This window comes from Triticum urartu, chromosome 4 (genome assembly GCF_003073215.2).
Source record: "Triticum urartu cultivar G1812 chromosome 4, Tu2.1, whole genome shotgun sequence".
Lineage (NCBI taxonomy): Eukaryota > Viridiplantae > Streptophyta > Magnoliopsida > Poales > Poaceae > Triticum > Triticum urartu.
The window spans coordinates 280,812,524-280,884,612 of record NC_053025.1 but is presented as its reverse complement, the minus strand read 5'-3'; the positions used below and the strand labels follow the sequence as shown (position 1 = coordinate 280,884,612).

Genomic DNA, 72,089 nt, shown 5'->3' with positions numbered 1-72,089 from the left:
GGGTTAAACTTTGATAGTCGTTGCCCGTGGTTATGTGGCAGATGGGAATTTGTTAATGTCCGGTTGTAGAGAACATGACACTTGACTTAATTAAAATGCATCAACCGTGTGTGTAGCCATGATGGTCTCTTCTTCAGGCGGAGTCCGGGAAGTGAACACGGTGGTGTTTGGAGTTATGCTTGGCGTAAGTAGTTTCAGGATCACTTCTTGATTACTTCTAGCTTCTCGAATGTTGTGTTGCTTCTCTTCTCGCTCTTATTTGCATATGTTAGCCACCATATATGCTTAGTGCTTGCTGCAGCTCCACCTCATTACCCCTTTCCTACCCATAAGCTTAAATAGTCTTGATCTCGCGGGTGTGAGATTGCTGAGTCCTCGTGACTCACAGATACTTCAAACAGTTGCAGGTGTCGACGATACCAGTGCAGGACGCAACCGAGCTCAAGCGGGAGCTCGATGAAGATCTTGATCGTTGTGTTGTGTCTTTTCCGGTTGATCAGTAGTGGAGCCCAGTTGGGACGACGGGGATCTAGCATTTGGGGTTGTCTTCTTTATATTTTGGTTCGTAGTCGGACCTTGATTGTACTTTGGATGATGTATGTTTAACTTGTATTTGGGTGAAGTGGCGATTGTAAGCCAACTCTTTATCCCTTTCTTATTCAGTACATGGGATTGTGTGAAGATTACCCCACTTGCGACAAACCTACCATGCGGTATGTCTAAGTCGTGCCTCCGACACGTGGGAGATATAGCCGCGTCGTGGGCGTTACAGTACACCTTCTATCATAGATCCGAAGGCAATATATTTGTTGCTAAAATGGATCATTTCTAGAGAAGGAGTTTCTCTCGAAAGAAGTGAGCGGGAGGAAAGTATAAATTGATGAGGTAGTTGTACCTTCTGTAGAATTGGAAAGTAGTTCATGACAGAAATTAGTTCCAGTGATGCCTACGCCAAATTTAGGAAGCTAATGATGATGATCATGAAACTTCAGATTGAAGTTACTACCGAACCTTGTAGGTCAACCAGAGTATGTTCCGCACCAGTGTGGTATGGTAATCCTTTTGAAGTCGTGTTATTAGACCATACGAACCTACGAACTATGAGCCCAGATTCTGCAAAATGCTTGAGGCCATGAAATCTGAGATGGGATCTATGTATGAGAACAAAGTATGGACTTTGGTTGACTTTCCCGATGATCGGCAAGCCATAGAGAATAAATGGATCTTCAAGAAGAAGACTACCGCTGATGGTAATGTTACTGTCTACAAAGCTCGACTTGTTGCGAAAGGTTTTCGACAAGTTCAAGGAGTTGACTACAATGAGACCTTCTCACCCGTAGCGATGCTTAAGTATGTCCGAATCATGTTAGCAATTACCGCATTTTATGATTATGAAATTTGGCAAATGGACGTAAAAATTGCATTCCTTAATGGATTTCTTAAAGAAGAGTTTTATATGATGCAACCAGAAGGTTTTGCCGATCCTAAAAGTGCTAAAAAAGTGTGCAAGCTCCATCAATCCATTCATGGACTGGTGCAAGCCTCTAGGAGTTGGAATATACGCTTTGATAGTGTGATCAAAGCATATGATTTTATAAAGACTTTTGGAGAAGCCTGTATTTACAAGAAAGTGAGTGGGAGCTCTGTAGCATTTCTAATATTATATGTGGATGACATATTGTTGATTGGAAATAATACAAAATTTCTAGATAGCATAAAAGGATACTTGAATAAGAATTTTTCAATGAAAGACCTCGGTGACGCTACTTATATATTGGGCATCAAGATCTATAGAGATAGATCAAGACGCTTAATTGGACTTTCACAAAGCACATACCTTGATAAAGTTTTGAATAAGTTCAAAGTGGATCAGTCAAAGAAAGGGTTCTTGCCTGTGTTACAAGGTGTGAAGTTGAGTTAGACTCAATGCCCGACCACTGCAGAAGATAGAGAGAAAATGAAAGTTATTCCCTATGCCTCAGCCATAGGTTCTATCATGTATGCAATGTTGTGTACCGGACCTGATGTGTGCCTTGCTATAAGTTTAGCAGGGAGGTACCAAAGTAATCTGGGAGTGGATCACTGGACAGCATCCAGAACATCCAGAAATACCTGAAAAGGACTAAGGATATGTTTCTCGTTTATGGAGGTGACAAAGAGCTTGTCGTAAATGGTTACGTTGATGCTAGCTTTGACACTAATCCGGATGACTCTAAGTCGCAAACCGGATACGTATTTATATTGAATGGTGGAGCTGTCAGTTGGTGTAGTTCCAAGCAGAGCATCATGGCAGGATCTACGTGTGAAGCGGAGTACATAGCTGCTTCGGAAGCGGCAAATGAAGGAGTCTGGATGAAGGAGTTCATATCCGATCTAGGTGTAATACCTAGTGCATCGGGTCCAATGAAAATCTTTTGTGAAAATACTGGAGCAATTGCCTTAGCGAAGGAATCCAGATTTCACAAGAGAACCAAACACATCAAGAGACGCTTCAACTCCATCTATAATCAAGTCAAGGAGGGAGACATAGAGATTTGCAAAATACATACGGATCTGAATGTTGTAGACCCGTTGACTAAGCCTCTTCCACGAGCAAAATACGATCAGCACCAAGACTCCATGGGTGTTAGAATCATTACAATGTAATCTAGATTATTGACTCTAGTGCAAGTGGGAGACTGAAGGAAATATGCCCTAGAGGCAATAATAAAGTTGTTATTTATATTTCCTTATATCATGATAAATGTTAATTATTCATGCTAGAATTGTATTAACCAGAAACTTGATACATGTGTGAATACATAGACAAAATAGAGTGTCCCTAGTATGCCTCTACTTGAGTAGCTCGTTAATCAAAGATGGTTAAGTTTCCTGACCATAGACACGTGTTGTCATTTGATGAACGGGATCACATCATTAGGAGAATGATGTGATGGACAAGACCCATCCGTTAGCTTAGCATAACGATCGATAAGATTTATTGCTATTGCTTTCTTCATGACTTATACATATTCCTTTGACTATGAGATTATGCAACTCCCGAATACCGGAGGAACACCTTGTGTGCTATCAAACATCACAACGTAACTGGGTGATTATAAAGATGATCTACATGTGTCTTTGAAGGTGTTTGTTGGGTTGGCATAGGTCGAGATTAGGATTTGTCACTCCGAGTATCGGAGAGGTATCTCTGGGCCCTCTCGGTAATGCACATCACAATAAGCCTTGCAAGCAATGTAACTAATGAGTTAGTTGCGAGATGATGCATTACGGAACGAGTAAAGAGTCTTGTCCGTAACGAGATTGAACTAGGTATGAAGATACGGACAATCGAATCTTGGGCAAGTAACATACCGATGACAAAGGGAATGACGTATGTTGTCACTGCGGTTTGACCGATAAAGATCTTCGTAGAATATGTAGGAACCAATATGAGCATCCAGGTTCTGCTATTGGTTATTGACCGAAGATGTGTCTCGGTCATGTCTACATAGTTCTCGAACCCGCAGGGTCCGCACTCTTAACGTTCAATGACGATTTGTATTTATGAGTTATGTGTTTTGGTGACCAAAGATTGTTCAGAGTCCCAGATGAGATCACGTACATGACGAGGAGTCTCGAAATGGTCGAGAGGTAAAGATTGATATATTGGACGATAGTATTCGGACATCGGAATGGTTCCAGAGTGGTTCGGGTATTTTTCGGAGTACCGGGAGGTTACCAGAACCAAGGTTGTCAGAAGCGCAATTTTGAATCGGATCAGACCTCTGATGGTAGGATCCCAAATCATAGAATCTTCACTATCAGGATAGTAAAAACATAGATTCTATGAACTAAAATCGTAGAATCAGAGGGTTAGTTTGGATCGTAAAGTCGTAGAATCGTATAACAGAATCGCGATTCTGACAACCTTGACCGGAACCCCCCGGGGAAGTAATGGGCCTACATGGGACATAGGGGAGAGAGAGGGAAGCCCACAATGGGAGGCCCCCCCATGGGTTGTCCGAATTGGACAAGGGGAAGGGGGTGCGGCCCCACTTTCCTTCCCCCTCCTCCTTCCCCTTTCCCCCTTCGAAAGAAAGGAAGGGGGGGCCGACTTGGACTAGGAGTCCTAGTCGGTTCCCCCCTGTAGGATCGAAAGTATGTCTAGAGGGGGGGTGATTAGACTACTTAACCAAATAAAAACTTAACCTTTTCCCAATTTTAGTTCTTGGCAGATTTTAGCTATTTTGGGACAAGTCAAGCAATCATCACACAATTCAAGCAAGCATGCAAAGAGTATATTGGCAGCGGAAAGTAAAGCATGCAACTTGCAAGAATGTAAAGGGAAGGGTTTGGAGAATTCAAACGCTATTGGAGACACGGATGTTTTTCCCGTGGTTCGGATAGGTGGTGCTATCCTACATCCACGTTGATGGAGACTTCAACCCACGAAGGGTAACGGTTGCGCGAGTCCACACAGGGCTCCACCCAAGGGTAACAGTTGCGCGAGTCCACACAGGGCTCCACCCATGAAGGGTCCACGAAGAAGCAACCACCCACAAAGGGTCCACGAAGAAGCAACCTTGTCTATCCCACCATGGCCATCGCCCACACAGGACTTGCCTCACTAGTGGTAGATCTTCACGAAGTAGGCGATCTCCTTGCCCTTACAAACTCCTTGGTTCAACTCCACAATCTTGTCGGAGGCTCCCAAGTGACACCTAGCCAATCTAGGAGACACCACTCTCCAAGAAGTAACAAATAGTGTGTAGGTAATGAACTCCTTGCTCTTGTGCTTCAAATGATAGTCTCCCCAACACTCAACTCTCTCTCATAGGATTTGGATTTGGTGGAAAGAAGGTTTGAGTGGAAAGCAACTTGGGAAGGCTAGAGATCAAGATTCATATGGTAGGAATGAAATATCTTGGTCTCAACACATGAGTAGGTGGTTCTCTCTCAGAACATATGAGTTGGAATGGTGTGTGTGTTCTGATGGCTCTCTCATCGAATGAGGAGGAGGTGGAGGGGTATATATAGCCTCCACACAAAATCCAACCGTTACACAGTTTTCCAATCTCGGTGGGACCGAATCAATGAACTCGGTCGGACCGAAAATGTAAACCTAGTGACCGTTAGTGATTTTCAGTGGGACTGACCATGCAACTCGGTAGGACCGATATGGTTAGGGTTTGGGCATAACGTAATCTCGGTGAGACCGATTACACAAACTCGGTGAGACCGAATTTGGTAATTAGCTAACCAGAGAGTTGGTCAGGCAAACTCGGTGGGACCGATTTGCTCTTTCGGTGAGACCGAGTGGAACTCGGTGAGACCGAAAAGTTACAAAAGGGAAACACTGAGTTTACATTGCAATCTTGGTGGGACCGATTCGCTCTTTCGGTGGGACCAAAAAGTTACGAAAGGGAAACAGAGAGTTTGCAACCCCATCTCGGTGAGACCGAGATCCTTATCGGTAGAACCGAATTGCTAGGGTTTGGCAGTGGTTTATGACAAATGAAACTCGGTGGCGCCGGATAGGAAGAATCGGTAGGACCGAGTTTGGCTTAGGGTTTAGGTCATATGTGGATATGGGAAAGTAGTTGAGGGTTTTGGAGCATATCACTAAGCACATGAAGCAAGAGGCTCATTAAGCAACACCTCATCCCTCCTTAATAGTATTGGCTTTTCCTAAAGACTCAATGTGATCTTGGATCACTAAAATATAAAATGAAGAGTCCTGAGCTTTTGAGTTTGAGCCAATCCTTTGTCCTTAGCATTTTGAGGGTTCCACTTTCACATCCATGCCATGCCAATCATTGAGCTTTCCTGAAATAATCATCTTGGAATAACATTAGCTCAATGAGCTATATGTTGTTATGAATTACCAAAACCACCTAGGGATAGTTGCACTTTCAATCTCCCCCTTTTTGGTAATTGATGACAACATATAGATCAAAGCTTCGACAAATGATAATAAGCATGAAATATATCGTCGCTTTGAAAAGTATGTGATAAGTAAGAGCTCCCCCTAAATTTGTGCATATTTAAAATTTGCTTTGGACTGCAAATGCACAAGCAGTTAGAGTCATGGGTTACTCTTCCATGTCACATACATCTTGGTGGAGCGCTTAAAATGATAAGAATGAAATACATGCACTCATCACCAAGAATAATGAATGATCACATAAGATAGATAAGATAATAGCATTAAGCAAGCATTAAGTGTAGCTTATGATCAAACACATGATCATCAATGTCTCACAAGCATAGTATCTTAAGCACTCAAAAGCAAACAAGTTCGAAAAACCACCAAATAAAGCAAGAGAGAAAGGCAACACTCTCTCTCTCGAAGCCTATGATCTATACATCTTCTCCCCCTTTGGCAACAAGTTACCAAAAAGTTCCTAGAAAATGCATAGCACTAGATCGACGCTCAGGCTTGATCTTCAGGTGGTGGTGGAGTCCGGATCACTCCAAGGACGAAGGCTTCGGTAGATGCTGAAGTAGACGTTGGAGTTGGAGCTGAAGTAGATACTGGAGCTGGTGGAACTGAGGCTGTGGCTGGTGCTGCGGTGGTGGCTCTTGTGTCAGCAACTGGCACGGCAGACGACCTCGGACCTCTTGGCACTCTGGCAAAGGCATGAGTAGTAGTCCTGCCTCTCCTCTCCTGCATGTCCTCCTGGAGCTGCTCCACTGTAGACTGAACTTCCGTTACTTTGACATCCAAGTCATAGAACTTCTGTTCCATGATTCTCTCTAGGCTCTGCTGATTTTGAGTGAGGGTGGCCAGACTTTGCTCAATCCTCAGCGTGGATGCAATCAAGTAACCAAGCTGCTCTTGTTTGGTCTTCAAGAAATACTCAGATGCCTCCTCTTGAGTTGGCATCTTGGCAGCTTTCTCCTTCCTCGCCTTCTCCTTCTTTGCGTATGCTTGGGCAGATGATGGCTCGTTCTCAGTCATCACAACTTCATTGTTCTCAAAATCTGGACGGATGGGCAAATGTTCCTTATCCAATAAATATATGCCCGTGCCCATCTTGGAGTTGATGAGCTCCTGAATTTGAGGGGCATATCCGCAGCTCCTCTTCTGATCTGCTGCAGTTCTCTTGATTGTTTCCACTATGAGGCTCATCACCTTGAACTTCTGAGGCACATCAAACACATGTAGCAAGTTGATAGCATGGCCTCTGATCATCTTGTGATCTCCAGACTTGGGCAGTAAGGTGTGCCTCAAGATCCAATTGATAGTCGGGAGCCCTGACAGAAGGTAATGTACTGAGCCAAACTTGAAGGTATCAAGTGCTTCATTTGGGATCTCCTTGTACATATTTGACATTGAGTTGTGGTCCATTTTCTTCTTGGCATAGATATCCAAGTCATCATCTTGCTCCTCTGGGGCATTAATGATCTGTGCCCACTCAGCAACTGTGGATTGGTACCTTGTACCCTCAGACATCCATGTGATCCTCCCATCTGGATAAAAGTGAGCTGTGGAGTAGAACTGCATGATGAGTTCCTCGTTCCACTTTGTGAGCTTCTGCCCAACAAAGTCAGCTACTCCACAAGCTATGAAGCTGTCTTGCACTCCAGGATAGTGCTCCTCATTGTCCTTGATGTATGTCCAATCAACCCATCACATATCACAGACAATGGGCTTCTTATCTAGCAGCACTGTCTCATAAAAATCCTGCTGCTCCTTGGTATGAAACCTGTAGTCCACGGCAGTCCTTCTCCTTGAAGCATATGGGTCTGCTTCTCTCCACTTCCTCAGCCCTGAATCTCTCCTGAGCTTCATGTCCTCAGCCACAGGATGAGCATCGTTGTGGTCTGGGATCTTGGGCTTTAGCTTCCTTAGGACATTCTCTTCCTCTTCTTCAGCAACAGTCTCAGGCACTGGGGACTTGTTCTTCTCAGCTGCAGGAATGCTCCATGTGTTCCTCTTGGGCTTTGGCTTTGGAGCTGGCTTGGCCTTGGAAGCAGCTCCCCCTGATTTTATGGCATCTCCCATTAGCTTGGGTGCCGTGGGTGCTGGTGCAGCTACCTCTTCTTCTTCCTCCTCTTCCATGATGGAAGCTTTGCCAAGTACTCTAGCCACAGTCTTCTTCACCCTTTCCTTTCTCTTCTTGCCTTCTGCAGCAACCGGCTCTTGGGGAGTGGGCTTCTCAGTTGAGGCTCTTGCCTTTGACATGGGCTGCCTGCCTGCTGGCCTTTTGATTTTTAGCCCTGGCTTTGTGCCTTGAGCTGGCTCAACTCTCTTGGAAGTGGCCTCTTCCTCTGCCACATAGTCTTCATCTTCGGAATCTGAAGTCCTCTTCTTCCTCTGTCTCGTGGCAGCCTTTGGCAAGTTGCTAGGAGTGCTCCTGCTGCCTTCATCAGAAGAGCTGGAGGGACTAGTGCCCTCACTCAACACCACTTGTTGTTCTGACATGTTCTGGCTATCACTTTGGTCTGACGTGCTGTAAGCTCTGACTGCTGACCCTGTGAACAGATTATAGATGAGGTAGAAAGGATGAGCATCACAAAATGCAGAGATTTTTGCAAAAAGAATGATCCAAAAACTTAGTTTTAGTTTCCTACTGAAATCATCTCGGATCTACCGATTTTCAAACTCGGTGATACCGAAGCAGTTTTGGAACCTAAACTAGTGAACTCGGTAGGACCGAGTCACAGTTCGGTGGCACCGAGACTGCTAGGGTTTCACAGAGTTCCAAAATCGGTCACACCGATAAGTAATTCTCGGTCAGACCGAGTCTCACTTGTGCAATGGCATAAGCCAAATCGGTGGGACCGAGTTTTTCAACTCGGTGGGTCCGAGATGGTTTCGGCGGAAACCTAAACCTAGAATTTTCGAATCAAACCTAATCTACGAGCGTTTTGACTGGATAGAAGTTTATCAAACGTGGCTAGAATCAATATGATCACAATGTGCTAGGAATCAGATGGAGGAATAGCACAAAGATCAAGTCCATACCCTAGTTCGGCGGGGACTTGCTACGGCGGCAACGGCGGGGCAGAATTCCCGTTGACGGCGACGGAGACCAGCGACTGGAGGCGGCTGGCGGTGAGAGGACGATCCGGAGACCACGAGGGCAGAACAGGCTATCGCGCGGGCGAAGAGGTTCGGAGAAATTTCCAAATTTTGCCCGTGACTATATATAGCCCGACCCTATCGGTGTGACCGAGTGGAACGATTCGGTGGCACCAAGATTCATAACTGCGTGCAGTTACTGAAACTCGGTGTGACCGAAAGGTTCAAATCGGTTGCACCGAGATCGAAAACCTAGATCAACTTAATGATCTCGGTAGGACCGAAAGTGGAGTATCGGTCAGACCGAGAATCATAAAGAGGTTTTGGAAGTTTAAGTCTATGACGAATCGGGGACTCCGAGTGCTCCTCACATAGAGTGGTTCGAATCTGACTTGATCAAATTTTGTGATGCAGCATGAATAGAGTTTGAGACGAGAAAAGCATAGATAGCTAGAGGAGGTTCTTAGGCATTCTTGTCCATCCACTTGGCAAAAGAAGATAAAACCGAACAATCAAAACAACAAGTGGATGTCCTTGAATGAGTAAAATATGCAACCAGCATGCTCACACAATAAGATGGCAAATGAAATATGTGACAAGGCATGCACAACCAATTCTAGCATCTATCAAGCAATTTGCGATGACTAGGTCATCTATATATGAGTATATTGACTTAGGAGCCAAGTGAGAACACTTGATCATAGGTCATACTCATCGTTTAAACTCAAGTGGGGTTACCACTTTTACATAAAGCATTGTTATGTTCACATCTTTAGAGTTGCTTTAGCTCAAGTCTTAGAGTAAAGCTCCCCCTAGATGTGATATCCCCCCTAAGAGGGATGAACTAACCTTGGGTTTTGTCGATGATGACTTCATGTAGATATTGAAGATGTGGATGCTCAATGTTGATGTAGATCTCTTGGAGCTATCCATTTGAGTGAATTGCACTTTCAATACCTACATGGGTTAGTCCCACAAGGAACAAACAAGGATATCCATAGACATAGAGTGATGCACACACAAGATGATGTCCATGAAAACTTTTAGGTTACCTTGTCCCTTGTCTTACCAACAAGAGGGTTTGTGACTCCTTGAACTAGTGCACGATATGGAAGTTGATTGCACTTGTTCTTGCCAAAATGATAAGAGTGAGATATGTTGGCGGAGTCACCCTCAAGAACTCTCTAGTTCTTCTTCTTTTGAATCCACATCATCTTGATGGGAATCCTTGGAGTTGTAGTCGTACTTGATGAAGTGGAACTTGAAGTAGTCTTGGGAATCCACTTGACTAAGGTCTTAGGAGCTTCTTCAAATGCATTAATTTCCTCTTGAAGCTTGTCCTTGCCTTTTTGCTCATAGTCTTGTGGTGGAAGATCATCTTGAGCTTGTGTCCCCTTGAAAGAAGCATCATACTTCTCTTGTTGAGGGACAAAATTTGTCTTGGGGTATTGATCTTCTTCCCACTCAACTCCATTGGCATTGAACTTTCGTTCAAAACCAACACCTTGATTCTTCCGGTGCATTCCTTGCTTGCGCACAATTTCCTCGAATTGCTTACTCCCGGCAAGGCTTTTGTACACTCCTTTCTCTATAATTCCCTTCAATAAACTATTTTCTTGCTCAAGTGTAACTTGGCTAAGAGAATCATTAGTGGAATCAAGAGAACTACTAGAAGCAACAATATTGGATTTAACATGATCATTGTTACTGCTAGAGTAAGAATCTTTCTTGTTACTAGACTTGACTTGAGGCATGTAAGTAGATAAGAGTAAACGCTTGGCAATGTAAGAAGAACTTTTCTTGCGGAGATCATCATTGATTGCCTTTAAGAACTCATGCTCTTGCTCAAGATTGAGCTTTTCAAAGCGTAATTTCTCATGAGCTCTTAAAAGCTCTCGATGATCTTCGAAGATAGAGTCATGAGCTAACTTAAGAGTTTTTAGTTCTTTAGTTAGAGCCTCAATCTTCTCCTTATCATTGTCATTCATTTTATCTTGATTAGCATGATTAATTGGTCTTTCATCATCATATTCATCACTAGAGTTGTCACCAAGCAAATCATCACCTAACAAGTCATCTTCATCACTATTGAAATCAACATACTCGGGGTGTGTTACCTTAGGACCTTTGGCCATGAAGTATCTTCCAATTCCTTCATTTGGTGAGTCAAATATGTCGTAGGAGTTGGTTGACACAAGTGCTAGACCGGCAACACCTTCATCTTGAGTATCTTCGGAGTCGGAGTGATAACTTCTCTCGGAGTGGCTGTCGGAGTCGGAGCCGGATACCCATTCACCAACATGAGCTTGATGTCTTCGTCTTGTATAGCTCCTTGATGATTTTTCCTTCCTTTCCGAATCCTTGCTTCTCCGTGAGTATCTTTGTTCATAACGATCATCTCTACTTCTCTCTCTTGGTGGTGATCCTTTGCTTCTTCTTTTTGGAGAATCTTCTCTTCTCTTGTAGGGAGCCGTACACTCATTGGAATAGTGTCCGGGTCTTCCACAACTGTAGCAGTTTCGCTCTCGACTAGAAGATATTTTGTCATTGTAGGACCTTGACTTGAAGCTTCTACCTTTGCTTCTACTCTTGTAGAACTTGTTGAAGTTCTTCACCATTAAGCTCAATTCTTCATTGAAGTCTTGTTTCTCACTTGATGATGTAGGGATTTCACATGAGGCTTTATAGGCACCACTTGATTTGTTGTGAAGTTCCTCTTTATCCTTAAGTGACATCTCATGAGCAACAATTCTTCCAATCACCTCCGTTGGCTTGAGATCTTTGTAATTGGGCATCATTTGGATCAATGTGCACACGGTATCATATTTTCCATCCAAGGCTCTTAGAATCTTCTTGATGATGAATCTGTCGGTCATCTCTTCACTTCCTAAGCCGGCAATCTCATTTGTGATGAGAGCAAGCCTAGAGTACATTTCAGCGACACCTTCACCATCCTTCATCTTGAACTTGTCAAGTTGGCTTTGAAGCACATCCAACTTGGATTCCTTGACGGAGTCGGTACCTTCGTGCATATCAATCAAAGTGTCCCAAATTTCCTTTGCATTCTCAAGACGGCTGATTTTGTTGAATTCTTCGAGGCACAATCCGTTGAAGAGAATATCACAAGCTTGAGCATTGTATTGCAACATCTTCAACTCTTCCGCGGTAGCTTCACGGTTTGGTTCTCTCCCATCAAAGAAGTCACCTTGCAAACCAACACAGACAATAGCCCAAACGGCGGGGTTATGTCCAAGAATATGCATTTTCATTTGGCTCCGACGGGGTTATGTCCAAAAATTAGTACCATCAAAGTAAGGACCTCTGGTGATAATTTCCCTCGCTAGACGCCATACTCTCCTAGGTTGTGAAACCAAGGCTATGACCACCAAAAGCTATGGAGATCAAAGCAAATGGAGACCAAAGCTCTGATACCACTTGTAGGATCGAAAGTATGTCTAGAGGGGGGGTGATTAGACTACTTGACCAAATAAAAACTTAGCCTTTTCCCAATTTTAGTTCTTGGCAGATTTTAGCTATTATGGGACAAGTCAAGTAATCATCACACAATTCAAGCAAGCATGCAAAGAGTATATTGGCAGCGGAAAGTAAAGCATGCAACTTGCAAGAATGTAAGGAGAAGGGTTTGGAGATTTCAAACACAATTGGAGACACGGATGTTTTTCCCGTGGTTCGGATAGGTGGTGCTATCCTACATCCACGTTGATGGAGACTTCAACCCACAAAGGGTAACGGTTGCGCGAGTCCACAAAGGGCTCCACCCACAAAGGGTAACGGTTGCGCGAGTCCACACAGGGCTCCACCCATGAAGGGTCCACGAAGAAGCAACCACCCACAAAGGGTAACGGTTGCGCGAGTCCACACAGGGCTCCACCCACGAAGGGTCCACGAAGAAGCAACCACCCACAAAGGGTCCACGAAGAAGCAACCTTGTCTATCCCACCATGGCCATCGCCCACACAGGACTTGCCTCACTAGTGGTAGATCTTCACGAAGTAGGCGATCTCCTTGCCCTTACAAACTCCTTGGTTCAACTCCACAATCTTGTCGGAGGCTCCCAAGTGACACCTAGCCAATCTAGGAGACACCACTCTCCAAGAAGTAACAAATGGTGTGTAGGTAATGAACTCCTTGCTCTTGTGCTTCAAATGATAGTCTCCCCAACACTCAACTCTCTCTCATAGGATTTGGATTTGGTGGAAAGAAGGTTTGAGTGGAAAGCAACTTGGGAAGGCTAGAGATCAAGATTCATATGGTAGGAATGAAATATCTTGGTCTCAACACATGAGTAGGTGGTTCTCTCTCAGAACATATGAGTTGGAATGGTGTGTGTGTTCTGATGGCTCTCTCATCGAATGAGGAGGAGGTGGAGGGGTATATATAGCCTCCACACAAAATCCAACCGTTACACAGTTTTCCAATCTCGGTGGGACCGAATCAATGAACTCGGTCGGACCGAAAATGTAAACCTAGTGACCGTTAGTGATTTTCAGTGGGACTGACATGCAACTCGGTAGGACCGATATGGTTAGGGTTTGGGCATAACGTAATCTCGGTGAGACCGATTACACAAACTCGGTGAGACCGAATTTGGTAATTAGCTAACCAGAGAGTTGGTCAGGCAAACTCGGTGGGACCGATTTGCTCTTTCGGTGAGACCGAGTGGAACTCGGTGAGACCGAAAAGTTACAAAAGGGAAACACTAAGTTTACATTGCAATCTCGGTGGGACCGATTCGCTCTTTCGGTGGGACCGACAAGTTACGAAATGGAAACAGAGAGTTCGCAACCCCATCTCGGTGAGACCGAGATCCTTATCGGTAGAACCGAATTGCTAGGGTTTGGCAGTGGTTTATGACAAATGAAACTCGGTGGCGCCGGATAGGAAGAATCGGTAGGACCGAGTTTGGCTTAGGGTTTAGGTCATATGTGGATATGGGAAAGTAGTTGAGGGTTTTGGAGCATATCACTAAGCACATGAAGCAAGAGGCTCATTAAGCAACACCTCATCCCTCCTTAATAGTATTGGCTTTTCCTAAAGACTCAATGTGATCTTGGATCACTAAAATATAAAATGAAGAGTCTTGAGCTTTTGAGCTTGAGCCAATCCTTTGTCCTTAGGATTTTGAGGGTTCCACTTTCACATCCATGCCATGCCAATCATTGAGCTTTCCTGAAATAATCATCTTGGAAATAGCATTAGCTCAATGAGCTATATGTTGTTATGAATTACCAAAACCACCTAGGGATAGTTGCACTTTCACCCCCCCCTATGGCAAGCCCCTTGGCCGGTCTCCCCCTCTCCTCCTTTATATACAGGGGCAGGGGGCACCCCAAAGCACAACAGTTGTTTCTTAGCCCTGTGCGGTGCCCCCCACCACAGTTTACTCCTTCGGTCATATTGTCGTAGTGCTTAGGTGAAGCCCTGCACAGATCACATCACCGTCACCATGCCGTAGTGCTGACGAAACTCTCCCTCGACACTTTGCTGGATCAAGAGTTTGAGGGACGTCATCGAGATGAACATGTGTTGAACTCGGAGGTGTCGTACGTTCGGTACTTGATTGGTTGGATCGTGAAGACGTTCGACTACATCAACCGCGTTAACCTAACGCTTCTACTTTTGGTCTACGAGGGTACGTGGACACACTCCCCCCCTCTCATTGATATGAATCCCCTAGATAGATCTTGCGTGATCGTAGGAAAAAATTTGAAATTGCATGCTACGTTCCCCAACAATGGTGGTGTTGCAAGTCTACTCCAAACAAAAGGTGAATCAAGTGCAGATCTAGATGGCAGTTCCTTACCTCCCCTCGTCTTAGAGGGAACGATCTTGGTTGTTGTATCTTTTAGATTTTTATCGTGATAAATATATAATAATCCCAAGTGACTTAACAAATATAGCTATGCTCCCCGGCAACGGCGCTAGAAAAAGGTCTTGATAACCCACAAGTATAGGGGATCACAGCAGTTTTTGAGGGTAGAGTATTCAACCCAAATTTATAGATTCAACACAAGGGGAGCCAAAGAATATTTGTAAGTATTAGCAGTTGAGTTGTCAATTCAACCACACTTGGAGATTAAATATCTGCAGCAAAGTGATCAGCAGCACAATAATATGATAGTTTTGATAGCAGTGGTAACAGTAGCAATGGTAACGGTAACAGCAGTAACAGTTTTGTAGCAGTTGTAATAGCAGCAATAGCAATAGTAACTTAGCAAGAAAAATATGTGGAAAACTCGTAGGCATTGGATCGGTGAATTCGTTGGATGCTATTCATCATATAACAGTCATAACCTAGGGCGATATAGAACTAGCTCCGGTTCATAAATATAACGTAGGCATGTATTCCGTAAATAGTCATACATGGTTATGGAAAAGAACTTGTATGATATCTTTTGTCCTACCCTCCCATGGCAGCGGGGTCCATAAAGAAACTAAGGGATATTAACGTCTCCTTTTAATAGAGAACCGGAACAAAGCATTAACACATAGTGAATACATGAACTCCTCGAACTACGGTCATCACCGGAAACTATCCCAGTTACTGTCATACTGGGGTTTACGGATCATAACACGTAATATGTGAATATGACTTGCAAGATCGGATCTAGAAGATAGATATAACGGTGAAAACATAAACGGTTCAAATCTGAAATCATGGCACTCGGGCGCTAGTGACAAGCAATAAGCATAGCAAAGTCATAACAACATCAATCTCAGAACATAGTGGATACTAGGGATCAAGCCCTAACAAAACTAACTCGATTACATGATGAATCTCATCCAACTCCTCACCGGCCAGCGAGCTACGAAGGAATTACTCACTCCCAGTGGGGAGAATCATGGAATTGGTGATGAAGGAGGGTTGGTGATGACGAAGACCGAAGATTCCCCTCTCCGAAGCCCCAAACGGGCTCCAGATCTGGCCTCCCGGTCAAGAACAGGAGGTGGCGGTGGCTCCGTATTGTGAAACGTGAGGAAACTTCCTCTTATTTTTTTTCTCCGAAAATAGGTATTTATGGAGTTGGAATTAGGGTCATGGGGGCACAAGGTGACCACAACCCACCAGGGCGTGCCTGGAGGGGGTGGCGCGCCCTGGTGTATCATGCCCAACCAGGGCACCCCCTCTGGTGGTTCTTGGTCCCAATGTTTTTTATTTATTCTGAAATAAATCTCCAAAAAGTTTCGCTCCATTTTGAGAACTTTTATTTCTGCACAAAAACAACACAATGGTTGTTCTGCTGAAAACAGCATCAGCCCGGGTTAGTTTCATTGAAATCATGCAAATTAGAGTCCGCAAAAGAGGAAAAGCGTTAGGAAAAGTAGATACGATGGAGACATATCAACCATGAGCGGGGGTGTAGCCTCCAACATCGGGTCATCCGACACCAGGGGCATCATGGTCCTGGCTGGGTAGACCACAGAACGGGGCAGCTGCCCAGATACGAAAAAGGTGTGCAACTACATCAGAGCGTCGTAAAGGTGCACACAGGTGGTGTGTAACTCATGGCGAAGAGCTCGGTTAGCTCGATCTAGACCATCAGCATGTCGAACAAAGTTCTGGTGGTAGAAGGACTCGCGGGTGACAGTGGTGTAAGAAGCAGTGTAGTATCCCTGCTCACCCTCGCTGGATGCGGTAGCAATGTGTCTGAAAGGGGAGGTATCCAACTCCTGATACTCTCCACGAAAACATGTCAGAGCAGCATAAGCAGCATCGTGGATTGCCATATCGATGTTCACTCCAACACCATGAGCAGTGTGCAGCACAGTAGAGGAGTTACCATCATGAGAATAGAGGCGGACGATGGCATGGTACTGCTCCTGGTTAAAGTCACGGTACTGCTCGTACACGGTGTACTCGGGGTGCCAGCGATAACCTAGATAGGTCATCATCTCAGCTAGCGCAGCTAGTGATCCTGAGGCTCCAATAGCCGTCGTGTGGCGCACGACCTGCCTCATAGGATCCATCTAAAAGCAGAGACGTTTCAAAGGAGTCAAATGACAGTGTGTGTATTATTCAATATACTTTTCAAAGGAATTATTGCAGATAATCTAGCTCTTTGTGTGAATGTGATTCACGAGATCCTAATGCTAGAGTTAGAAAATTCATTTGACCCGTATAGAAGAGAGATTAGAGTCCAAGAGTATAGACGATGAATAAAAGATCCTAATACCACCCAATGGCAACGTGGGTCTGTAAGCCACAAAGCCATGTTAGTAAAAGTTTTCCAATGACTAGACACAACTTCGGCCAAGGAGTTATGAAGGGGGGTTCCTACAGGAAGTCGACTCTGATACCAACTTGTGACGCCCCCGATTCAATCGTACACTAATCATACACGCAAATGTGTACGATCAAGATCAGGGACTCACGGGAAGATATCACAACACAACTCTAGACACAAGTTAAAATAATACAAGCTTCATATTACAAGCCAGGGGCCTCGAGGGATCGAATACATCAACTCGAATACACAAGAGTCAGCAAAAGCAACAATATCTGAGTACAGACATAAGGTTAAACAAGACTACCTTAAGGAGGCAAACACAAAAGCAACAACGATCGAAGAGGCAAGGCCTCCTGCCTGGGACCTCCTAACTACTCCTGGTCATCGGCGGTCTCCACGTAGTAGTAGGCTCCGTCGGGGTAGTAGTAGTAGTCGACGGGGGTGGCATCTGGCTCCTAGGATCCACCATCTGATCGCAGCAACCGGATATAGGGGAAAGAGGTAGCAAAGCAACCGTGAGTACTCATCCAAAGTACTCGCAAGACTTACATCAGAACTATGCTAAGTATGCATCGGTATCAAAGGAGTGGGGTTGTATCTATGGACTGAACTGCAAAAATGCCAATATAGAGGGGAAGGCCTAGCCTATCAAAGACTAGCATCTTCAAGCATCTTGCAGCATTCAGAAGAGTACATAATAGCATATTATAATTAAAGCATGGTGTAGTATTAACTCCTAGAGATCCTTCCTCGACTCCTTGTGAGAAAGCAATCCCGGAGCCAACATATCCATCTCATATCTCAAGTATCCATTTCTAGTTGTAATAGATCAGGATACAACTCCAAGCGTCATTACCGTGGACACGGCTATTCGAATAGATAACTTCCCTGCAGGGATGCACCACATTTCCCAACACGCTTGATTACTCTGGCCGGACACACTTGCCTGGGTCATGTCCGGCCTCGGAAGGTCAACACGTCGTAGTCCTACCTAGGTTCCACAAAGAGGTCCCCGTCGGTGTACATCCTAAGCACTCCGGGGTCTTGGGCCCATCGCCCATTGCACTCTGGGTCATTGTGAGCAGGGTTGATACCAGCGCCACCTCGGATGGCCGGCACGATCCGACTATGCCACAATGCTGAACTGGACGTCTGACAGAGATTTTAGAATAAACGTACGACGCCGAGTGCCCATAACTGTTCCCGCATGGTGGTTAGTGCGTATAGGCCAGTGGCCAATTTAGAACAAATACCCAGACCAGTTAGTGCATTATTAAATGAAGCGACGACTGTCGAAACAAGTCCGGAGGTACCACCACATCCTAGGTGGTACCGCTAACAGCCAGCCACCACCGTAACTCTCGCGAGTGCTCTCCGGTCCCGGTTGACTTTAACAAGGGTCTAAAGTAAAGTCAGGGTAACCGTGTTTCCAAAGCATCAAGGGGGAAACCCGAGGAATCACCCTCGATGGATTTCGCTCGATGTAATCATCAAGGTGAACATAGGAGGAATCACCCTCGAGGTTCATGCTTGAGGGGTTGCACGACAGAGTCGTCATCGGGGGTGGTGAAGGAGGAATCACCCTCGATAGACCATGACCGATTAGCTATGTTGTAGAGATATCATCAGGAGTGCGTTACGAGGTATCACCCTCGGCACTCGATAGTAGCTCTGCAGAGTCGTACAACTAATTAAGGGGGTGTGATGTGATGTGTCGGGCCCTGGACGTCGATCACGTTGATTGAGTCATCAGTCATCAAGCAGGGGCAACTGGGACAAGGTGAGGGGTCACTGATGGATCACTAACCAACCTATACTAAGCAGTTTAGGATAAGCAAGTAAGGTACAACGGCAGGTTACAAAAGCAAGCTATGCATCAGAATAGGAGCAATCAAATATAGTAGCAAAATCTAATGCAAGCAAGAGAGAGAATGGAATGGGCGATATCGTAATGATCAAGGGGGGTTTGCTTGCCTGGAAACTTTGCTGAAAAGGGAGAAGGGTTGTCGATGACATAGTCGATCACAAGGGCAGCATCGGTCTCGGGATCTACCGGAGAGAAGAGGGGGAGGAAACAGTAAATACAAAGCACACAGATACATCACTAAGCATGACATGACAATATGCGGTGCTAGGGGTCTCCTAACGCAGTGCCACACGATATCGACGAAGGAGGGAAACATCTGGCAAAGTTTTCCCGAAGTTTGGCATTTTCTGGCAGATGAAAAGAGGGGGATGGCTCCATGTTCGCTATGCTAGGGGCATGTGACAGACGAATAGAGGGCATATTCGGATTCGTCATATTTTTCTGAGAAACTTTCATATATAAATTATTTTCAACCAAGTTACGGTTTTATTTTATATGATTTTTCTAAGTTTAAAACATTTTTTGAAATTGCTATTATTTAAATTAATTTAGAAAAAGGAAATATTGCGTCAGCATGATGTCAGGGTGACATCGGTAGTGTCAGCTAACTGGTCAAACTAACACGTGGGATCCACCTCTCATAGACAGAGAAGTTAACCGGTGGACTAAAATTAACTAAACTAACTAATTAAGCAGTAGGGCCCACTAGTCTGTAACTACTTAGGTTAACTAAAATTAATTCAGCTAATTTTATTAATTAGTGGGGGTGGGCCCCATCTGTCAGCTGCATGGGTCGGTCCAATCAGCATGGTGGACCAGGTCAACAGGCCGGCCGGGCCCCTTAGGCCCACGGGTCAGTGACCCAGGGGTGGCCCCGGGCCAGCCACTTCAGCGCGGGTGGTGGCGCGCCGACGACCAAAAACACGACAGAGCTTCGCCGGAAGTGGTCGGGGTCGCGCCTCCGGCCACCATTTGGCGCGCAGAGTGGCGCGTTCGAAAGAGGGGGCTCGTGCGCATCCGCCCGTGGTCGTATTTGGGGCTAGGACGGGTGGATTCGACGGCGATGTCGAGCGGAACTATCGCCGGAGTTCGGGCATGGACGGGCTCATGGCCACGGCCAAGCCAACGGGTGGCGGCGTTCGACTCGCGTGAGTGTGCCGCGTCCAACGGTGCAAACGGGAGGGCAGAGGTGGCCGGACTTGGCCAGGGCGGCGCTAGCAGACGGCGCCGGCCACGGGTGCTCGACGAAAACAACGAGGTGCGAGGCGATCAATCGAACTAGGCGCCCAGGCGGCATCTACAGGAGGCTACGAGCACACTGGGGGGCTCGGACGCGACGAGCAGATGTTGTGGTTGCGGTTGTGCCATTGACGGCGGTAGCGAGCTCGCGGCAATGGTGGCAAAATGGCTACAGGACGAGCGCTAGGCAGAGAGAGAGAGAGGATACGGTGCGGAGCTCATCATGTGGGCGCACGGGGGCCCGGTGACGGGTTAGTAGCAGCAGCAGCATGGCAACGATGGTGGACGATGGTGGCGACCCGATGAAGAAGAGGGAGCGGGCGTCGTCTTGGAGGTCCTCGGCACCGTCACGGTGGTGCAAACGGGGCCGCGGAGTACGGGGATTCTTCTGGGCAGGGTCTCAAGCGGCGGCGAGAACGGTGGACGCGTGGGCAAGCTCGTCCATGGTGATGGGCTTGTCGGACGCGGCGGATCTGGAGAAGGGGGAGAGGCGGAGAGGGAGAAAGAGGGCGAGTGGGGAGGCAGGGCGAGTGGGAGAGGTGGCAGGGGGGAGACCGAGGCGTCGGCCTTATCCTCCGCCAGCGAGGCCGGCGAGGGGGTCAGGTGGCGACCGAGGGACTCGGTCAGGCGTACAGTGGAGCGGAGGGGGAGGACGATGGGGGAATGGGTAGGTGAGCTGGTTGGCTCGGGTGGGCCGTGGCCCAGGGGGTAGGGGCTTTCTCTCTCTTTTTTAGTAGTTTTTGTTTTTCTTCTATTTGTTTTCTGTTTTCTTATTTATTATATTTTACTTTTACATTTGTAAAATATAAACCTAGTCTCTAAATTAGTATTATTAAATATACCACTGCCACAATTAGTTGGGGTTTAAATATAATAGTTTACTGTTATTATAATTTAAAAGCAATTACATTATTACTTAAGCCACTATTTTGATTAATCTGGGACATTAAAACACTTTATAAAAATGTTGGTTCACCACCATAATTAGTTATGGAATATTTGCAACATTATGAGCTTTTTAGTTGTGATATTTTGAAAACTTTAAATTTTTGACTTTAATTTAATTTTGAAATTAAACTGGATGGAATCAAAGGGGGATTTAGCAACAGTGAAAACGATGACATGGCACCATTAACATGGGATTACTATAGCTTAATTATCTAGGCGTTACAGCTGTGTAGATGGGTTGTGGGTGAGATGAGAGAAAAGGCGGGCAACCCGACAACAATTTGTTTCTCGCAGGCGTGTGCAAATGCGGTTGGTCTCGAAACGGTCAATGACAAGAACAGAGAGAACCGGCAACTACGAACTGATGCAAGTTTTGGAAAATGACGACAAACAAATGTCGATGCAGTGTGAATGATGTGATGATGAATGCAACAAACAAATAAATCACACGGAGACAACAAAATAACGGAAGGCATTCCCTTCGACCACGGCGGCATTTGGAGATGAGTTTAGGGACTTGTGCCACCATATTGAGAGTCAGGGTGTTTTCATCACTAGCCCCATATATGATGAGATGCCCTAATTCCCATGTGAGGAGAGCCACCCCCACCACCACTTTAGTGTTATGAGTGACTCCATCATATGTGAGATTGAGTGCACCTACCTCGAGGGAGTGAGTGAGCCACCACATATAGAGAGTGAGATAGTTGATAGGTCATGTGAGGACACTTTCAACACTAACAACTTAATCTCTACCTCTATTGTGTCTTATCATTTGGTGCTAGGTCCCATTATGATGACGCGCCAATTCTTGACGACTTCATTCACCACATGGTTCCATCACGATGATGATGTCATGATGGATGATGTGTACATTTACCACGCATACACGTTGGTTCATTTGTCTCTTTTATAGGTCCCCATAGTTACTCGTCAACCTCGCAAGCGCATGAGTTGATGAAACGAGCTCTAGAGAGCAACAACGATGTGCGCCACCATAGAGTGCTTACCCTCCACCACCCTCTTTGCGCAAGAACTTCACGCATTTCTTCTACATGACTCTCACATGGCTATGGGTTACTTTTCATTACATATTATATGCCCATCTTACCATGATCACTTTGCATTTTATGATCACTAGCAAGATGGCCGTGCATTGCACGGAACATCAAGATGCATTTTTGTACAAAACATATGGTGTGATTGACCCATGCAAGAGTAATCCCATGTGTAAAAACTAATGATATCTCAAGAATTTTATCAGAAAAATGGTATCTCAAGAATTTCATTGAAAAAAATAATATCTTGAGAAAGATGGGAGATAAGGTGAGGAGTGGGTGTGGTGGTGACTGGTGGTCGGACTGGGCGGAGGCATGGGGATGGACGGCGCCGGCAGCGGCCACCATGCCAGATTGTTCCAGAGACTTCCTTTTTTAATTGCTCAGCAATGAGGTTGTGGGAGATAAGGATGAACAAGGCAAGGCCTTATCTGTAAATGTGAAGAGAGGTGCGGGTATCTTTTGTAAAATTGTCATAGTTTGCTTTCTACCTGTCACATATAGATCAGACGGTCTATATTACAAGATGGCAGGCACACCATCATCACCAACTCGGTTTTTTATAAGAGTAGAGATTTCTATGCTTTTTTTCATGCATTTGTGAGCCATGTTTTGCATTACACATGATTCATGACTCTACCACTTGTATTATGTTTGCAAGCTTGGTGAAGATATTACTTGTTATTACCGTGTCTGCTTTGCGTTCGTGCTTACGATGTTACATTAATCATGATTCATGTTCATGCTTGCAATATGGCATGTGCATTTATTATGCCTATTATTTGCTCACATGACATGATTACCATGATTTACTTTAATATGTTGCATTTTCTCAATGTTGTACAATCGTATGTGAATCCACATATATTATTGAATAGTGCCTTGAGGGCGGTTCTTAAAAAAAAAGCCCTCCATTTGGTATTTTCCCTTCACTTCATTAACCATATATTTGGAGCTACTAAATTATGTTGTGGTGTTGTTCTTATTTCTTTAGTGACATATATGAGGTTCTATTACTATTCCAAAAGTGTCAAGTTAGTTCTAATTCCACATAACTATTCATCAGGGTTCTAAAAATAACTACGTTATTCACAAGGCGGCTTATTTGGGTCTTCTTCTATTCCACTCTGTTGCCATATTCTCCTCTGCCAGGTCCTTGTTTTTGACGGAAGACCACTTGTACTGCTCTGTAAGTGTGAAAGATGGCAATTTATTACTACCTCCGTCCCAAAATTCTTGTCTTAGATTTGTCTAGATACGGATGTATCGAAAATTCTTGTCTTAGATTTGTCTAGATACGGATGTATCTCCGTATCTAGACAAATCTAAGACAAGAATTTTGGGACGGAGGGAGTATTAAACATTGTCAGTACTAACACATAACCGAAAGAGTGTCGAGTTAAAGAATGGAAAACTAAATTCTATAGTTGTTGCATGCTGTTTCACCCAAGTATTCTCCAAAAGTTCACTAAAGTTACATCGATGGCATTGTATATTCAAAATGGAATCAATTACATAAGTATAACCCAAAGGCGCAGCATACCAGTACTCCACTGAGGAAGGGGGGAATCTGAAATTTGTGCAGAAGAATCCAGTACAAGGGTACAAATTCTTGAGTACATATCTAGTGCAAACCGTACATTCAACGGAAACATGGAAACTTGATCCGCTGTCGTTGGATTGGAAATGTGCGCCGCGAGATGGGAGTACGTGCAAATTGCAAATTGGACCCCGCAATAATTCTGTACTTCGGTACAGAAGCATGCCGAGGCTGAGTCGTCTCATACCTTTCCCCATGGCGGCATCCAATCCCGATTCGAGTTCCTACCATGGGAAGCTAGGGTTAGGAGACGATGCTTCCCTCCAGCAGGACCCCCTCGTTCCGCTCTGGGCCAGCAAGCGGCCAGCAGCGCGGCTAAATCCTCTCTGGTGATTGTCCCGCCAGCAGTGACAGTCCTCCTCCGAGTGTTTCGTGGTGGGCCTGCGGTCAGCGAGCGGCGCAGCTGATTCCTCTCTGGCGATTGTCCGGCCAACCGTGCCAGTACTCGTCCGAGTGTTCCCCAACGACGTCGTGCTGGATCTAGGTCCCCAGGTATGAGGATGTCTAGTGTCCATGTTTTCTGCTTTCCCCTGTTCTCCTCCCGTGGCTCATCTAGTGGTTCCCTCTTCCCTAGATTGGGCTATAGATTTGCAAAGCAAATAGACGAGGGGACAAGGTCGTAGCTAATTGGGTTGTCTCCTCTAGAATCAGCACATCCTTTGAAGGAAGTAGGAGAGGGAACGAAGTAGTGGCATATTGTCAGCAGATGCAGATGTTGGTCTTGAAGAAATTGGGAAGGTATAATTTACTTTCTCCTAATTAAGTGTTATATACGTCTATGACTATATGTGCCTAGAGTGTGTGCTCTGTGCGACCGTGGTCTAATGAAAAGTGATATATGTCTATGAACTGCTACTACTACTGCCTAGATGGAATTTAGATGATGATAAGTATGTAAATTTAGAAAGCTCGAGTGGTGTCTAGGGCTTGTACGTGCTTCTGCAAATTTGCTAGATTAATTTATGTGTGTGTGCTACTGCTAGTAGTGTGATTGACAGCGAGAAAAAGAATGTGTGCCATTGGTACTAATCCTATTGACAGTGAACTGGTACTGCTAGTGCCATCTTTACATCATTTTTTGGCTGAAAACATTCATGTGTAGTCATAGATGATTAACTTACAACCCAGTCGTTTCATTTAAGTCAACATGTGGAATAGATGATTGAACTTATATAATCAGCAAATTATATATGAAACTCATTTAAATACATTGTTTAAACTATTGAAAACAGTAATTTCAGTTAAAATTCTGTGTAGAGTAGCCATCTGCAGCAAAGACACAATCGAGTCATTTAGAGTTACAAAACCTCCAACCGTGAAACTTGCAGCCCAAACAAACACACCCTTAATGCAGCAACAAGGAACTCTTATGGCGATAGAATTGTGTGTAGTACGATGGGAAATAAGAAAGATGTTGGAACTGGTTGAACATAGAAAATTGTAGAAATGATGTTTGCCATCAGGTTTAGTTTCTATTGCTATTGATTAGTGAAGTGAGCTGAGATTAGGTATTGCAATTAATTCTATTGCCTGACCGATTCAACTCTTCTTTCAGGTTGCTTGGTGGCAAGATTTCTGCAAGTTATTAGGACTAATAGTACTGCATTGGTTTTTTCTTCTCCTAGTGTACTAGAACTAGGTGTTGAATGACTGATGTACAAATCCGCAGATTTGCCATCACTGTTAATTACTGTTTTCGGACCATTATCTTAACTGATGTACTTATGTATTGAAGTGATGCATTATTGAATTTGACTGACTCATATTGGTGCTACATAATCAGCACTATGTGCAACTGAACTGTTTGGTTTACTTTAATTTGTTCTAGGCAATGGTTCCGGTTGTTAGAATGTGCCCTGTAAAGTGCAAGTGTTTGGTCGTGGTTTCGGCTGTTGTATTGAGTCGTTTGCTTTACTTAAATTTACTAGGAACTGGGCAGAGTTCTCTTTTTCAGGGGCAGAGTTCTGTTGGACAGAGTTCTAATTCTACTCCTAGCATCTTTGTATTGAACTGTTTGCTTTACTTGCCTTTGGCAGAATTGTGTTGAGAGAGTGTACTGTTGTTTTGTTTACCCAAATGGGGCGTTTGCTGATATAATATCAAAAAATTTACTTGCTTACCCCATGTTGATTGCAACTAGTTTCACACCGCTGGTACAAAACGTCTACGTGGAGACATGGGGCGATGATGCTAGCTTTGATGACTTGTAAACACCGAGGGGTTATGTGCAAAATATCATTGCAACCCAGCGGGCGTTTATTTGCAAATAGCAGGTAGCAATGATGGATGGATCTAGTCCATACACACAGGATCCAACAGCCTGTGCTCAGGTTTCCAAGCTTCCACTGAAAAATGTGGTTTCCACCTGATATTGTCTCCAAATTCTTATACAAGGAAAACACTGTAGTGTTTTGTCAGTATTTACACGATACATGGACCACGCTATTTTTTGCAACTTTGAGAAGACTCTGACGGCACTAGCACATGATGCAACAATTACAGTAGAATGATTTGTATTTATTGGGGGGGGGGGGGGGGGGTGGTTGCTTTATGTACGCTGTAATAGTGCAGTTTCAGCAAGTCATCTGAAAGTAGCTGTTGTCAGGAGGACAGAAGGGATTTATGAATGGGCATACATATAATGAAGGCTCGACGAATAATACAATGAAGGCTCGACGAATAATACTGAACGATGTTAGACTAACAATACAATCTATGGTTAAAATTGATACTCCCTCCGTTCCAAATTACTCGTCGCAGAAATGGATGTATCTAGAACTAAAATACATCTAGATACATCCATACCTACGACAAGTAATTCGGAACGGAGGGAGTAGATGACAGCTGCTGGCGTGGTCAGCCCACCTCCCGGTTGTGCCTACCATACAACATGTGTAGAAGGTGGCAGGTATTGGAGCAACAGAACAGATTCAAAGATAGTCAACTGTTATCCTGGCCTCCAGCTACCATGTGCTGCAATGAACGACATATGTTTCATGATAAGCTGACGAAATGTGTGGGAACTGCTCATTTCATACTTCCACATTTTGAGCAAACCCCATATTACACGGTTAAACCAAGCAATTTATTGATGAGGACATCAATACCATTGTTACACCCACAGCCCCTAATGTGTGGGAACTGCTCATTTCATACTTCCACATTTTGAGCAAACCCCATATTACACGGTTAAACCAAGCAATTTATTGATGAGGACATCAATACCATTGTTACACCCACAGCCCCTAATGTGTGGGAACTGCTCATTTCATACTTCCACATTTTGAGCAAACCCCATATTACACGGTTAAACCAAGCAATTTATTGATGAGGACATCAATACCATTGTTACACCCACAGCCCCTAATGTGTGGGAACTGCTCATTTCATACTTCCACATTTTGAGCAAACCCCATATTACACGGTTAAACCAAGCAATTTATTGATGAGGACACTGTTACATATACTGGACCAATTACTAGAGCTCGCGCACGCCAATTAAATTACCAGGTACTTTCGTTTCTTGGTAATGATTCTAATGTTCATGAGATTATGATGCTGCCTAAATTGGATACATTTGTTTTGCTTTCAAATGAAGGGCCTAGCTTGGAGAAGGATGAACATTGGAGCAAGAACACGCATGAAGTTGATGGCATGCGCAAGGGGATCAAGAACGGAGTTACAAGTGATGATTTCAGGACTTTGAAGCCGCCATAAGGAGTGCATGAAGCCATGGACGAAATATACAAGATGCCACTTCATAATATTCGTCCATAGGCTATTCTGTATGTGTGGGGAAACAAGAGTTAGGGTTGGTTTCGGACTCCATCCTTAAGGGCCATGAAATTCCCCCCTCTTCCTCCATATATACAGCCCTTAGGGCGTCGTTTAGACTTTGGGTTTTGTTTAGATTAAAAGTTCGCCATAGCTGCAACTTCGCGTACTTCGTTTGTGTCCACGACCAGACCAAGACGTCACAGAACCCCACCTTGATCAATAAAGCTTTCATCTTATATTCGCAATATCCAGATTGCAATCTCAATTTCTTGCTTGTTCTTCGTTTGCTCGCAGGAAACAGGCCCTCGTGGTCAGGTTGATCGTGCTCCGGCGTGGTCAATAACCCCTCGGAAGTTGGTTTAGCGATTGCTAAGGCGCGACGTCTCGCACGTTCGTAGTCGGATCGTCAAGGTCGACTCCCACAGAAAACGATAGCTATCATCTCATCGAAAGATCGGGACCCTCGCCTCTATCAAGTGGTATCAGATTTCCAGGTTGCTCGGTGAGATTTTACAGTTTTTCGTAGATTAGATCGAGTTTGTTCTTCATACCTACAGTCCACGAAAAAGCCACAAAAAAAATTAAGGGTTAGTTCATCATATCCGAACCAATCTGAGCCTTTGCATAATCTTTTTAGGGTTTTTGCTTTGTTGAATTTGCGGTTGCATCGTCGTGTCAAGTTGCTGGTCTTAGAGTCTAGTCTTTTAGAGTTTCGAGTTCTGGTCACAAGTTGTCACGCCGCCGCCGCACCATCATCATCGCCTTGCCATCTACCACCATTGCTTATCCGCCACGCTCTGAATCCGTCATATACCACCAATCCGTATCCATACCACCATCAATCTCTATCCATATACCACCACCGGCTACTATACCACCACCATATATCCACCACCAATCCGAGTTCTTCTCATATTAGGTTTGTTTTAAGCAATTCTAATTCCGATTCGTGTTTCTGCTTGCGTAGTCTCAAAAAAAAAAGTCTGGAGACCCCCGGGCAGTTTTTAGGCCAAAATTTTCACGGGCAAAAATATTTTTTCCCTATCCTATTTTTAGGCTTTTCTGAGTCTTTTGAGCCACGTGCCATCATAGTGATTTTTTGTCGCACTTTTTCGTCGTCGCTGCCCTGATTTCCGAAAAAAAAAATGAAAAAAAAATTCATGCCCATCCTATCAGTTTGACGAGGGAAGAGTTTTGAGACACTCGCCATTATAGTAAATTTTCGCAAAAAAAAAGAGGAGCGTAAAAAAAAAAGAGGAGCGCAAAAAAAAAGCGAAAAAAAGTTCCAGAGTGTGCTTTTCCCTTATTTACGTGCAGCGCCGTGATTTTGTTAGTGTTCTAGGCTCGCGTCTCTAGCACGGTCTAGCCTAGGACCAGCACAGTACCGTCGTTGAGCGTTTATTCAACTTTGCATCTCTGAATTGATTATTGCTGACCCTTTTTGCTACCATACTATAAGCCTTCCCAGCTCCACATACCTCTACGTCGTGCGTTTGACTCTCCCTGGCAATCGCTCTATCCAAGCTTTTGAGAGTTTTGACTACAACGGTTGCCGATCACCGCCTGCTGCTGGGTAAGAACTGGTAAGAATTTAAGATTTGCTTGACGAATTTGTGACACCCGCCACCACCACCTCTTGTTAGTATTCTGTAGGATCATATTCTTGTGTGTTTTCTATTGTTGCTAACCATGGCAGGATCACAAGTCGACGAGACTGACTGGGAGAACATGACGAATCAGGAGTTGCATGATAAATTTCAGCAAATGATGAATGGACAGGTGCAGGATGTGCTAAACAGATTTGAAGAGGCCATGGAGAAGATAGATGGCATGGAGAAGACGTTCGAAACAAAGCTCGATAACAGGTTTAATGAATTGCTCGCGCGTCTTCCACCACCACCACCGGCTGCACCTAACGCACCTCTACACCAACAACAACGACGACTACCTACACATCGTGAAACAGCCCTCCGCCGAGCGAGCCGTCTCCCTCTTGCACCTGGCCAAACTGTTGGCGAGCTACTTCTGTGGCTCCTGCTGCTGATGCGGAGGAGGATGATTTTGCTAGCGATTACGAGGATGAGGTTGATCAAACTCAGAACTACGTGCCACCACCAGCACAACCATCAGGTCGTCCACATGCAAATAATGGCAATGGTAGGGCTCACCCTCAGGTACGAGATCATGACCATCTCCCTAAACTAAATTGAATATTCCATCATTTGAGGGTAGATATGTTCCTGATATATATCTTACTTGGGAGTTAAAACTGAACAACGATTTACATGTTTACAATATCCCGAGGAGAGACGTGTTCCTGCTGCTGTTTGTGCATTCACTAGTTTTGCATGTGTTTGGTGGTCTGAGCATTGTAGATTATATCCATTCCTGCTACTTGGGCTGCTTTGAAAACTGCTATGCGTACTCGTTGGGTTCCACCATATTATCAACGTGAATTACTTCAAAAATTACAGCGCTTAAGACAGGGAAAAAATTCTGTAGAAGAATATTATCAGGAATTACAAACTGGCATGATTAGATGTGGTATTGTTGAGGAGAATGAAGCTATGCTTGCACGTTTTATGGGTGGATTAAATAGAGAGATTCAGACGATTCTAGAGTATAAGGAGTATACTAATATCACTCGTTTATTTCATCTTGCTTGTAAAGCTGAACGAGAAGTGCAGGATCGACAGGCATTGGCGCGGACTAACTTTTCTGCAGGTCGACCTTCTTCATGGACACCACGTGCATCATCTACTTCCACACGTTCTGCTACACCGGCGCCTCCGTCGGCTGCCACCTCCAACCGTGATACAATAAAGCAGGCACAATCACCACTATCTGCCAAGAGCACACCTTCTGGGCCTGCAAAGAGCTCTTCTTCATCCATGGCATCAACAGGGCAAACACATGATATTATTTGCCGACGTTGCAAGGGTGGAGGTCATTATGCGAGAGAATGCCCATCTAAGCGTGTGATGATTGTTACTGAGGATGGTGGGTATGAGTCCGCTAGTGACTATGATGAGGAGACTTTGGCTCTTATTACACGTGACGAACACGGTGGAGACGATTCTGATCATGAGACGCAATACATGCTCCTGAAGATGCTGACAGGTATGAATGTTTAGTTGCTCAACGTGTTTTGAGTGTGCAGGTTACACAAGCTGAGCAAAATCAGAGGCATAATTTGTTCCATACAAAGGGAGTTGTGAAGGAACGTTCTGTTCGCGTGATCATAGATGGAGGGAGTTGCAACAACTTGGCTAGCATCGAGATGGTGGAGAAGCTATCTCTCACCACCAGACCACATCCACATCCTTACTACATCCAATGGTTCAACAACAGCGGCAAGGTTAAGGTAACACGTACTGTTCGTGTGCATTTTAGTATCTCTACATATGCTGATTATGTTGATTGTGATGTGGTACCGATGCAAGCATGTTCCTTATTACTTGGTAGACCATGGCAATTTGATAAAAATTCTATTCACCATGGTAGAAACAATCAGTATACTCTTGTTCATAAGGATAAAAATATTACTTTGCTTCCTATGACTCCTGATTCCATTTTGAAAGATGATATTAATAGAGCTAATAAAGCAAAACAGGAGAAAACTAAGAGTGAAAATCAGATTGTGGCAAAAGAATTTGAGCAACAAATGCAGCCTAATAATAATAAACAATCTAGTGTTGTTCTGAAATTAAATTGAAAAGTGCATGTTTACTTGCCACCAAATCTGATATTGATGATCTAGATTTTAGCAAATCTGTTTGCTATGCTTTTGTGTGCAAAGAGGCATTATTTTCATTCGAGGACGTGCCTTCCTCTTTGCCTCCTGCTGTCACTAACATTTTGCAGGAGTTCGCCGACGTCTTTCCACAAGACGTGCCACCGGGATTACCACCTATTCGCGGGATTGAGCATCAAATTGACTTAATTCCCGGTGCATCATTACCCAACCGGGCACCATACCGTACCAATCCAGAGGAGACGAAGGAGATTATGCGTCAAGTACAAGAACTGCTCGACAAAGGTTATATACGCGAATCCCTTAGTCCTTGTGCTGTTCCTATCATTTTAGTGCCGAAAAAGGATGGTACGTCGCGTATGTGCGTTGATTGTAGAGGCATTAATAATATTACTATTCGTTATCGTCATCCTATTCCTAGGCTAGATGATATGCTTGATGAATTGAGTGGCTCTACAATATTCTCCAAAGTTGATTTGCGTAGTGGTTACCATCAAATTCGTATGAAATTGGGAGATGAATGGAAAACAGCATTTAAAACTAAGTTTGGATTATATGAGTGGTTAGTCATGCCTTTTGGGTTAACTAATGCACCTAGTACTTTCATGAGGTTAATGAACGAAGTTTTACGTGCTTTCATTGGACGATTTGTGGTAGTTTACTTTGATGACATATTGATTTATAGCAAATCTTTGGAGGAACATTTGGAACATTTACGTGCTTTTTTATTGCTCTACGTGATGCACGTTTGTTTGGTAACCTTGGAAAGTGCACCTTTTGCACCGACCGAGTATCTTTTCTTGGCTATGTTGTTACTCCACAGGGAATTGAAGTTGATAAAGCCAAGATTGAAGCTATTGAGAGTTGGCCGCAGCCCAAAACGGTCACACAAGTGAGGAGTTTCCTTGGCCTCGCTGGTTTCTATAGGCGTTTTGTGAGAGATTTCAGCACCATTGCTGCACCTCTCAACGAGCTTACAAAGAAGGATGTACCTTTTGTTTGGGGTACCGCACAGGAAGAAGCCTTCACGGTATTGAAAGATAAGTTGACACATGCTCCTTTACTCCAACTTCCTAATTTCAATAAGACTTTTGAGCTTGAATGTGATGCTAGTGGAATTGGATTAGGAGGTGTGTTATTACAAGATGGAAAACCTGTTGCATACTTTTCTGAAAAATTGAGTGGGCCTAGTCTGAACTATTCTACTTATGATAAAGAATTATATGCTCTTGTTCGGACCTTAGAAACATGGCAACATTATTTATGGCCCAAGGAATTTGTTATACATTCTGATCATGAATCTTTGAAACACATTAAAAGTCAAGCAAAACTGAACCCGACATGCTAAATGGGTTGAATTCATTGAGACTTTCCCTTATGTGATTAAACACAAGAAGGGTAAAGAAAATGTTATTGCTGATGCCTTGTCTCGTCGTTATACTATGCTTTCACAACTTGACTTTAAAATATTTGGTTTGGAGACCATCAAGGATCAATATGTTAATGATGCTGAATTTAAAGATGTATTGCAGAATTGTAAGGAAGGGAGAACTTGGAACAAGTTCGTTCTTAACGATGGATTTGTGTTTCGTGCTAACAAGCTATGCATTCCAGCTAGCTCCGTTCGTCTTTTGTTGTTGCAGGAGGCGCATGGAGGAGGATTAATGGGACACTTTGGCGTCAAGAAGACGGAGGATATACTTGCTACACATTTCTTTTGGCCAAAGATGAGACGGGATGTTGAGCGTTTTGTTGCTCGCTGCACTACATGTCAAAGAGCTAAGTCACGACTCAATCCTCATGGTTTATATATGCCTTTGCCTGTACCTAGTGTTCCTTGGGAGGATATATCTATGGACTTTGTTTTAGGTTTACCTAGAACAAAGAAGGGGAGGGATAGCATATTTGTTGTCGTGGATAGGTTCTCGAAAATGGCACACTTTATACCATGTCATAAAAGCGATGATGCTGTTAATGTTGCTGATTTGTTCTTTCGTGAAATTATTCGCTTACATGGTGTGCCAAATACTATTGTTTCAGATCGTGATACTAAATTTCTTAGCCACTTTTGGAGATGTTTATGGGCTAAGTTGGGGACTAAGCTGCTTTTTAGTACTACTTGTCACCCCCAAACTGATGGACAAACTGAAGTAGTCAATAGAACATTGTCTACTATGCTTAGGGCTGTTTTGAAGAATAACAAGAAAATGTGGGAAGAATGCTTGCCTCATATTGAATTTGCTTATAATCGTTCATTGCATTCTACTACTAAGATGTGCCCTTTTGAAATTGTGTATGGTTTCCTACCTCGTGCACCTATTGATTTGTTGCCTCTTTCCATCTTCGAAGAAGGTTAATTTTTGATGCTAAAAGCACGTCTGAATGATTTTAAATGCATGAATTAACTAAGGAAAACATTGAGTGTATGAATGCTAAATATAACTTGCTGGAGATAGATAAGGGTAGAAAACATGTTGTGTTTGCACCTGAATCTTGTTTGGTTACATTTGCGTAAGGATAGATTCCTAATTTTCGCAAATCAAGCTATGCACGTGCTGATGGTCCTTTTAAGGTTAGAGAATAAATGATAATGCATATAAACTTGAGCTGCCCTTGCAGATGGGGTTAGTCCCACTTTTTTAATATGCAGATTGAGCCTTATTTGGGAAGATGACTTCCGTCCGAGACGATTCATTTCAAGAAGGGGAGGATTGATGAGGGGACATCAATACCATTGTTACACCACAGCCCCTACTGTTACATATACTGGACCAATTACTAGAGCTCGCGCACGCCAATTAAATTACCAGGTACTTTCGTTTCTTGGTAATGATTCTAATGTTCATGAGATTATGATGCTGCCTAAATTGGATACATTTGTTTTGCTTTCAAATGAAGGGCCTAGCTTGGAGAAGGATGAACATTGGAGCAAGAACACGCATGAAGTTGATGGCATGCGCAAGGGGATCAAGAACGGAGTTACAAGTGATGATTTCAGGACTTTGAAGCCGCCATAAGGAGTGCATGAAGCCATGGACGAAATATACAAGATGCCACTTCATAATATTCGTCCATAGGCTATTCTAGGTGCTGCGTCACCTTATTAATGGGCCAGGCCCATGTAATTTCGAAATACTTAAGTATAGGCTATTTTTAGAGTCCGTATGTGTGGGGAAACAAGAGTTAGGGTTGGTTTCGGACCCCACCCTCAAGGGCCACGAAATTCCCCTCTCTTCCTCCATATATACAGCCCTTAGGGCATCGTTTAGACTTTGGGTTTTGTTTAGATTAAAAGTTCGCCATAGCTGCAACTTCGCGTACTTCGTTTGTGTCCAACGACCAGACCAAGACGTCACAGAACCCCACCTTGATCAATAAAGCTTTCATCTTATATTCGCAATATCCAGATTGCAATCTCAGTTTCTTGCTTGTTCTTCGTTTGCTCGCAGGAAACAGGCCCTCGTGGTCAGGTTGATCGTGCTCCGGCGTGGTCAATAACCCCTCGGAAGTTGGTTTAGCGATTGCTAAGGCGCGACGTCTCGCACGTTCGTAGTCGGATCGTCAAGGTCGACTCCCACAGAAAACGATAGCTATCATCTCATCGAAAGATCGGGACCCTCGCCTCTATCATTTATATAGTGCAACACAAACATTAATAGGAGGAATTATTGATAACTCACTAGAAGATTAAAAATTGATTTTTCTTTTATAGTAGCATAATAATATAGCAGCTTCAAACAACACAAAAGCCATCTATGAAATTACAGAGTAGGTTTTTTTTAAGTAGCACGGAATACTAAGGAACTGGAATTGGATTGTCTAGACAACTTGACTTGTAATAGTAGAGACGATCGGGCAAATAGATGCAACTCACAACAGAAAACAGAACAGTGCAGGGTGAGTTGTAACATACCTCCTGCCACATGAGGAACTTGAAGATCCATAGACCACCCACCTGGCGGAGGATCTGATGGACGTCCAAATTGCATTGGCGCTGCAGATGCTTCAAAATGGTCTGGAGTAGGTGGTCCTGGATAACAATCAGGAACAGATGAAATCAGCTCGATACTATACTAGGTGATAAAATAGCAGTGAACTAGTGTTCTCGAGGGAACTGCATAGCATGAAATATTAAAAAAATGCAAACTAAGAAAAGGCTCACAATTTGATCGTTTACGTATTTATTTATTGAAGTGAGGGATTCAAGACTCATTTCCACCACTCTGAAATTAAGATAGAAGACTAAGTCCGGGTTGGTCAGTTGGCATCTTTGTGCGCCCCCCACCATTGCACAGCAGGAGAATTCTCCATGTTGAAATGATATAACCATGCTAAATAAGAAAAGTACCTGGCGGAAAAGGAGGAAATCTTCCCCTGTTAGGGTCATGGAGCATCGGTCCCCAAATAGCTCTCTCGTCAAAGTGATGATGTCCTCTTTCATCATGGTGATACATGCTATCGATCATGTGATGATATCATGGTGATATCATTCAAGTGGTGTCTCCTATCATTCCCGTGATGCATGCTATCATGTCTGTGATGATATCGATCATGCCCATTATAACGATGGCTCTCAGGATAAGACAAGGAGTTATTACTCCATTGTTGTGGTCTTTTATTAGGTTCTGATGGCATATGAGGGAATTGACTTGGAGGCGGAGGGGGCGGTCGCTGCATATGATATCCCTCATTAGGCATTGATGCAGTGGGACGTTGATGGTAGTTATTTCCATGGTATGGTGCTGGTGGTGTAGCGAAATTGCCATGAGGTCCAGTTGAATTGAGTGGTGCAATCTGATTTCGATGCACGCCATATCCCAAATTGCAGAATGATGGAGGCTGCAACGGAGCTACCGAGAGATTCATGCTGTGTGGGTGCTCCACGATAGAATGTGGCTGCTGACTTTGAACATTCTGCAAAAGGGGGTCAGGGATTAATTTCACAATACAACAAAGCTAAATGCCTGCATGCGGAGAAAATGTGCATACATAAGTAGCAACTGCCGGATGCGGCCCAACTGGATCAGATGCCATTTGTGAAGTTGCCTGCAACTGCGTTCTCTGAGCAACGGGAACAGGTGGAGGAGATGATGGCAATGGTGGGGGTGATGGAGGCCAATTGTTCGGGAGGGGAGGACCGTTATCTGAAGGATGGTGATAAGATGGTGTGCAGGTATCACTTCGCTCTGGTTGGGATCTGGTACTAGCTTCAGCTTCAGATGGTGGAGCTACATCCTCCATCTCAAGCTCGCCATCAACATCTTAAAGGATGAGCCCATGCTTCTCTACAGGTATTTGAGATTCTCCCTTCTCATCAACACCTGGAGCCTCATGTTCAGGCGTGACGGCTTCAAAACTAATGTCCTCAGAGGAGCTTCCTTCATCGTCTTCAAGTACTTTCGTGCAAATTAAGTTTGGTATGTGAAAACCAGCATTGCTGAGGAAAATAATGAAGAATGTAAACAAGGGGAACCAGAGGGAGCCATGAACAAAAGATGCTGCTGCATAGTTCAACACAAGTCAGTGTGCTTTGGTAGACTAACGTAGCGAGGGATTAAAACAAAGGCCCTCTTGGCACAAATCGTGAAATCAACTATGATGACAGTGCCACGCGGCAATTCTGCACTGCATGCAGTATGCATGATCATATGAATCATGTGCATGGCACATCTTGTGTATCAACAGATTTTTCTCATGTATATTATAAAGAGTGTGTGTTACAAATAGTTCAGTATCAAACGACTGTACCGAGTCCTCTCCTATAATCCAGTGATAATTCTTTACATTTTCTTGCTAATGTGCTAGCATAGAAAAAAGGGCAGGTGGTTCATTTCAATCTTGGTGGGTTTTATCAAATACTCCCTCCGTTTCAAAATAGATGACCCAATTTTATACTAACTTTGTAATAAAGTTAGTACAAAGTCGAGTCATCTATTTTGGAACGGAGGGAATACTTGCCAGTTGGGTGCTGGTGTCATTAATACATCGTAGCTCGCTGCTTTAACGATCAACCAAGGCCCAATGCATAATAGTCGTACTCAAAATTCTAGAAGTGTGATGCGGAGCATCCTACGATCATCCCCATGTAAAGATAGAGCATTGCTCATCCATGTCGGATCTACTCCACGAGAGAGACCGCGGCCCCTCTACGGAGAAGATCCACCTTGGATTGAAGACCCCTCACGGGAAGATCCCTTTGTGGATTCAAGACCTCCTCACGGAGAAGAACCGGTTACCTCTTGTATCGTCCTTTGTTGACTTTGGATCGTGTATCTCTCTTTGTGTTTCGAGGATCTAGCACATGTGTGATCGTTCTTGTTGGTTTGAGTGATTCTCTCGTGTTTCTCCTCGTGTTTCCCCTCGTGTTCTTCGTGTTCTTCGCGGGATCCGCTCCTTTCGTGAAAGATCGGCCGATTAGGGTTCCACTCTACATCAAAGTGCAGATGAGTTCCTGCCACAATATTGCCTGCTTCCAATGTTTGAGGCATGGGGTGTCGAAACACCAAATGGCTCTCTTCATGCATGGCGATAAGGATATAGCTGTATAGGCATAAAGCATACTCTAACCTGGCCTACCAAGAGCTTTCAGAATGATCCAATTTTAGGTATGGCCTATGTCATCTAGTCATCATCGTCTCAAATTGTGTGAGCACATAGAAAAACAGAAGCATTCACACTAATACATATCACTTAAAAGTTAACACCATTATTCAATGCTTGAACAGAAGGGCCACGATTGACGGTTGTTTAAGTTGGCTAGCATACCTCCCATACTCATCAACAAGCATTCCTTCGTTATCACGCAATGGGTCATTTAAAGCTCTCTCTGTCCTTGAAGGACGGCGAGAGCTGCCAAAAGATGCCTCATTGATAACCTCGAGTTCTCTAATATGGTGACGAATGATGTATTCTGGAAGTGTTTTCCTCTCAAGCCAAAGTTTCAGAACCTAATAATAAATAAAAACATGTAAGGGGTGGGGAAAGGAACATTGTATATGCCATCTATTCTACCAGATTATGAAGGCACTTGCCTTGAGACATTGCCTTCGATTCTCCCATGCCGAATTTCCAGGAGGTGCGGCGGCATAAAGTAAACGAGGCAGAACCACCTGAACAACGGAGGGGAATACATCACCAGTTCCACCTGCAGAATTCCCTACAGTGCTGAAAATTAATACGCGTGCATAGACAAAGACAAAGACAAAGACAACAACAAAGACAAAGACGACAACGACGACGAACAACAACAACAACAACAACAACAACACAACAACAACAACATCACCAGTTCCACCTGCAGAATTTCCTACAGTGCTGAAAATTAATACGCATGCATAGACAAAGACAAAGGCAAAGACAAAGACAAAGTTACCTTTCTGATTTCAAGAGCATTGAGTTATTGAATCAATAAGAAAGAAAAGGTCCACCCTCTTATATAAATTTTCCTTTTCCATGCATTCAACAATAATATCAATCGCCTAGACAGTGGAGGAAAAACTGTGTTAGAAAAACTTGATAGCAATTGGTTGCATGGACAGACATGTTTATCTTTGTATTGGCAAGCTGAAAATAGCATGCTGTCTGTAAAAATAAGATTTCGTCAACTAACTTAGAATTCGCAAGTGGTAAGTAATGCAATGACTGCAAGCATTATCCCTCGTTAGTTCCAAGTCCACAAGTTCTAATATAGATTGCCATAACATATCAAAGGCATAAAAAGAAACAAGAAACTATATATTAGAGATATGCCGCTTTCACCATTTCTACTGGCGAAATTTTGTTCCGCATAGGTCACAATCACATCACATAATATAACGAAGACGCTCAGGGGTACCATCATCCCTGACGTGTTCTTAAAAGGGAGGTGGAATCAAACAAGGGTTCCTTGGTAGCACAACCATATGCCACCATTGAGCTACCCAGTGATTCCCCACGGCAAATAATATAGAAGAACTGGTGGTTGGCATGAAGAACATGGCATCAAACCAGGCTAAGTACACGAAGAACCCAAATAATTGCCAATCCACCAACAAGTACAAAAATTGACCGTGTTGAATAAATCTACAAACAAGAAACTCATGACAACCCTAAAAAAAGCATAACGGCAAAGATCTAACAGTAAAAACAAAGTACAGATATGCATGGTCTAACCTCCCAAGCAATGCCATGTTTAGCGCAATCAATAGCAAGACGTGTTGCACATGCTATGTTTTCTTTTGTTCTTGTCAGCATACCAAGAAAAGCTCCAAAAGCCTTCCGTGCTGCATTAGCCTCGTTGCTCCTTGCTACTTTTTTCACATCATTCTCTTGTGGGTTATCAGAACGACTCCTAGAATGAACACTGTCATTTGTAGAGGTGGACCTGTCTATCTGATTCGAAGGTGAAAGCTGTCCCTGTCCTTCCTTAAGAGGTGTGCTGACCAAAGGTTTAGAAATATACTTGCCGTTCAAGAAGTAATCTGAAAAGGAAGTTGACCGAGAGAACCTTCTAGCTTGGGCAACAGCAATGAGTTCTTTCATAGGCATTGCATCTGGAGACGTGCACCTATCCTTCAGGTTTCTGTGGTTCAGTTCTTTCAATGCCAAAGCTGAGAAGGTGTGCCTAAAGATAAAGTATCATTATGCTTTATAAGGCTGCATTATTAATATAAGAACCAACTGGAAGGTAAGATAAAAAAGATATCAGACAGGGCAAAGGCAACTGTGAAGTTGGGAGACATATCCAACATATATTCAACTCGGTAAACTGGATGCTGCACTCAGAATGTACAAAGTGTTATACTGATTATGAGGCATGGTTTGGTTGAAGTGAAAGAGTTCAATCACTATTCAAGTGGCTAATCACCAGGAGACAACTGAGTTTTCAGTGGGGATCAGGAAAGCAGAATATAACACACACAAAATTCACTATTCCAAAGAGCGGCGTGTAGATGAATAGAAGGGGCACAAATTCATCATTAGGGGCATATGGGGCTAGATAGACAGTACACCTTCGAATTCAGATGTATAGGTCGCATTCCCACTGCCAAGTTCCAAGCATTGACCAATAATTAAGCCAAAAATACCAGGGTTATGTGACACACAATTGTTGCCATTGGATTCATATTCAAAAGCACCTTATGTTTGCTAATTTTACAACTGCTCATAAAATATTATGCAGGCAACTTACAGCAAAATATTGAGCTTGGACAGTCAAAATACGCCTCATATTTCTGAATCAGAGGGAGTACCACAATTCTCATTATTAAGAAAGGATTGTGCAGGATAAATGAAATATCCCTCAAAAAGTCAACAGAGCATCCAGCCATCCACATATATGCAACATGGACGAATTTATCATATATGACCAAATAAACTATAATTAGATAATTCCGAATATCCAACTCATAAAGCATCAAATTTGCATAGAAAATTTGGAGCATCCAGCTCAAAAATATAAATAAGAAATACAGAAGTAATAAGTATATCGTCGGTAAGTGCAACCAAAATGCTAGTCATATCACTTACCCAAGCAATTTAGTATCCAGAGGCAGAGCATCTACATGGATGGAAACATATTACACTGTGGATTAATGAAATTTGGAAGAAAATTTAATTTGGAATATAATACGGAAGGCAACATTAAGTGAGAATTAACGCTCATCTCCACCAATTTTTCTAAGTTTCAAGCAGGGCAAGATCTCAGATTATGCCAGCATAAACTCCTGTTGTACTAGCAATATATAAAAGCCACAACTGAAGCCGTGCCATCATTGCATGAGAAAAATGTCTAGCATGTCTGTTGTACAATTAATGCACCGTGTACCATGTCAGCTATCACGGCTTTAGTTAGTTAGCAATAACTACACGAGGGTGTAGTTTGCCATTCCTTCCTGTAAAACCACCAGAGATTGCCCTCATAGCACATACCCGAATCTCAGGATTGAACAGATGGTGGATGAAGATAGCCCACCAGGGATAGCACATATTATCCTTGACGCCAACAGATTGTGTATTATTATAGATATGCCTAATATGGATGAATTGCATATTTCAAGCCATACCACCCTTCTTTTAAATAGGTCATGTAATCAATGTCTATCCAAACATACAGCTTCAATAGTATATTTCAGATGAAACAACTATGCATTACATGGTAACATCATTCTACACAAGTAAAAAACAATTGTAACACAAAATCCACCAAAACATGACCATAAAAGAAATTGCAGGTGCTGTAAAATTGTTGGAGAAAGATGGCCGACATGAAGTCATGAAGATATGGAACATATCAGTGTACACAAATAATTGTGCATACAAAAGCAAAGATTTACTTTGACATGAAAGATAGAGCTTACACTTCAGATGTTCGGGTATCTGCATCAGACTGTATACTAGAAGACTTGGTAGCCAATGAAGAGGAGCTTGTGGTATCACAAATATTGATTGCTGATGCTAAAACAGTATCACCACGTGATACTGAATCACTGTTCACATTATTATCAGAGAGAAGAAACTTTGGCCCGTCAACTGGCTCACCGCATCTGTCATCACTCCTGTTAACATCAAAAGCAGGGCAGCCGATTGGTTTTGTATCACTACTGTAGCTGATTAGCTTGGAGACATCATTATAGCTAGGTTTCCGAGAAGATGATAACCGATCATGTACAGCTATGGTCTGTGTCACATCAAGGGCAGGCTCATTCAGTTTCATGGAAACAACTACATTTTTATTCTGTAAAATTGATCCTGAGGTGTGTGTTTGGCCTGTTGAGCTATGCATTAATTGCATGCCTGATGATCCAAGGCTTTCAATTATTCCAGATCTGCTAGGGCTTGTGACTACTGTGTCTGCCGATTTACTAGAATGGCTGTTTTCTGCAGACACACAACCATTTAGAATCAACTGCTTTGATCCTCTCTCTTCAGGAAGACTACTAATAGTTTCCGCAACATTAGCAGACATAGCTTCTAAAGCACGATGGAGGCGTTTTGATGGTGGCAAAGCAGCTTCCACATCCAATGTTAAACCCCTTGGTTGGTATTCTTTATTCTTCCAGACAGAGTGACCATCCCCTAGCAGGACAGGTATGTTTAATATGGATGACTGGTCAGCTGAAGAAGCATTGCTAATATGCATAACAGAGTGGTCAGCAGGTGCAGCAAGCCCTGATCTATTATTAGGGACATCAATCTGGCCAACTGTCTTTGGTGAAGCCACTGACTGAGGCCTTCCCATTCGAACCCTTGCTCTTTTGACCAACGGCAAGTGTTCATCTCCGTCTGACTTATTAAATTCATTCTTTGAATTTGGAGAATCTGTGAGTCTTCCACTCAACTCAACCTCGAATTCCTCGTCCTTATTGGTTGTCATACAATCTGTAGCATGAGGAACCCAGTTTCTATTTGGCTTCCTTTTTCTCTTGAAAATTACTGTTGACTTCATGGGAAAACTTGACGCACCATTTGATTTTAATTCTATCGCTGAAGCTCCATTTTGAGATGCTTCACTGTCACAGGTATTATCTACCTTAGCAGTAGAAGACAAATTTTTATTGCAGTCACTAGCCCCAGGAGTTCCAGGTTGATTGAAGGTGCCTACACTTGAATGCACACAAACCTCATCCAGCATAGAAAGGGTGCCTGAGTTCGCTTTGTCATGCTCTGGGTATTTAAGAACAGTCAAATCTTCCTTATTGTCATCAGAAACCAAATCAACAGAAGCCAAACTGGTTTCACCCAAAAGCTTACAAGAACCCTGAACTTTTCTGTTTACAACACTCGATGAACTTCTCGACATCCGCAAAGCTAGAGCCCTACTCCGTGTGTAGCAGTTCTGAGAGTATGCATCCCTTAGCTTTTTTTTCGAAAATGAACTAGCAGACAAAGGGATATTCCTCATCTCGTCAAGCATGGATATGTTTTCTGTGGGCCCGTCAGGAGCAGAATTTACAACGCATCGCTCACTCCCGACTAAAGTGACAGAAGGCGCATCAGCAGTGACCAAGCCGCGATCTCTTGCAGTGACTGAATGGTCTTCTAATTTTTTATCACTACACATGTTAGAGCTCTTAGCTAGATCTTTCGTATCCAATCTGCTATTACTATCACCAAGATTTTCTTCACCTGGTTTCACTTCATCGGCAGTAAGATCAAGCTTGTTATTATCTTTCTTCAAAGAATCGTAAACATCAATTATCTCACCAACTGCTCTTACAAAATCAGCCCCTTTGCCATGTCGCTTAGCAAGTAAAGACCTCCTTTTCTCCTCAGTGAACGCCTCCAGTTCTGCATAGTTGCAGAAAGCACTACAGTAGAAAGAACGAGCGGTCAGACATGAAAAGAGAAAACAGGTGTCATGTCTTAGTTATGGTAATTCAGTTCCCTAACACATGTTCTCTGCACACCTTGCCCTGCTGGGTCAAAACTCAATGCAAAAGGACCCCCTCATAACTGTTACATGTGACAAACAGTATTGTCCTATATAGTAAGCTTTAAGTAAAAGACTTGGTATGTTACTGAAGCTGCCTTCAGTACTGCATTTCCCATTTTTGTAATTATGCTGCAATTAAACCCATTAAGGGGGAAAAACTGGGCAGGCAGTGGGTTATGCCATGTGGCACTCGCTGGTTGGCTGAGGTGAGGAAAAAAATTAGGATGGAGAAGAGGGTTTTTTTTATAATGATTTTTTTAGATGGAGGTGAGGGAAGGTTTTTTTTTATGGACATGAGCGCTTTTTGTTAGATGGAGGTGAAGACCCACGTGGGGAGCGGAAACGAGCGCACAGCTTCATCTCAGGAGGAGCGCAATGGTGCGCCCCAACCACTAGTTCTCCAGCATACTGGGTTAATTGTATGAAAGCTACCTGCTTCGCATCTCACTTCATCTAGTGACACTTACCAAGAGTATATTCCAACACACAAAAGGTGCCTTCGGTATAAAGGTATTATCTAAACCTTGCTCTATGTTTATCACTATTTTATTATAGTAATATTCTATCAACATCCTTTGCACTAGATATTTTGTTTTAATTTTTTGATGTAATATTGTTACTTTTGATGACAAATCTGTAATATTATTTCTATGCGTCAGTCTAAGTATTACATATTAGCGTCTAAACGATATGTTCAAAGTTTTGACTGTGCATATTCTAATATGGCACCTATTTTGTAGTTACTGGTACACAACATCTATCATCACATTTAGAAGTCATATGTTACGCACAACTCGTTTGTTTCAAAATACTGAGAGATTGAAATTAACTTCAAAGAAATCTATTATGTGCAATTGGGCCCTCTACTCCCACATGTGACAAACCAACACATGTCAGACTCCATTCTGTCAGAGAAGATCACGGCGCTCTCCAAGTTGAGCACGCCGACCGAGCTAAGGACGTTCAAAAGCTGGCCGGCTGTGTCGCCTCTCTGAGCCGATTTATATTCCGGATCAGAGAGAAGGCGCTCCCTCTGTACCGGCTCCTGAAGAAAACAAAGGTGTTCGTCTAGACCGATGAGGCAAAAGCAGCCCCTGGAAGAGATCAAGCAATTGCCAGTGACCAACCCAACCCTCGCAGCACCCCGGGACGGTGAGCAGATGTTGTTGTACATATAAGCCACCAACCAGGTGGTGATTGCAGTAAGTGCATTCATGGTGGTTGAATGCAAGGAGGATGGTCATGCTTATAAAGTCCAGCGGCCAGTTTACTACGTTTCCAAGGTGCTTTCTCCATGCAAAATCCGATACCCACATTATCAGAAGATTACTTTCGCCGTGTTCATGGCATCCCGGAAACTGCAGCATTATTTTCAGACTTGCCCCATTACGATGGTAAGCCAAGTACCCATGTCCAAAATCATCAGTAATATCAAGGATGCGGCCGGACGAATTGCCAAATGGGCCCTGGAACTGCTGCCTTCTGAAAGCAAGTAGCAGTCACCGCCCTGGAACTGCTGCCTGCATCCTCTTGTGTCCGGCTTCGGAGGTGCCGCTGATACCGACGCCAGGGCCACCTCGCCGCTCCGCATCCTCCTTCATCGGTGCCTCGCTCGTGAGTACCATCTAGATCACCAACTTTTACGGTTGCACATCCAACCACCGAGTGTCCAGCACGAAGGATCGGTCTGCGGTTTCGTTGTTTGCGTCGTCATCGTTGATGTCAGGAGGGAGAAGGCTGGCAGGGACGGTGGGCTTGGAAGAGAGCTCCATGAGGAGTGGGAACAGCCGCGGCCTCAGGGCAGCTGCGGTAGACAGGGAGACAGCAGGGCTGCCCCATCTCCCAGAAGCAGTTGGCATAGGACACGCCGAACTCGTTGGGCAGAACACAGCGGCAACCCACTCGGCCTTGTGGCAGCGGTAGGAGTGGGCGAACAGTAGGACGCGATCGAGATGGATTTGTTTTTTTAAAATGGTGTGCTACACCAGGGGTAAAATAGTCTTTTCACATTGCACTTAACACCGTTAGAGGCAAAAATGGACAGAAGCGTCCATAATGAACAGAAGTTACATTTTGTATAAAATAGGGAAGAAATAAAAAATTTAGGCCAAACAGGGAGAGCACATTTTAAGAAAGGGACAATTAAGGAATTATTCTACTCCTAAAGGTCAAGGAGCGGGTTATTCCCTTGGCTTGTACACCAATGTATTATTGGTTGTAGAACTCCATATGACAATTTCAACTGAACATGTTGGTAGTTGCGTAGAAAGAGACTATTACACCCTTGGAGCCCCCGTGTCGCTCCCAATGGCGAAACCCTAGCCACCAGCAAGCCCCCTTCCTTCCCCTCCCTCCCCTCGCCACCGCCGGAGGATGCCGGTGTGCTTGCGCGCTGGAGCGGCGGGAGCGCGCGGTGGCGGCTGTCTGCACGCAGGGGAGGTCGAGATGGCGTGGAACGCATGGACGGGGGCGCTGCTATGGCAGCGGCTGGTGACTGCAATGAGCGGCAGAGTTGTGGCCGCGGGATCGCCCTGGTCCGTGACAACGACTCTGCCCCCACCCACCCTTCTCCCTCCTCCCACCCGCCGTCGATGGATGTCGCTGAGCTGGTGAGCGCGCGCGCAGCAACCCTGACGGTTGCTGCTATGTTGTGCCCTGACAGATCCTGGCGACAAAGGCTGCGGGCCGAGCGCGGCGGCAGCGCGTTGCAGGTTACTATTGTCGCCAGCTAGACGCACTCCCGGCGGTGGCCGGCCTGCTGGCGCTACGCTGGCAGGTGCCCACTCCTGCGACATCAACATTCCTAGGCTTCCCCCCTACATGTGTGTCAGTCTTTTCCAATGCTCTTCCCCATGTCCGGTCTGCCACTGCATCTGAGGTCTTTGCTCACGAGTCAAGGCGAAATCCCCGCGTGGCGGCGACGACCGAGGGTGCCATCACCTCCTTTGAGGCGTTGGCATGATCCTAACCGGACCTCCTTGAGCACCGGAAGAAATACCAGCGTCTCAACGTCGTTCCCCTCTTGAAGGCTCTACTTTGGCTGCAGGTGGAGTACTTGATGCGGCAGATGGTGTGTAACACCCACAATGCGGCTATATCTCCCACGTGTCGAGACACGACTTAGAGGCATAACTGTATGATGGTTTAGTCGCAAGTTGGGTAATCTTCACACAATCCCATGTGCTGAATAAGAAAGGGATAAAGAGTTGGCTTACAATCGCCACTTGACACAAATAACAAGTTAAACATACATCATCCAGAATACAATCAAGGTCCGACTACGAAACCAAAATAAAAAAAGACAACCCCAAATGCTAGATCCCCGATCGTCCCAACTGGGCTCCACTACTGATCAACCGGAAAAGACACAAAACAATAAACAAGATCTTCATCGAGCTCCCACCTGAGCTCGGTGGTGTCACCTGCACTGGTATCATCGGCACCTGCAACTGTTTGGAAGTATCCGTGAGTCACGAGGACTCAGCAATCTCACACCCGCGAGATCAAGACTATTTAAGCTTATGGGTAGCATAAGGTAATGAGGTGGAGCTGCAGCAAGCACTAAGCAAATATGGTGGCTAACATACGCAAATAAGAGCGAGAAGAGAAGCAACGCAACGGTCGTGAAGCTAAAAGTGATCAAGAAGTGATCCTGAAACTACTTACGCACAACCAAAACACAAGAACCGTGTTCACTTCCCGGACTTCATCAAAAAGAGACCATCACGGTTACACACACAATTGATGCATTTTAATTAAGTTAAGTGTCAAGTTCTCTACAACTGAACATTAACAAATTCTCATCTGTCACATAACCGCAAGCACGGCTTTTGAAAGTTTAAACCCTGCAGGGGTGTCCCAACTTAGCTCATCACAAGCTCTTCCGGTCAACGAAGGATATTCCTTCTCCCGGGAAGACCCGATCAGGCTCGGAATCCCGGTTACAAGACTTTTCAACAATGATAAAACAAGACCAGCAAAGCCGCCCGATGTGCCGACAAATCCCGATAGGAGCTGCACATATCTCGTTCTCAGAGCACACCGGATAGGTCAAGCTACGAGTAAAACCAGCCCTCAAGTTGCCCCGAGATGGCCTCGCAGGTTGCCCAGTTCGGACCAACACTTAGAGAAGCACTGGCCCGGGGGGTTAAAATAAAAATGACCCTCGGGCTCCGGAAACCCAAGGGAAAAAGGCTTAGGTTGTTAGGCAAATGTAAAACCAAGGTTGGGCCTTGCTGGAGGAGTTTTATTCAAAGCAAACTGTCAAGGGTTCCCATAACACCCAAGCGCGCAAGGAACGCAAAATTAAGGAACATAACACCGGTATGACGGAAACTAGAGCGGCAAAAGTGGAACAAAACACCAGGCATAAGGCCAAGCCTTCCACCCTTTACCAAGTATATAGATGCATTAATTAAAATAAGAGATATTGTGATATCCCAACATATCCATGTTCCAACATGAAACAAACTTCAACTTTACCTGCAACTAGCAACGCTATAAGAGGGGCCAAGCAAAAGCGGTAACATAGCCAAACAACGGTTTGCTAGAATGGTTGAAAAAGGTTAGAGGCTATCATGCAATTTGAGAGGCTGGAAAAACAAGTGATAGGTAGCACGACATAGCGGTAGAGCGAACAACTAGCAAGCAAAGATAGAAATAGACTTTAAACTTTATTTGAATGTAACAAGGCAAAAAGAGCAATAGTGAAGAAGAAGAGTACGAGAATATTCCTTCTGAAATATAATTTTCTTAAGAAAATAATTTCTAAGGCTTTCCATTTCTAACTAAGGCCACGCGACTAGGTCGACATCACCAAACATATACAACAACTATATAATCAAACAAAAGCAAGTATTCTATAAGACAACTAAACCAACATTACAAACCATTCTAGTCAAGCAACGAAACATCATACAACAATATGAAATGAAATGATCTTAGTCTAGTCCTAAAATATTATTAAAAGGAAATAGAATCAACTGCATTATATCAAACTAATTCATTTGTCAAACAATTAACAACAACTACACAACACATTGAACAAATGGATGAACAACTATCTTAGACATGATATGGTTAAGAGTAATTATCAACCACAAATAAATACTAGGATGAATACAAATATTCATAATGGTTAACAACAACCAAAGTATAAACATCAAACGCAATTACTATAGTGAGCATTGCTATAACAAGAGCCAATCCAATACTATGGTCAAAACTAAATAAACAACTAAATCAAGACACATCTTCACACAAGGCATGTGAGTATAGAATCACTAGAGGTCTCAACGAATAACACATGCATCAACAAACGAGTGATCATGATAAGATACTAAAGTAGGACATGGTCTTATTACTAAAGAACGACTAATACCAATAACCACTAACGGTAATAATATCACCACAACACAACTCAACTAACATGAAAGGTAAACTAGTCTAAGCATGTGATGGACTATTGCAAGACATATACAAAACTCATAATAGTAACGTGAGACAAGTCAATCATATAAGAGCAACACAAGTACAATGATAACACATGGAACACCATAAGACATGAAAGATCACTTGCATAAACGACATCTAGATATACAACAATGTTATAACTAGGTACAAATGTATAACGCTATGTAAGAATGATCATCACACAAGATGCCAAATTATGATACTAATATAATACAACTCGCAACAATGAGATAACTTAGTTGATATCAACTAACATGAACATCAAGAATGGCAAGAGCACACAACCTTACATACTAGTTATCTCATATAAGCACATGGACATAGTTATGTCCTATAAGGACATGGACATGTCATACTAAGCATTTAGGCAAGTTAGACAACCAGATCATGACATCAAGCAATGTACTATACTAGAATGAGTGAAAATGACATGCACTTCTATTTATTACAATCTATAGTTGTAAAGACATAGATACTCCACTAGGCATGATCTAATACATGAACTGCTACATACATGCTATACAATCTAGTTATGCAGTCACATCATCATGCGGGGTATTGATGAAGCATCAAACTTAAGTCATATGAGATCATACACTGGAAACATGTATCTCTAACAGGCAAAGGCTAACCATATGTGTGATCATAAAGTACAAACTAACACTCATATAACACATGTAAAGCATCCAATGGAACACACACGACCTTGAGAAAGTGCTAAAAAATATGTCAAGCAATTCATCATGCATAACTACTGCCTAGTTAAGTACATGGATAATTACTAAGAAGTAACAAACTAAGTTCTATGCCACGAGCACAAATGCTATGTAGCACTAAGACCTAAATCATGACATAAAGGAACCAACCATGTAATCTAGGATGGCGACATGTACGAAAATAGAGGAACAACTACACAAAATGTGTTATGCCACAGAAAACTATAATGGAATTGTTCTAAAGTAACATAGCACTTTATTTAACATCTATAACCTAGCATAAAGAAAACTATGCAAGAACACACATGACAAATACCTAAACAACTATCATAGGCATGTCATGATTTCAAACCAATAAAACAACGTGTGACATGAATAGAAATGAACATGTGAACCATATCTAAGATATATCAATGCTAAGCAACAATTAAAATTAATCAAGACATGAAGTAATTAATGATTCAATGAACAAAGCAAAGCCTAGAATAATCCTATAGAATTTAAGCATGGCGAACATTCAACAAAAATTGTACACATGCATAAGATAGCGCTACATGCTATGCAACAATATCACATGAGACAATTTAGAAATATATAACAAGTAAAAGAGATCCTTACAATAAATCTAGTCAGTCACATCTAACATCTAAAATTATGAAATAATTATGAGCGACTCCTAGGCATGTCATGAACATATAAAAAAATATCAAACCAACACAAAAGTTCACTGATCAACTACCACACATAATAATAATTTGCCGAAACTTGTACATAGTAATATCATACGACTACATACCCCACGAAAGAAATATCACATAACTATAATCGGTAAAATAAATAAATCAAGCAATCATATATATACGAGACACACAAATTATGAGATAGCTAGCACACACACTCCTACACGTATCAAGAACACAAGAAAACAATATATTAATAAATAGTCCGATAAACAACCAAAATCCATAATAAAACTTGATTAACCAAAGTAACCTAACTCCACTACGGGATTGCTACAGCCATATAAAACGTTTCTTCTACTGGGGAGATCAAACGATGAACAAAAACGATGAAAATGTGACCATGACCTACGGTTTATGCGACAGATAGCATCAACGCACCCAACGATAAAAATAGGAGGAACTATGATGTCTAGGAGATAAATTGAATGATGTTTTGAAGTCGCACAAAAGGAATTGGATAGTTGCTCACCGAGTTTGACAGAACGACGCGAAGAACTCGACGAACAGTGTTGGTGGACATGCAAAATTGTTCGCGTCTGGTCGACGGAACGCGTTCTTTCTTCTCTGAATGGATTCGTGGTGTGGAGAGGAACCTTGGGGCGCAAGGGTGCTGATGGAGATGGTCTACGCCACCGGGAACGAGCGCCGGCATCCATGGAGCAGCAGCAGTTCGGAGAGAGTTTTGGAGAGATTGAGGAAGGGAGAAGGGAGGAGTTGATATGGGTCAGCAAGAGGAGCAAGGGGCACACATATATATACTCACGGATTTAAGAACGCTTGAGAATCAGGAGTGCTAGTGCATGTACGTTTCAGCTTCACTATTGCTCTTCTGTAGATTGAAACGTACAGAGGGAGAGAAGAGGAGGCGCTCGCTTGGCTGGGTATTGGCTCAGTTTGGCTTTGGTCCAAGTGGGAGAGAAAGAAGAAAGGAAAAGTTGGCCGTTGGCCCATTCAGGTGTGAGAAAAATATAGGTGGGCTTGACACAGGGAAGAGAGAGGAAAGACATACTGTCCACAGGAATTTGGTATAAAGTTTGAGAGAGGGAAACAAATTGATTTTCCTAAGAGGAAAATCTAGTAATGAAAAAGAAGCTCAAACAAAATATCACGAACTTAGAAATCAAAGAAAACACAGACTTGCATATTTAAATATGCTTAAGACCAAAATAAAACCCAACTAAAAGAAACAACAAAACTCAAATTTAATTTAAGTTGGTATTAGTTCAAATTAAATCCTCCAAATTATAAAAGTCCAATTTAAGCTTCGATACCAAACGAAAATTTTCTCGCCCTGATTTTTGGAAAACTTTTTCTTAAACATTTCAAGAATCGGGATGTTACAGATATCGAGGGTATGGTCATCTTGCCTGAGATCCCGCAAGAAAGAAGAACGAGTCCAAGAAACTCCGGAACGAAACCGAAACTAACAAGAGAAGCAACCCGGAAAGAAGCAAGCAACATAGTAAACAACCAACACATAAACATGGCATGATGCACAACCAAGTATGATGCATGTCCGGTTTAAAATGCAAGGCATGGCAAAGTGCACAAACAATACTACAAATTAAGTGGAGCTCAATATGCAACGAGTTGCATATTGACGAAACACCACATTCAATCATTTAGTTCACTCTCGTTTATGTACCCAACAATATTAAATGTTATTAAACATGACAAGAGGTGAAGCATATGAAAACTACCTATCTAGGTAAGTTTAAATGAGGCCGGAACAACAAACAACAAGTCCGGAGAATCCCCATATGCATATTTTAAGGTTGGTACTGTTCTGCCCTATACACAATTTTAGAGTTGTTAAACATGCAAGAAGAGTGCACCATGTTAAACTAGACATTTTTCTACCCCATTTACATATAAAGATTATTAAGTTTTGGAGCTACGATTATTTAGTTATGAAATAAAACATTTTAACATGGCATGGCAACGCAATATAACCAAATGAGATAAGCATGGTGCAAGAAGCAAAGATATGACAAAGCACTCAACATGATCATGGTATCAACATAGAGGAATAAAATATGCAAAATAATTATGATAATGCAACAAACAAAATAAACACACAACAACAACTAAAATAAAGGAAGGCATCTGGAGCGTCGGTCTTGGGACGTCACATGGTGGCTGATGATGCATCGCTCTGGCGTAGACTGCTACAAAGGGAGCAGGTCGCAACGTATGCTACTGTCAGCACTCCCCCAACGAATGCTACACCAGTCCCTTTCGGGCACTGCCTTTCACCCGCCAACTCTAGGCACATGGGTGCGAGGAACGTTGGCCTAGGCAGCAAGGTTTCTGAGTCGCCTAGCCAAGTCGAGTCGCCATGCCTCCGACTAGTGGCTCGCTGCGATTAGTCTGCGACTCGTCGTGATTAATCGCCCCAAGTCGCCCCAGGTGTTAAGAGGAGGAGGAGGAGGGGGGAAGAGGAGGAGGAGGGGGGAAGAGGTGTTGTTGCAGGCGGAGGAGGGGGAAGGCAGCTGCTTGGAGTATAATTCAGCTTGGAGAAGGCAGCAGCAGCTCGTAGGAGCAATGGAGGCGGCGATTCTGATGTGGAATGGGAGCACGCGTCTTGCTCCTCTGTTTCGTGCTAGAGAGCTGGCCCAATAGGCCCATTATGTAACCCTTGTTAGGAATATGCAACTTGTATTCCCATGAGGCCATAGGCCGATATATATACATGTACAGGTGTGGAACATATGCAGGAAACCCCTTATACAACGGGATAAATACAAAGGGGTACATGACTTATATTATAACTCTAACACCCCCCCTCAAACTCATGGTGGATGAACAACACTGAGTTTGGAGAGATAAAAGCCATGTTGTGCTCTAGTCTGGGCCTTTGTCAGGAAATCCGCCAACTGTAACTCGGAAGGCACATACTGAAGAGCAATAACCTGATCCTGCACAGCAGCGCGCACATAGAAAGCATCAACACCAATATGCTTGGTGAGCTCATGCTTCACAGGATCGCGTGCAATGCTGATAGCACCTGTACTGTCAGATAAAAGCAGAGTCGGTGTAGTGACAGAAACACCAAAATCCTGAAGTAACCACCGTAACCAAGTCACCTCTGCCGTCAAAAGAGCCATTGCTCGCAACTCAGCCTCGGCACTCGAACGGGAAACTGCAAGCTGTTTCTTCGTCTTCCAGGCAATGAGAGAACCACCAAGAAAAACACAGTAAGCAGAAAGTGAACGGCGATCGGAAGGATCACTAGCCCACGTAGCATCCGAATAGGCCTGGAGCTGTAAAGAACTGGAGCGAGGAAAGAAGAGACGGTGAGAGATCGTGCCTCGAAGATATCGAAGAACACGAAGGAGATGACTATAGTGAACCGAGGTGGGGACAGAGACAAACTGACTCAGAATATGAACCAGATAAGAGATGTCCGGACGAGTGACAGCAAGATAGACAAGACTGCCAACAAGATGACGATAACGCGTCGGGTCAGGGAGAGGATCACCATCAGTAGCACGAAGGTGAACATTGAGCTCCATAGGAGTCTCAACAATGCGCTCGTCAGTAAGAGCAGCACGAGCAAGAAGATCCTGGATATACTTTTCCTGGGATATAAAAAAGCCATCAGAGGTAGAAGAGACTTCAATCCCAAGAAAGTAGCGAAGAGGTCCAAGATCAGACATAAGAAACTGCTCACTAAGACGGGCCTTTACAAAGGCAATATACTCGGGGTCATCCCCCGTGATGATCATGTCATCAACATAAAGAAGAAGAAGAGTCCGACCACGAGGAGAAAGGTGAATAAACAATGCTGGATCATGAGCACTGGCTAAAAAACCAGCAGCAGTGATCACAGAGGCAAAGCGCTCAAACCAGGCGCGGGGGGCTTGCTTAAGGCCATAGAGAGAGCGACGAAGACGACATACCATGCCATCAGGAACAGAATACCCAGGTGGTGGCTGCATGTACACCTCCTCACGTAGCTCACCATTAAGAAAGGCATTCTTAACATCAAGCTGAGATATAGACCAGTGGCGTGCAGAGGCAACGGCAAGAAGTGTACGAACAGTGGTCATATGAGCCACAGGAGAAAAAGTCTCGTCATAATCACGACCATGCTCCTGCTGAAAACCACGAGCCACAAGACGAGCTTTGTGACGCTCAAGAGAACCATCGGAGCGAGTCTTAACCTTGTAGACCCACTTACAAGTGATCGGACGGACTCCGGGAGGAAGAGAAACAAGATCCCAGGTACCAGTGCGTTCAAGAGCAGCAATCTCCTCTGCCATCGCAAACTGCCATTCAGGATGAACAACAGCCTGACGGTAAGAAGTCGGCTCAAGAACAGCAGCACCAGCGGTGGGAAATCCAAAGCGATCAACAGGCGGACGAGGACGAGAACGCAAGCCATAAGTAGGCTGAGAGGAAGATGACGACCCATCTACAGAGGCATCGACTGGTCGTGGACGACGAGTGTAATGCTGAGGAAAAGATGGAATAATAGAAGGAGGAATCGGCAAGGTAGAATCAGGGGTGGCGACGAAAAAGTCACCGGAGATGAAGGTGTAGAATCCGGTGACAGGCTGGGAGAGGAGACCGGGGAGGAAGTCACTGGAGATGAAGGTGGAGAACCCGGTGACATGCTAGGCGAGGAGACCGGGGAGGATGGTGGCTGCAAATCAACTAGATGTGGAGAAGGAGAGAAAGTGGAACGGAGAGGTACAGTCTCGGCGGGGGTGAGAGGTGAGTCAGGAAAAGTGAGGAAAGAGATATCCTGCACTGAGAAAGTCGAGGAAGATGGGCGTGGGTAGAAGGGACGAGACTCTTCAAAAGTCACATCTCGAGAGATACGCATCCGACGACCAATAGGATCCCAACAACGATAGCCCTTATGCTCATCACTGTAGCCTAAGAAGACACACTCAACAGATTGAGCGGTCAGTTTGGTGCGTTCGCGAGGGACAAGAAGAACATAGCAAACACAACCAAACAAGCGAAGCATCGAATAATCGGGAGAACGATCAAAAAGTCGCTCGAAAGGAACACCACCCTGTAGAGCAGCGGAAGGCTGTATATTGATAAGATAGGTGGATGTGGAGACGGCCTCAGCCCAAAAATGAGGCGGGAGAGAGGCAGCAATCATCAATGCACGAGCCGTCTCAAGAAGATGTCGATGCTTTCGCTCAGCCACACCATTCTGAGCATGAGCACCAGGACAAGAGAATTGAGAGAGAGTCCCGTGCTCAGCAAGAACACCACGCAACATCTTAGAGATATACTCGCCAGCGGAGTCAGCACGAAAAACACGAATGGGTGAAGAGAACTGAGTATGAACCATGGCAGCAAAACGCTGATAAATAGACAACACCTCAGAACGAGAAGTCATGAAATAAAGCCATGTGTAACGAGAGAAATCATCTATGAAAATAATATAGTATTTATGACCACCTTTCGAAGCGAAAGGGGCCGGACCCCATACATCAGAATGGACTAAATCGAAAGGACGCTTAGACACTGACTCACTATGTGAATATGGTAACTGAATCTGCTTGCCAAGACGACAACCCTGACACTCTAAAGAGACATCTCCTGAGACAGACCCCAGAAGACCTTGACGAACTAAAGAAGACAACCGAGAACCACACAGATGACCAAGTCGATGATGCCACTGCTGGAAGGAACCAGTGACAGAGGCGACAGAAGCGGAAGAACTGGCGATGGTGGTGGCAGCAGAAGGAACATGAAGCCAGTCCAACTCCCAAAGACCCTGAGAATCACGGCGGCGAGGGCCAGCCCCAACCAGAGTGTGCGTGTGACGGTCCTGGACAGAACAAGAGTCAACGTCAAGGATGACGCAACAACCAGAATCCGTAAGTTGACCAGCAGAAAACAAATTCATGGTAAGTCGAGGAACATGAGCAACATCAGGAACAGAATAAGGAGTAGTAAGATTGCCTCTACTAGCAACAGAAAGTGGAGTACCATCAGCAGTGAAGACATGAATAGGAGAAGCCAGTGATCGAAGAGAGGACAAAGTGGAAGAATGAGAAGACATATGAAAAGAAGCTCCAGAGTCCAGAACCCATGGGGATGTACCTGACTGTGTAGAGGGTGATTGCTCAGTGCGGGAAGCATCAGTCACAGAACCGGCAGTACCCGTCGAGGAAGAACCTGAAGCCGCGAGCAGACGCTTAAGTCTCAGAATATCCTGCTCAGTCAAAGCAATGGCTGAAGCTGTCGAGGTAGATGACGAAGTCCCTGAAGATGATGATCGAGCCTTGCGCATGTGTTTCTTCTTCGTGTAGCACTGAGACTCAAGATGACCATCACTGTTGCAATAGGCGCAATGTGGACGGGGGCGACCTGAGCCTCCAGAAGTAGTGGGCAAGAGCGGCGGAGCACTCGAGCGAGAAGGGGTCGGTGGAGCAAGTGGCGTAGGAACACGAGTAGCGAGCACAGAGGGAACCGCCAGCAAACCAGCACCACGTAAGCGAGTCTCCTCAGCACGAATCTCAGAAAGCGCCTCCATGAGAGAAATACGGCCACGAGCAAACAACTGAGCACGCCGGGGCTCAAACTCCTGACGGAGCCGAGACAAGAACTCATAGACGCGATGAAACTCTAAATTGGCCTGGACAGCCTGGCAACAGGGGCAGGTACGACACCCAGCACTACGGAGAGAATCAAGCTGGCGCCAGATAGCAGAACTCTGTGCATAGAAGTCATCAACAGTAGAGTCACCCTGCTGAAGAGCATGCTCCTGACGGCTCACAGAGAGGTATAAGGCATCACCAGAGGGCTGATAGCGCTCACGAAGACGGGTCCACATCTCAAAGACAGTAGAAAGACCCAGAAATTCAGAAGCAAACTGAGGCAGAACACTAGCAGTGAGAACAGCTGCAGCACGAGCATCATCATCAAGCCACTGGGTGTAAACAGACAGAGCACCATGATACGTCTGAAGAGCCTCCTCATAAGCCAAAACCCTCTCATCATAAGCACGATCAGCAGCCTCATCAGCAACCTTAGCCGCATCCTTAGCGGCCTGATTAGCATCCGTAGGAAGAACCGATGGAGTTGGCGGAGTGGGGGCCACCGGAGGAACTGGACGTGGCGGACAGCAGACCTCGCCAGAAAGAACACCCCAAAGACGGATGCCACGCATGTGAATGCGCATGAAGCCAGTGAACTCGGTGTAGTTAGTACCATCAAAGATCACCGGACAGCGAGGGACAGCAACATAGCCCGATGCAGCAGACATTTTTTTTAGATCCGACGAGAGCGACCAGATCGGGATCAGGCGCTGGCTGGGGACGGATCGAGCGGAAGATAGGGACGGGCCGGCAGCAGGAGATCGAAGCGGGATCAGGCGCTGGCGATCGGGATCAGGCGCTGGCGATCGGGATTAATCGGATCGGGATCAGGCGCTGGCAATCGGGATCAGGCGCTGGCGATCGGGATCGGATCGGGACGGGCCTGTAGCAGCGGAAGCCGGCTGGAGATCGGGGGCACCTACTGGACGAGCCCCCTGGGACGATCTGACGGGTGGCTGGGCGACTCTGAGCAAGACGGGCCGGCAGCGGGAGCCCTGCGAGCGGCCAGCTGGAGAGGAGATCGGAGGCGCCTGCGGGACGAGCCCCCTGCTTCGATCGAGCAGACGGAGAGGAGATCGAGCGAGGGTAGAGATCGATTGCTTCGATCGAATAGACGGATCAAACGCACGAGTTGCAGCGTGCAAAAAAATTGACCTAGCTCTAATACCATGTTAGGAATATGCAACTTGTATTCCCATGAGGCCATAGGCCGATATATATATACATGTACAGTGTGGAACATATGCAGGAAACCCCTTATACAACGGGATAAATACAAAGGAGTACATGACTTATATTATAACTCTAACAACCCTAGCTTCCAGATAAAAATCCCAACCGTCCATATGCTCTAATCTGAACCGTGCATCTGCTCCCATGTGCCTTTCTCCTTCGTCTCTTCCGTGCTTCTCCTCGTACATGCGGCGCACTCTCCAGCTTCGTCTCCTCCTCCCCTCCCTCGAACTCTGGCCTCCTCACCTTCCCAGTCTTCCCTCCCTTGGCCTTGCTGAAGCAAGCCGCCCTGCTCTGAGGTCCTAGTCGCCCGACTAGTCGTCGACTAATCGTCGACTAGCCTACCAGTCGCGCGACTCGCTCCTCAAGCCAAGTCGCCTGCGCAAGCCAACCTCGCTCCAACGACTTGGCGATTAGTCGGCGATTAGTCTGCGATTAGTCGGCGACTCAAAAACCTTGCTAGGCAGTCCTGGAGCTGCAATCATCCCTGGAGCGGTGATGCTGCCCCGTTGCTCCGAGTCTCGGCGCCTCACCATTTTTGGCTGGAGGCAAGGCTGGGCGAGGCCTAATGTTGCTGCGTGTCTGTAGTTGAGGGCACCTCCTTACCTAGTTGTAGTCGCTTGGCGAGGACGGTCCGGTGTGTGAGTGCGCGCGTGTCCCTCCTTTCTGGAGGTTGTACCCCCGATATCTTCCGGTTCAATATAATGAAACACAAATTCTTTTGCGTTTTCTCGAAACAAATTGAACATGTTGGTAGTGCGAGCGACAGAGAGAGTAGTGCCAGAAACTAATTGTACTTTTCTCAATGCTCAATATAACTCCAATATTTTCAAGAGATTGGCCTAAATGTGTAGTTTGATTTCTCTTACCCATGGCATATAATTTTTCCATGGTGCCAAATAGGGAAGAAATATATTTTTTAGGCCAACAGAGAAGCACATTTTAAGAAAGGGAGAAATAAGGAATTATTCTACTCCTAAAGGTCGAGGAGCAGGTTCTTCCCCTGGCTTGTACACCATTGTATTATTGGTTGTCAAAAACTCCATATGATAACTTGAACTGAACATGTTGATAGTGTGACTTTCTCAGACACTAGAACAAAGAGAGGACTGTGCCGGAAACTAATTGTGCTTTTCTCAATGCTCAGTATAACTCCAATTTTTTCAAGAGATTGGCCTAAGGGTGTGTTCGGATGTCCTCCTGCCCCACGCTTCACAAAAAGCTGGAGCGGAGCTGAGCCGAACGAAAAATCTCGAAGAAGCTAGCTTCGAGAAGCACAGCCGGAGTCCAATGTAAAAACAAAAAGCACCAAAATCACAGCTCCAGGATAGACCAGGAAAACGAGAAGTGAGGAGTTCGGCATAATTACAAGGGGATGCCACCGCCAAGTCGAAAAAACGATTCGCACGGCTCAGCCCCGACGCCTGTTCCCCTCTCTCCCTCGACATCTCTTCTGCTCGTGACCTACCCAGCGCCGCCGGTCGCCGCCGCCACGCCCGATTCCACCCCTTCGTCGGCCGGCGAGCCTCTCCGCCAGTAGATCCGACCATTCCAGCCCCGTTCCCGCCGGATCCCGTCCCGAATGAGCACTTTCCAGCGCCGCCAGCCAGGAGCAGCAACCCCACCGGCAGGAGACGCCCACCTTGACGCCATTGATGCCGGTGCTCACCATGTCTTCCTTTGAGCCAGCCTCCTCGCCCTCGCCCCCTCGCCCCAACCCAAGGTGAGCTCGCCTTTGCATCTTCCCTATGGCTGGTGATGGTATTGTACAAGTGCTGGGAGAAGCTGTCAAGCGTGCAGAACGCGTCGGAATTGCCAGGTGAAGTGAGAAGCTAGCTCTAGAAGCTGGATTTGTGAAGTTTTAAGAAGCTAGATAGATTCCGAACACGCCCTAAATGTGTAGTTTGATTTCTCTTACCCATGGCATGTAATTTTTCCAGTTAAGTGGATTGTCCAGAGTTAACAACCTTAAGTTTATCCTATATATATTTGTTGAACTAAGAAATAGGCACGTGCAAATTACAGAAAGAAATAAAATAACAGGTTTTGACAACCAGATGTTAATCCATGCTAAAGTATCTATCTAATCTGCAACTTATAGCTGGATAAACAACATTATTTACTCAGGAAAGTAAAGTGGTGCGCAAATAGTAAGTAGGCACTGACATAATAACCCAAGAAAACATACTTACAAAGATATGCAACATTCTTTTTTACCATAACAAGTACTCCATATATAACCAATTGTCCAATTATAAAGACAAAGCAGATGAGCCATAGAAAAACTTCAACGCACACTAAACAGATGGAGGTAGATACAAGCAGCTTCTGAACTCCATACAAAAATGAAAGGTTTCATTCAAAACAGAACTTACATCTGTTTAGTTCCATAGAAGTAGACCAGACGCTTATTTTTAACAGAAGGTAGACCCCATTGCTCTGGTTCACTTATCTGCAAAGCATGCAAATAGCAAATTCAAATAAAATAAACTGAAACACAAGGAAAATAATTTATGTCAAACTTTCTCCCTCACAGAAATAGTCTAACATCAGCAAAGGAACAAATTAGCACATTCTGCAGTTAACTTAATAACTCCTTGGTAAATACAGCCACACAGCGATTAAGGAAGTATGCAGGACAGTGAAAAAAGGCGCGAGGGGACAACAAAATGCCTAGCGCTTAATCGTGCTAGGCGTTCGCTTAGGCGAGATAAGCACTATGCAGTGGGAAGACACACAATTAGCGCCTAGAGCTTTCTTTATCATTTATGCAGGATGTCTATGACAGTTTCGAGTTCAACTGAACATATAGAATAGTTACTAAGAGCATCTACAGCCAGAGCCCTCATATCGTCCCCAAACATCCGGGCATCCGGGCAACCTGCCCGATCACTGCCCAGAGAGCAAATTGCCACCCAACTGGACCTCGCATAGTCAGCCCAAACGTGTGGGCTTACCGGCACTCCCCAAACATAGCCCGTATCTGGGGCGTACTGGACGCGTCCGCCACGTCGATCCGGCCTACGATAGCCCACCCCGCCCCCACCAATACCCCACCCGGACCAAACTCTAGTCAAAGTCCTCACTCTTCTTGACTGCTCCGTCTACACTGCCCCGTCTCCTCCCCTCCTCGTACTCTCTCCTTCACCATGGCAGCAGATCCGGCAGCGAATCCGAGACAATCAATTGTGCGGCACTCGTCAAGAAGGATTCCAGCTCGTCCTCTCCAGACGACGAGGAGCTCGCATTCCGCATTGCCCTCCGCCGGTCACTGATGGATAGGAGCAGGAGCTCAAGCTCCACAGCCTCCTCGATGGCCCGGAGGGGCAGCTGCGGCTCCGCGTCAGCCTGCGACCGCATGTTGCAGTTTTCGCCAGGCAGCTGGCAACCGATGGCACCCAGCACCTCCAGCCACTACTCTCGGGCGGCGCTGAGTGCTTGTCCCCAGCATCGCCGAACCAATGGTCGCGGCTGCCCGAGTCAAAGGCGTGGGCCTATCGCCATCCAAGGCAGAGGGCGGCGCAGACCGCCTCCAGCCGGTCCAGCTGCGGATCTTACAATTCCGCGCCAGAGCCGCTTTTGCCCGCCACCAACGATGACGAGATCATCCATCGACGTCATCCTCCGGTCCTTTCACCTCAGCGGAGACGGACGCCCGTCGCTGCCGCCGCAAAAAATGCGACGGCACTCCGCATCATAATCAAGGAGTCCAAGCACCTCGCAAGGCAAAAGGCGGCTGCCGTGAAGAAAGCCGCCCGTCTCGCGAGGGCACGCCCGCGCCGCCCGGCGTCTGGCTGGGATCCGCTCATCCTCCTCCGACAACAGAACTACCAACGACGATACCGCCCCTTCAGCCGCCGGCGCCTACACCGAGGACTACCCATCACTCCGAAGACCCCAAGAGGAAGCGGCCGGCAAGGAAGTGGTGAAGTCTCGCGGCCTCTTCCTCCACAAGTATCTATCTATCTTTTATCGTAACTAGGTGATGAACACTCTGTCTGGTTGTATCTATGTGATGATGAAACTTGCTATCCCCCAATATATGTTTGCTATTGCTATGTTCAAATTGCATCTATGTAAATGCGGAACACGTTGCATGGGTTGTATGGCTTTGGGGGCGGACGGACATTTGAGGAGGACGGCTACGGATGTGGAGATATGGGGGGTGACCGGCCACTGTCCACAGACACACTCGGGCGCGTCCGCGGACATATAGGGTGCCAAATTTGGCAATCGTGGTTGTAGATGCTCTAAGCATCTCAGCAAACGAATAGCTTAACCAAGTATGCAGCATGCAGCGAGTGTGATACTAACATTAGAAGTTTTCACTTTCGAGAATACTTGTGCAGCGAGTGTAACTATTGAAAACAACGTTGAGAAGGAAATTTGTTGAGTCATGCAAACATTAGCCAATGATGAGAATCAAATGCAGAAGGTTTATGAAGTAAACTGCCAACCATGAAACACCAATATACAGTTTGATTTTTTTAGCTCTAAGCCAAACCACTTATAACAAAAATAACATATGCATCACGCACTTATTACAGCTCAATGAATTCATTAACTGAACAAGAACTTTGGACAAGGTTATGTCCCAAAGAAGAAAATATTGAAGATAACCGATATTCCTGGACAAAAGTAAATAAATAGGGATTAATCCAATGAGCAAAAAAGTTCAAGGGCCAACACAAGGACGGGTCATAGCTTAGGTACTTATTATCCCTGTCTCTGGAGATCCATTAATGCTAATCAAGCAATTAAAAGATTGCATTTAACATGCCAAAGTGAAACCATAAGTTGTTCAGAAATCACAGAGAACCTTGCACCAGTGTAAACAAGGTGGTCCAAGGGCCAACATAAGGTCGGGTCATAGTTTAGTTATTTATCCCTATCTTGAAGATCCATTAATGCCAAGCAAGCAATCAAAAGTTCGCATTTAACATGCCAAAGTGAAATCACAATTTGTTCACAAGTCACAAAGAACCTTGCACCAGTGTAAACAGGTACTAATGGGTCCTAAGAGCAAAACACAAATTGGAACCTATGCATCTAATAAACTTGAACAAATCACAATGAATAAAGAGCACATTATGTAACTAACAAACTTCGAACAGCAGGCGCAGGGATGTATATATATCCAAAGTCCAAACAGAGTTAAGACATATCACTCAAATCCTACATGATTCCCAGTTCCTTTAAACTCTAAATTACCAGCAACGCCAAATATTATCAATAAAAAAACCAGCAGCTAGAAGAAAGAAGAAGGAAAACAAGAAATGAAACTAGTTAAGCTGCGATAAAACATAGGAATATCACCTAATTTCAAAAGCTCGGGAAAATGAAACAAGAAACAGCTTCTCTGACTCAAAGATCCATTTTTCCGTATCCTAAACCGTGTGCATACCAAATCTCACTGGTAAGCGGCAAGAAAAGCACAAAAACTAGAACAGGTTAACAGCTAAAACAATCAAATCGGGGCAAGAGGCCATCGAAGAACCTAAGATTTGGCCAAAATGGCAGCATGGCAGGCCCCACAAGGCCCGCCTTCCACCCTGGAACGAAACCCTAAGCAAGCTAACCCGAGTTCCCAAGCCACAGGCTACCCGGACAACTGCGTACGAGGCTACAGATGAGAAAGAAGCCCGAACTCACCATGGCTGGCCACGCGGGGAAGCCCTTCATCTTGGCGAGCACCAGGTCGCCGACCTTCCACTGCGCCGCGGCCGCCGCCGCTGCAGCAGCCGCAGATGCGCCGCGCTTCCTCCTCGCCGGCGCCATCGGTCTCCCGCAACCAGCCAACCGCAGGGCCGCCGCCGCCTCCGGGGCGGCGATTAGCGCACAGCGCACGAGGCTGTGTAGCGGCAGCAGGCCGCAGCTAGTGCCGGAGGCAGCAGGGCGCCCGGTGGTCGTCCTCCCCCTCCTCTTCCCTTTAGCTTCAACAACGGCGGCGGCAGGCAGCGGCGAGGGGAAGAGGAATTTTACTTATTTTTATCATTCTCTTCTGCTCTCCTGGTTTTATGAGTATATTTTGTGTTTTGAGCTGTGTTTTTTTATGTGTGTGTTTGAGCAATTTTTCTTAATCAAAGTTGCGCTTTATTTAACTTACGAAGTTCGGAATCTCATCCGACAAAACAGAAAGAACGAAATGAGGGACCAAACCTTACAAAATTCATCACCTACTACTACCCTAGCTAGCTTAGAGCATCTCCGGCCGTTGGCCCCCCAGAGGCGCCTAAAATCGCCACCCGGAGGCTAGCCGGCGTAAAAAAAGGGCCTGGGGGCGAGTTGGTCCCCAGTCGCCGGCCCGAGGGCCGCCACCAGACGCGTCTAATTTTTTCAAAAAAAAAACGTTGAACGAAGTTCGGTTAAACACGGCTAAATTTCGGCAAACTTTGACATATATTAGACATGTTCGCGACGCGGTACATAGCAAATATAAACTAAAAAAAGAAATCGTTGAACGTCGAGTAGTCGTCGTGGTCGTTGTCATCCTCGCCGCCGTTATCATCGTTGGCCTTCTCCTCCTTGACGCGGCCGTCCCTGCTGGACCCCTGCCCGGCGTCGCCATGACGGACGGGTGGCGGTGGCGCGTCGTCGTCGTCGCTATCGTCGAGGACGACGACTCCTCCTTCATCGCGGCCCCGGCGGCGCTGCTCGGATGATCCCGCAGCCCGGATCCAGCCGGCCCCACTCCGGCGATCCACACCGGCCTCGGATCCGGCAAGTCCCGCCGCCACCGTGACCTCCAACTCCGGCGAGCTACTCCGGCCACCTCGGTTCGCGAGCCGGAAACCCTAGATCCCGAGGTCCACTTTTCCACTAAGTCCCTTTTTTGGTTAATTTTATGCTCCCTTCATCATGCCATAACTCTGTGCCCGTAGCTCCATTTTGGGCGTATCAAATTGTTCATCTGAATGTGCTCTTCATTTTGTTACATTGTGCCATGCTTGTTTGAGTCCATCTTGATGCCCAAATTGTTGATGCAAGAGTGCTATAAAATGTTAGTTCCTTTTTCTTAGCAGATCTTGAGCATTTGTCATTTTTGCCATGTTTATTGTGTGCTGCATATGAGCATGAGTTCTACATGTGTTTTGGGCTATGTCATGCCATCTTTACAGGGGTGTATGCCATGTATTTTTGTGATCTTTGTGGTGACTAGCACATGCATGCAAAGTAGCTCTCGTGATATTGCTGATTTCAGGGACTTAGAATTTCACCAAGTCATTTTCCTGATGTTATGTTTATGCCATGTATTCATGTTGCTACAGAGAGATCCATGCTTCTTTTGAATATGTTCAGTAAGGATGATTTGGACATATGGTTGTGCTCTATCCATCCATGCCTCTGTTTGCATTTATGGAGTGGTCTAGCATGACTCAATCTTGCTCTACTTTTGCTATAAAATGTTCCTGACACACTGTTTACGTGTTAATTAATTTTGCCAAGGTTGTTGTAGTTGATCCATGCATGTTATGAGATTGTTCTTGCCATGTTTAGCTTCTTAAACATGTCTTATTACTATTGCTATGCTTATCTTGCCATGCAATGCCTTGTGTTGAGTGAATCAAGCTCGCAAACATGCCTTCATAATTCTGTTTTTGTCATGTCCAGTTTTCTGCTAAGACTGAATCTGTTAACGAAACTTGCTATGTTTACATAGGTGCCATCATATCTTCTGATCCTTTTTGGCTTATGGTCAGTAAGGGACTTTTGTCCTATGCTTTGAGTAGATTCATGCCATGCCTTGTTTGCCATGATATGTTCCTGTAGCATGTTGTTATCTTGCTCTAAACATTGCTTCCTGATGTTAATTCCTGGCATGTTGTTATTTTCACAGTCTGTGATGCTGTTATCTTTTGCACTTTTGCCATGCTTGTTTGAACCTGCTATTGTGTGATTTAGCAGTAGCTGAGTGTTCATCTTTTGTCAAGCATCTTGAGTAGATCACTGCCATGTGCTTTGTTGCTATGTTAGAGTGCAGTAGCTTAGTTTCTTGTTGCATTTTAGGTGGCATCGTGCTGTTAGTCGCATAATTGTGACATTCTTGTTTTGCTTGCCATTTGCAAACCGTGCATCCGATTCTGGTGATCTTTATATCGATTTCGACCGAAATCAACTCATCTTTCCAGCGGCACACTTGCTTTGCCAAGTTGAGGCATGGTTCAATCTTTTCTTTCCGGAGCACGCATATGCATTGCATATCACATCCTGCATATCATGCCATGTTTTGCATCATGTTGCTTGCGCATTGTACCATGGTTGATTGTGGTTTCCTTTGCTTGTGTTCTTGCCTTGGGTAGAGCTGGGAGACGAGTACGTGATCGAGGAACCCATTGAGTACGCTTACAAGGATCAAGCTTACCTCAACTCAGAGAACTTTGCAGGCAAGATGACCATACCCTCGAAATCACTTCTTTCTTTGCTTGCTAGTTGCTCGCTCTTTTGCTATGTCGCGATACCTATCACTTGCTATATCATGCCTCCCATATTGCCATGTCAAAACTCTAACCCACCTTGTCGTAGCAAACCGTTATATGGCTATGTTACCGCTTTGCTCAGCCCCTCTTATAGCGTTGTGTAACATCCCAAATTTTCAATTTGGAATGTTATACACTAGATCATATGCATATCATATTTTCTTGCATTTTGGTTGATCCTAGAAATTTCACGCAACTCAAGGACCCTCAGAGAGAGTTGGAGATTTCGTTATTTTCATATTTGAGAGTTCTCTCGAATTTTGAAAATAGGATCATTTGATTTATTTATTTTGTCTTCAATAATATTTCCGGTGTCAGAAAATATATGAGAGAGGGAATAATATGACTTTCCCAAATTTAGGAAAAATGAAGATATAATAAATAGATCAATTGTTGTTTGCCGGAGTTTTATTTGCATTTTATTTGGATAGGGAAAAATGCGCGTTTTCAAAAATTGCATTTTAGGTCCGGAGAAAAGTTCATTTTGTTCGGCTCATTTTTAGGAGTCGGGGAAAATTTACTTTAAATTTTTCGGAGTTCGTTTAGATCCTTTTTTGTTTTTTTTTCTGCGCGAGGAAACTATTTAAAAAAAAATGAGCAGCGCCTTGGGCCAAAGGCCCAAGCCAAGCCACCTACCGCCGCGCTCCCAGGCGCCAGGCGCCGAGCCACGAGCCGGTCGGCCGCCGCCGCCTCTTGCTAGGACCGAATCCTTTTAGGATTCTAGGGCGCCCCTTGTTCCCTTTTCCTTATTTCGTTTTCTTTAGTCCTACTCCGTTTATTTTCTAGATCTTTCCTACTCCTATTCTAATTCCTTGTCCTCTACCTCAAGTAAACCCCTCCCCTCCCCAATATAAATACCCAAACACCCCCCCTCTAAACACATCAAATCAAAGCTCCCCTCCACACCGCGCCTTGCACCGCCGCCGCGCCGCATCACACCGCGCCCTGCGTCACCGCCGCCGCGCCGCCTCACCTGCGCCGCCACCCCACACCCCGCGCCGCCGCCGCACCTTACCGCCGCCGCGCCGCATCACACCGCCACCCCTCACCCGCGCCGCCACCCCACACCCGCGCCGCCGCCGCACCTTGCCCACGCCGCCTCCCTACGCCGACGCCGCCGGAGCCCCGTTCACCGGAGACCTCGCCAAGGTAGCCCCGCGCTACATCTATTCTTTTTCTCGGATCGTTTTCTTCTAATCGTTCCGATTCTTTTCTTCTCTAAACCGTTCCGGTTTTCTAGATCGGTTTTTCGTTCGGTTTTTTTCTTCTCCGAAACCCTAAATCGGATTCGTTTTCTTCTCCGATTTAGTTGCTTTGGACCGTTCGCCGGACCGTTCGTCCTAACGAACGTGATCACCGGATTCTTCTAGGTTAACGAACGTCTGTTCGTTTAACCGTTCTTCTTTTTCTTTTCGTCGGATTTATTCCGCGATCGCGATCTCAGATCCGATCTTCTTTCTAGTCTTTCTTTTCGCTCGTTTATCGGAATCAGGTGATTCAAGCGCCTGGAGTTTCGTCTCGAAACCGCCGTTCCGTCTAATCAACTTGAACAAGCTTTTGTTACAGTAAAATTTTGACCTAGTTTCAACTTGCTAGAACCGAGTTGTTTTCTTCCGCCGTTTGTTTTTCGTTCTTTCTTTGCAACCGGAGTTCTTAAGTTGAACTACTTGGTTCGATCTCTTGTTCGAGTTTTACCTGTGCATTAGATTAGTACTTATTGTATGCTTGTTGTTTGTCTGCGATAGATTACCCGGATTGCGCCGCTTGTTACTTCGAAACCCTAGGACTCGCGGATCATCAGCAAGGCAAGTAACACTTTGATCATACCTTTTCTACAACCCATGTTTTATTGCATTAGATCAATCCTCTCACATTGCATGATTAGGATCTAATTAAATTGTGGGATGGGAAGTAGATGAGGTAGTACCTATTACCTGTATTATTATGAAACCTTTGGGAGTTACTTCTACGTTTGCTTATTATGCCATGCTATGCTAGTAGACGTGGATTGGGTGAGTGATATCCATGACAGATGTGAGATTGATAATTTTAATGGTTTATCTAAGGTGCCAACTTAAACACACATCTGGGTGGATTGAGGCACCTGATGTCTATCAGGATTTGCCTGTTTTTTTTGGACCGCCACCCAGGCTCAAAGGGATCATAAGATCTTTCATGCTAGAAACTTCCGTGTGCAGCCACATGCCACTATGGGCTCTGGCATAGTTGACTAAGTTGTGCGAACTCTTACGGGGTGGACTAGCAGATGTAGGGGATGTAGGTGTACCGGTCTACCCCACATGTAAGGTGCTAGTGCTTCTGAAAGACTATGTCTCGGTCATCCGTCTTCTCAAACACCATGTAGTGCGAGAAACCAAACGGAGGCGATCGAGTCATGTGGGGAAAAGTGCGCAAACCTCTGCAGAGTAACAAACTAATCATGATTAGCCGTGTCCCCGGTTATGGACAACTTGAGTATCTAGTACTTGAATATCATTGTGAATCTCATCACGTTACTTCTAATTAATGTTGTTGGGTTTTAATTACTTTTAATTGGGATTGAGAATGCTGTCAACCATTCTCAATGTTTCACAACCACCATGATAGTAAATAAAATTTATTCCTTTGTAGTAGGGAAAAATTGGCTTTACGCAAAAACTGTAACCATAGAGCTTTCCACCAGCCATATATGCATATAGTATAGCTGTTTCATCCCATTACTCTCTATGTGTTACTTTGCCAGCATATTCCATGTGCTGACCTGTTTTCGGGCTGCAACGTTAATGTTGCAGACTTTTCAGACGACGATTGAGGTGCGTTTAGGTCGTGGTTCTATACTCAGTGATGCCGCTGGAGTTGATGGACCCATTTATCTTCCAAGTCTTCCGCTGTTATCTTTAAAATATGGCCTTAAGTCATATTTATTGTAATAAGTTCTTTTTCAGCCATCGATGTAATAAGTGTGTGATTGCAACTCTGCTATAAAACCTCGATGTACTGTGTGGTGTCAGCATTACTGATCCAGGAATGACACCGTAGCACAGTAGACGTGATCCATTCGGGTCAGGTCGCTACAGAGATGGTATCAGAGCACACGCTGACTGTAGGACACGACCACTAAGTTAAAGCCATAGATCACCCTTCTCTTCTCATTTTCTAACTCCTCATCTTTTCTACTCTATTAGGATGACGAACGCGAAGATTAAGTACGCTCAACCGGATGAAGGCACACCATTTGGATTTCACCTGAAGGAAGTCACCAAGTACCTGAACATTGGATTACCAAGATTCACGGGAACCTTCAACGCCACTCTGCCTGAAGAGGAGCGCTGGAAGATTCAAGCTCACGTTCCGGGAAGAACATTCGCGCCAATCACGAAGCCCATAGATAGTGTTTTCAATGCATCAACCTGGAGTCTAGGAAGGAGCATGGCAGCTCATATCACCATAGGACGCATTGGAGAAGTTTATCAAGAAGACCTCAAGGACACTATCTACCAGATTTGCGGACACTGTGATGAACAATGGGAGTTAGTCAGCACCAAGAAGGATAGATCCATTGCATCTTTCATCCAGGAGTTAAACCAGCACATTCGACGCCATGAGAACCAGATGTGCAATGATATGGTAGAGTTGAAGAATGCGAAGGCAAGGATCATCGAGCTAGAAGGAGCAGAATACATGGCCAGACAAGGATGTTTTCAAGTACCATTGAGTATAGGAAGGCATGTATTCCCAACGGATTTAATTATTCTGGAATCCCAAGGTCTGGATGTGATTCTTGGTATGGATTGGCTGTCGATGTATGGAGGAAACATCGATTGCGCCAGTAAGACAATTTTTCTTACCACACCAGAAGGAAGAAGGATCAAGTATGTATCCCGGCATGTGCCAAACAGGACACAAGTGAATTGCTTATCAGGAGTTGTGCAGGAGGAAGTACCAGTGGTAAAGGATTTTCCTGATGTATTTCCTGAGGAATTACCAGGCATGCCACCGGATAGAGACATTGAGTTTTTGATTGAGTTATTGCCAGGTACAGGCCCAATATCGAAGCGACCGTACCGGATGCCAGCAAAGGATTTGGTGGAAATTAAGAATCAGATTAAGGAGTTATTGGATAAAGGTTACATTCGCCCAAGTTCGTCACCTTGGGGATCACCCGTACTTCTAGTGGAAAAGAAGGATGGATCATTAAGGATGGTTGTAGATTATCGGGGATTGAATGAAGTAACCATCAAGAACAAGTACCCACTGCCAATGATCAACGATCTGTTTGATCGATTGCAAGGAGCTAAAGTGTTTTCCAAGATCGATTTGCGATCAGGGTACCATCAGTTGAAGATTCGAGAGCAGGACATACCTAAGACAGCATTCACCACAAGATATGGACTGTATGAGTATACCGTTATGTCATTTGGATTGACTAACGCACCTGCCTATTTTATGAACCTGATGAACAAAGTGTTTATGGAGTTTTTGGATAAGTTCGTCGTAGTGTTCATCGATGACATTTTGGTTTATTCAAAGAATGAAGAGGAGCATAAGGAACATTTGCGTTTGGTTTTGGAGAAATTAAGGGAACATCAGTTATATGCCAAATTCAGCAAATGTGAGTTTTGGTTGAAGGAAGTTGGATTCCTCGGACACGTTATATCCGGAGAAGGTATAGCAGTTGACCCCACAAAGGTTGAGACCGTAACCGAATGGGAAGCACCAACAACAGTTGGAGAGATCTGGAGTTTTCTTGGACTCGCAGGATACTACCGGAGATTTATTGAGAATTTCTCAAAAATTGCGAAGCCTATGACGGAGTTGTTGAAGAAGGAAACTAAGTTCAAATGGACTGAGGAGTGTGAGGCTAGTTTCCAGGAGTTGAAGAAACGTTTGGTTACCTCACCGGTATTGATTTTGCCAGATCAGACCAAGGATTATGAGGTGTATTGCGACGCTTCACGTCGAGGA

The 72,089-nt window shown here is 44.7% G+C and overlaps 2 protein-coding genes and 1 long non-coding RNA gene across 4 annotated transcripts; 1 reads left to right on the top strand and 2 right to left on the bottom strand.

Annotated features, from left to right (window-relative positions):
- The first annotated feature begins 23,567 nt into the window (after nt 1–23,567).
- LOC125551483 lies at nt 23,568–25,771 on the top strand. Of its 2 annotated transcripts, XR_007302732.1 has the most exons (3): nt 23,684–24,463; nt 24,617–24,709; nt 25,527–25,771. It is a non-coding gene; the product is annotated as an uncharacterized LOC125551483 (long non-coding RNA). The 2 variants fall into 2 exon arrangements; XR_007302733.1 differs by having other exon boundaries at nt 23,568–24,709.
- Nucleotides 25,772–26,631: 860 nt separating this feature from the next.
- LOC125551481 (protein HUA2-LIKE 2-like) lies at nt 26,632–64,685 on the bottom strand. Its single transcript, XM_048714739.1, is given in 12 exon segments — nt 26,632–26,944; nt 35,416–35,532; nt 35,665–35,725; nt 35,851–36,416; nt 36,492–36,939; nt 38,268–38,449; nt 38,534–38,646; nt 38,875–38,980; nt 39,654–40,104; nt 41,840–43,789; nt 61,023–61,099; nt 64,300–64,685. Coding segments are annotated over 9 exon segments (3,912 nt in total). The 5' UTR covers nt 64,426–64,685; the 3' UTR covers nt 26,632–26,944; nt 35,416–35,532; nt 35,665–35,725; nt 35,851–35,957.
- LOC125551482 lies at nt 56,212–61,095 on the bottom strand. The gene is made up of 2 exons (XM_048714740.1): nt 56,918–61,095; nt 56,212–56,642 (listed from the first exon to the last, which is right to left on the bottom strand). The coding sequence occupies exons 1-2, from the start codon at nt 58,080–58,082 to the stop codon at nt 56,596–56,598; spliced, it is 1,212 nt and encodes a 403-aa protein (XP_048570697.1). The 5' UTR covers nt 58,083–61,095; the 3' UTR covers nt 56,212–56,595.
- Nucleotides 64,686–72,089: the final 7,404 nt, after the last annotated feature.

Bases quoted from the DNA above. Each gene is read 5' to 3' on its own strand.
- LOC125551482 (XM_048714740.1), bottom strand. From the start codon at position 58,082: ATGTCTGCTGCATCGGGCTATGTTGCTGTCCCTCGCTGTCCGGTGATC. The intron at 56,643-56,917 runs GTACATCCCCAT...TGTTCTGTCCAG, and splicing joins ATCACCCTCTACACAGTCAG to GACCGTCACACGCACACTCT.